Here is a 72089-nt window from a genome sequence, read left to right as displayed (position 1 = left end):
TTCCATGTGGGATCTTTTTGAGAAAAAGTCCCACATTCAAAGATGAGAAGAATTCACAAGGAAACACTCCTTATAAATAGACAAGGCATACCTTGGGATTGTTCACTTGAGTAGGAACTCAAAAAGGCATCTCCACTTGAGAGAAAACCTTTAAGTTCATATAATACTCGAGCAGTGTTTTGGTCCGACTCGGCTAAACTCCAAGTAAGAGACCGATCGGGTCGAGTTGCGGGTGGATGCCGTAGGAGGTCTCTTCACTTGCAAGACTTGGCTTTGAAGTAAGAGCACTGGGTGTGAGCGAAGCACGTGACAAGGGTAAGATCGTCTTTTCTCTCTTTCTTGTTATTTATGTCATTTAAGTATATTAATTGTGAGCGGGTCTTGGGGTCGGGTTTTGTTCCACAGTAAGTTAGACTTACCGAACCCCAACAACGGTACCAGAGCCTTGCTCATTTATTTTTGTAACTAAAATTTCGAAGGTTTTAAAATGAATTTAATTTCTGATTGTGTTGCTAATTAGATTAGTAGCTTGATTTTATTAATTTTTAATCTCATTTTATTAAGAACTTTGGCTCAAGAACCCGGATTTTCACCCAAGACAAGTGAATTTTGGGTGGAATCGATATTCTGGAAACATTCTGATCCTTTGAAGGTTGCGAAAAAGCCAAATTTTGCTCAAAAATGCCTGTTTCGAGGGATTTTTCGGTTTGACGAAAAAATTTAAATCTTCTTAACCTTGAATCTTAATGGCATAATAATTGTGATTATGTATTTGGTTCTTTCCTTTATACTTCTGCAATTTTAGACCACTTTTGAGCATAATTACGTGTTAGTAATTGGTGCTTAATAGTTGGCTCAAATTTTCAAATAATTACAAATAAATTGCTTCAATTGTGAAAAGTTTGTATCTTGAGGGTCTTAAGTACTAAAGATTCAATCTTTAATTATTTTTAGTGATTGGAACTTTGTGTTACTAAATTCCATGTATGTTAATTGAATTTTTTTAATTTAATCATTATTAAGTTGATTGGAATCATAAAGTTTCAAACTTGTGATAGATTTTTCATTAATATTCATATTAGAAGATATAATTTTTAAGGATTCACAAGTTAAAGTTGGAATCTTTATTTGAATATTTATGTTCATAATTCCAACCCTCTTTTAATTTTGTAAAATCTCATAATTAATTTATGTTGGTTAAATTAATGGTGACAATATTCCTATTTCATTTTAGGTTGCATCAAGTTGAACCAAATTTCATTAAAAAATTGTTCTTGGAATTAATTTTGTTTAGTGCACTTGAATGATTTTATTACCCCGGTGCCTAGCACACCAAGTAAAGAAGCTTGGTGTTAGGCACTATGGGGTTTTAGGGCTATATTATTCTTACGTTTTCCCAAATATTAATTATTTTAATTATCTTTAAATTATTTTAATTAAAGTTTGGAGGCTAGGCCTTGGTTTTGAGCGGCACTTGCAAAATTTTATTTTGGCAAAATTTAGGGTTTATCGTCTTAATTAATTGGATTAATTAAGTTGGATGCGGAATTTAGTGGGAGCTTCAATTTTTAATTGTGCTTAATCACATAATCAGCTAAACAACTTTTACTAGTTTTAATTAAGCGCGTTAATCGGATTAACCACCTAAGTTAGTTACTAGATTACGCGTGTTTATGCTTGACGTCTGGCCGACAAAGAAGCACTAAAATCCTATGTGAAGTCCAAAGTGACTTCCAAGATGAATCCAGGGCAGTCCTCTAAAAAGACTCCCTAGCCTACTGGTAGTTCGGACACCGATGAGGAGCCGGTCTACACTATAGCAGGAGGATTCGCTGGAGGTGGCCTGACCATCTGGGGCACCAAGGACCATCTGAGGAAGATGGTCAACTCTATGGATGAAGAGCAGACATTTGCTACCAGTGCATTCCCAGAGGCCGTCATCACTGAAAAGGATTAGGGCAAAGTCCGCTGGCCGCATGATGACCCTGTGGTCATTGAATGCAAAGTGGCCAACCAACTGGTGGGCCGAATTTTAATTGACACAGGTAGCTCTTCTGACATCATCAGCTACAAGTTCCTGTCCAAGCTCAAGTACAAGTTGGACAACATGCACGATGTCTTCCAACCTCTTATTGGTTTTGGGGGAGGAGTTATGCACCCAGTCGGACGGATAGATCTCCCTATCCAGCTGGGAGAGAAGGGCAAAGGGCGGCACATAACCGTCTGGTTACTGGTGGTTGAAGAGCTGACCGCCTATAACCTTATTCTGGGACGACCCACTCTGAACGAGTGTAAGGCCGTCATCATCCCATCTCTCATGATGCTCAAGTATGAAAGGGATCATGGCTCTGTTGGCTCCCTGAACAGGGATTAGAAGATGGCTAGAGAATGCTATCTCTCAGACGTCAAACCCACAATTGCAGCAGCCGGACAGGGGAAGGAGCCAATAGACCTTGATGATATCAAGGATCCTAAACCAGCCCCACCAGTCGCAAAGAAAAGAAAAACTGATTAGCTGGTGGTGGTTAAAAAAGAAAAGCAATACCAATCACTGACCGGGGAACGGTCACATGACCTCCGTCCCCAACTGGCTGGCGCGCAAATTTATATCCCTCTAGATGACAACCGTCCAGAGAGAACTATTAAGGTGATGACGGATGCTTTTGCAAATTTGGGTGCTGACTTGCACCTTCTGATGAAAGAATTCAAGGACATTTTTGCCTTTGAAGTGGAAGAGATGCCAAGCATCAGCCCGGATCTTGCTGTCCACAAACTCGCCGTGGATCCAAAAAAGAAGCCCATCCGACAAAAGAAAAGAAATCACGGTGAGGAAAGAAGTCAGGCGGCAGCTACCGAGGTCAAAAAGTTGTTAGACGCTAAGTTCATTCGGCCATGTAACTTCCCAGATTGGGTTACAAACATTGTGCTCATAAAGAAGCCGAATGGTACCTGACGCGTGTGGGGTTGATAGCACTAACTTAAAGATCGACAGTCTGGTCTACTCTAAAGCCGAACATGCCCTGATGAGTTTCATGGACGCCTACTCAGGCTTTCATCAGATTCCCTTATGGAAAAAGGATTAAGAGAAGACGACATTTGTCACTGATCAGGGGTTATTCTACTATATTGTGATGTCGTTTGGCTTGAAGAATGCGCCTGCTACATTCCAACGAATGATTAATACAATATTCACTAATCAAATTGGGAGGAATGAAGAGGCGTACATTGATGACATGATAGTCAAATCCAAGCAACAGGCGGAACACCTTGCTGACCTCCGAGAAACATTCACCACACTAAGGTGGCACAAGGTCATGCTCAATCCTAAGAAGTGTGTCTTTGGTGTTAAGTATGGGAAGTTTCTCAGATTCCTGATTGACTAGAGGGGCATATAGGCCAATCTTAAAAAAATACAGCAAGTCATTGACATGATGTCATTTCGCACTGTCAAAGAAGTATAGAAATTAACAGGTTCCCTGGAGGCCTTGGGGAGATTCCTCAGCCAGTCAGGCGACAAGTGCCTTTACTTCTTCCAAACAATCAAGAATAAGCCTATGTTTGACTGGGGGGATGATGCTGAGGCGGCCATCCAAAAGCTAAAGCAACATTTGCACTCTTTGCCAAGGCTGGTCAGCCCTCTGCCCAATGAGACGCTCTACATGTACTTGTCTTTCTCAGATCATGCTCTCATTGTCGTTCTTCTTGCTGAAAAAGATGGCACCCAGCTCCCGGTCTATTTCATTAGCAATGTTCTCAGAAATACAGAGCTTTGATACCCTATGATTGAAAAGTTTCGCCTCACTCTTTTTACGGCTGTCAAGAAGTTAAAACCCTACTTCTTGGCACATCCAATAATGGTCTATATTGATCAACCAATCAAGCGGCCTATGACAACCCTGGAATCATCGGGCCGAATGCTCAAATGGGCTATTGAAATGCAAAGTCTGGAAATCACTTACAACTAGGGATGTTAGTAGGGCGGCTCAAGTAGGAGACCCACCCCATTGGGGCAGGGATGGGTCTCGATTTGGCGGGTGGTGGGGCGGGGATGGGGATAAAAACCATACCTGCCATGGGTGATGGGTGGGGGTAGATTTTAAGTTGTACCCGCCCCATCCCTACCTAATACCCACATTTATATATATTTAAAAAAAAATTATATACTTTTATACTACTTTATAAAATAATTACGTGAAATAAAATATTAATTATAATACTTTGTACTACACTTATACGGAGTATTATAAACAAAAACGTGTGTAATATTAAGATCATTTTTTTTTATTGTAATCCGTATTATATGTTGGATTGTGTATTTGAAACGCGGGTCTTAGGTGGGGGTTAGGCGGGTTTTTGGTGGGGATTAGGTGGGGGTGGATATCCAAGTGGGGGGCGAGGCGGGGATGGTTTTGGAGTTGTACCTGCAGGGGCGGGGATAGGGATGAATTGTGGACCCGCCGCGGGGATGAGGATGGGGAAAAAAAATTTAGGTGGGGATGGGGATGGGAAGGCCAACATCCGCCCCACCCCGCCCCATTGACATCCCTACTTACGAACCAAGGAAGGCAATAAAGGGACAAGCATTCCCCTACTTTATTGTCGAAATGATAAGGCCGGCTGCGCCGGAAAACACCAATCAAGTTTGGAAAGTGTATGTGGACTGGAGCTCCACTATGAACGGTTGTGGTGCAAGGGTTATATATCGGTCTCCTGAGGGAGATAAGTATATGCACTACTGTTCAAATTCCAAGCCTCGAATAATGAGGCAGAATACGATGCCCTGCTAGCCGGCATCCGCATGTGCAAGGCGGCAAGGGCAACCAAAATTGACTCTCAGTTGGTCGTTAGCCAATACCATGGTGACTATGAAACCACCCATCTGACTATGATTAAATACTTGCAGGGTGTCAAAGCTGAGGCCAGGACACTTGAAGAATTCAATCTAAATCAGTGCCCAATAAGGCGGATGCTCTCTCTAAGCTGGCATCATCCGCCTCATGTGATACACCTAGGTTAGTATTCTAGAAAGTTGTGGAAAAACGAAGCATTAAAGAAGATCCGCTTGTGATACTTGATCGGATTTCTACCTGGATGGATAACAACCGGACCTATCTGCTAGACGGCACGCGGCCAAACTAAGCTCTAGAAGCAGCCGTACTGAAAAAGCGTGCAGCCAACTTTGAGATTCATAAAGGACAGATTTTTAAGAAGGGTTTCTACAACCTCTCTTGAAATGCATCACCCTAGAAAAGGGGCAGGAGATTTTGGAAGATTTGCATGCGGGCGTTTGCGCCTCACTTATAGGCGGCAAGTCTCTAGCAGAAAGGGCCAGACGGCAGGGCTACTTCTGGCCCACCCTTGAGGAATATGCCATTACATTGGTGAAGAAATGTGATAAATGCCAAAAATTCGTCAAACTGATACACCGTCCGGCCACAGATCTAACGACCATACATAGCCCAGTACCATTTGCCGAATGGGGCATGAACATCCTAGGACCGTATACTCCTGAATCAGGCGGACGGCGGTATATCCTTGTTGTCGAGGACTACTTCACCAAATGGATAAAGGCAGAGGCGGTCAAAAACATCAAGACAAAGGACGTCATCTCCTTCATTTAGAAGAACATCATCATCCGGTTTGGGGTGCTTATGTCTATGGTTTTCGACAATGGTCCTCAGTTTGAGACGCCTCATCTCAAGGCTTGGTTGGCAGATCAAGTGATCTCACACTGTTTTGAATCAATCGACTGACCCTAAACAAACGGCCAAGTTAAAGCCTTTAACAAGTTAATCTTAGACGTCATAAAAAAGAAAATTGAAAGAGCTGGTGGTTTTTGGGCGGATGAATTACCACACGTCCTATAGGCCATTAGAACAACATCAAAAGGGGCAATTGGAGAGACCCCATTTCTCATGGTATACGGCGCAAAGACCGTCTTTCCCATTGAACACTATGAGCCGACTCTTCAAGTCATGCTATATGACGAAGAGGCAAATTGGGAGGCCATGCGGCTAGCGTTAGACTCACTTCCTGAGCACAGGGGCAATGCCGCCTTGCATCATGAGATCAATCGTCTGAGAATGACTAGAGCCTACAACAAAATAGTACACAAGTGGCCCTTAAAAGTGGGGGACTTTGTGTTACGAAAAATGGAGGCAATCGGTAGGGCGAATGAACAAGGAAAGTTAACCCCTAATTGGGAAGCCCTACTGAATCTATGAAGAAGTAAGAGGCGGCACCTACCATTTGGAAACACCAGACGGCAGGCAGCTACCCAGAACCTGGAATGTAGATAACTTGAAAAAGTACTACTTCTGAAATTTTGTAATCCTTTAAATTAAAACTCATTAATGAGAAAACTGCCTTTTTTCCAATTATGTTTGTTTGCTTTAATTACATTTTAGGGAACCGCCTGCACAATATGCAGATGGCCTGAACCCGCTTGACATTAATAAGCTGAGATGCAAAAACTTAGTGGCTAACCTTTCATTTTTAGCGAGGCCAATGTTCGAATATATTCTGAAGACAACCAAACGTCTGCTCCAACATGGGTAGGACCGTCTGCTCCAACATGAGTACGACAACCGGCGACACCCATTTGGGTGAATTCGTTGAAGAGAGCATCTCCCATTCGGGTGGTACATTGCTCTATAAACTAAAAGCAAACGGTTGTTCCAACTATCTGGATTAAGATAACGCTCGCAGTCGTTTTACTGAATCTAATTTGAAACCTAAAAAGTCTAAGTTTCCCAATTGTTCTAAAACAGGCGAAAAGCGGCTACTACTTCATTTTAGAGGCTTTAATATTTTTGCGGTACCGCCTATTATTGCTCTGGGACGATACAGGCGGCCAGATTCCATTTATCGATTATAAGTTAAGTCCAAAGACTTAACAATTCATTAAGGCCTATGGGCGGATATTTCTAAGTCAAGATAGCCAACTGTCTGCCTGGTCTTGGGCAATCACCATAGTAATTGATTGACTTAGAAACCAATCATACTCCCATAAGTATCGATAAGTTCTAAGTCAATCAATCCACCTTCTAAACAATGCAAACATCCGGCCATCAATAGTATACAGGAAGGTGAAACACTTAGCCTAAATCTATGCATCAGACATAAAATCGAAAGCTTTAAAAAAATTTTAAAGCAGGGACATCAATATGATAAAAACCGGCCATATGACCGGATGATTCATTAAAATAACCAGTTGTCCCAGTGGACGACTGTAAAAATTAACCGGCATGGCAGAAATTATTAATAAACCCGACCCCCTGGTCGGTAAAGATACATGATTACTCGGCACGCAAGCCGGTAGATAAAGCGTATGGCCATTCGGCCGCAGAAAGACATATTAAACCTTAAGCGTCAGGAGGGAGGTCGTCAGTATTAGTAGCCACATCCTCCTTGTTGTTCCTTTGCGGTTGTTCATCATTTTCCTTACACTCATCCGTGGAGTCGGACGACTCAGCTTCTTTGGCCACCTCCTCCTCAGCCTGCGTCAGGAGCTGGGCGTTGAACTCTTCGTTGGCTTCATCAAACTTGTTCTTCCAAGGTTTGAAGTCAGAACCCGGATGGACCGCCTCCCAGGTCATCCGCATGATGGCTTCATAGTCCTTCATCATTTGTTTGACTAGGGCCTCCTTCTCTTCCTCAGCCCAAGATTTGTATTTTATCCTGAGCTGGGTCTCCTGGTTCTACAGCCGACCCTTGAGCTTGTCCACCTGCCCCTATAGCCGGCCCCCCTTCTTTTCCGCCTCCTCGAGAGGCTCGAGCTTGGCCTTGAGGCCCTTAACCTCCGCCTGAAGCTCGGTTATCCGCCTCCTTGCCCCATCTAAATCCTGCTTGACTTGCAAATTGGCCGACTCCTAGGAATACATCATATCAATGGTCAGAAGCTCATTTTGAGCAATCTCAAAATTTGCAGTATCTGATGAGGAGGCGGCCCGAGCTTTCACAGCCTTTACCTCTTTGGACTTCTTGTTAAACGACCTTTTGAAATAGTTTACATGCAGCATAGCCTACATTCGGCTAAAAAGGGGAAACAGTTATAACCAAACGGCCATATGCATTTTCAAAATAAGAAAAATTTCACAAGTGTTATACCTCACAAAGAAGCGCCAAGATAGCGTCAAGGTTGAGGGAGCCGACCCTCCTAACGGATGCTTTTTCTTCAAGCTCAAGCGCCCTCAGCATCTTCTTGGCCAACTGCTGGACGTCCGGCCTTAAAGGAGGAACATCTGCACACTCAACGTTTTGTAAGTATATGTTGTATATCTGGCCGAATGATCGAGTGTCTTTGGAGGTGCTAGACGACTGTTTATTAAACTTTACCCTACAGGGATAGGGTAAAGGGTCAAATGTTGTTATACGTTCCATCTTCAACTCCAGGGGAGCCTTGCTCCTACCTCCTGCTGGGCCGACAGCAGTGTGTAGTGGCCTGCCACTCTTCGATACCCCTTGGGCATCCGGCCTTACTTGGGTCCTACCAATTGCAGGGTGGGAGCCGTCTCTAGCCATCTTTCTAGGCTTGCAAGCGATGTGTTTTCTAGCCTTGCTAGACACATCACCCCCAGCCTTCTTCTGAAGCTTGGATTCCGGTTGAATAGATGGGGAAGCTTTGGACGAGCCGCCCTGCACTAAACAATCAAAGTTAGAAGGCAGGCGGCGCTAAGCACTTCTATTCAATTTTAAGTTAGAAAAAAATTTTACCTTAGGAGTTCTGCCCTCTTTAGACTCCTCATTTCTCCGTTGGCCCAGAACGGACAAACGGTAGTGTGCGGCTGAGACAGCAGCCGGCTTCTTGGTGGCCGAGAACTTTTCCATGGCTTGATCTGCACAAAGAAACAAGTGTTAGAAAGCAACAAATAGAAATCAAGATTTAACAAGAAATAAGTAACAATCGGCCAGCTATCTCTCGGCCTATCTGTCCTAAGGCCGCAAGTGGCCAAATGTAACCCGTTTGATGGCCACTTGTGGCGGGGAATATAGCTTTGGGGGGTGACCTCCTTCTCCCCCGTTCTCTTAGTGGTTCGAACGGCCACGGTGAAAAGGCATCGATCCAATATCTGTTTCTTCGCCTTCTTGGGGACAAGCGGCAAAGCCTCCTTACCTGCTAGGAGGGGAGGATTCCTGTTCCACCTATTGTACCTCTTACTTTTCAAGCAGTCGGGGGAGGAGACTATGTAAAACTTCCTCCTCTAATCCTTCCATTTGGACTCCTTCCCAACAGTCATCATGAAGCCCTTGCGGTTGGTAAGGGTGAACTATCCAGACCTTCTTGATTTTGGGGTCCGGCTGAGGTAGTGCATATGGGCGAATGCCTCAAAGCTTGGCTCTACCTTAAGCATCTTGCAGGCTGCAACATACCCCAAGATATTTATCCAAGAGTTTGGGGCAAGTTGCGAGACACCCAGCTGGTATCCATCTAAAATCCTCTCCACAACCGGATAGAGAGGGAATCTAAGACCTGCCTGGATGGCTGCCTCATAGCAGCCAAAACATGCGTCATGGTAGCTGGACCCTTCTAGCCATACTACCGTATCAATAGCGTCCGGGGCGCTGAGGAGAAAGCCATGTCCCATGACATGGTTAGAGATAAACTTCCCAAGTTTATCTTTCATTGCCGTCTGTCTTCCTTGGGGAACATGCTAATAATAGGCAGAAAACTCCAATCGTCGCGAAGCAGATAGCTCGGCCCAGCCTTCACCCCTGTCAACCGACATAGACTCCCTTGCGGCCTCCGGCTTAGAGTGCGCCTCCTCCGAATCTGTGGTGGCGCTATCAGAATTAGACAACTCAGAGTCGTCATCGAAGATCTCGGACTCTGAGTCTGACTCGGGGGCCTGTTGGTTAGGGCCAACATTGTCCTCCCCCTTCTCTTCATCCGAAACCAGATCAATCGGCTCGGAGCCAGTTCTTTGCATTTCGTCCCCATACTCCTCCAAAATCGAAGAGCCTGGAGTACTAGGAGGACAAGGCGGATGGTTAGAAATCCCATCCACAGGCACCCTAATGGAGCCCTCCGAATAGACGGTTGAACTATTCGAATGGTACCAGGAACCATTCGTTCTATACTTCCTACTTGTTTGCTTTGTTCTGGCCATGGTGTCATGCACAGACACAGACACGGTCGGATTAGGAGAAGTTCACAAAGGGAAGTCCAGGAATGAGAATTCGGCACCCCTAGTTCTAGATACAGCCGTCCTTGGTGACCGGCTGATCTCTAACCTAGGTCGTGTCATGTGCGTTTAGGAAACCATTTTCGAAAAAGTAAAGAAACAAAAAATAAAAAAAAAACAGACGGTTACCTTACGAGTAAAGGTACGAGAGTCGCTTGAAAAACTAGGACGTTTGATTACAGGCGGACTAGGTGCCGAGCGTCGGATGCTTTCGCAGATGGGGACAAGAGTTCACAAAGTCAAAGATTCAAAGATTCTCTCTAAATATTTACGCAAACGTGTGAACACAATGAGGGTTCAACACCTATTTATAGAAAGGGTGAAAAATTAAGGGTAAAAACCCTAAGTTTTACCCATGGTAAATAGTACATAGCCGACACCTGTCATAGGCGTCACGTGGCATGCGACGTGATCCTTGTGAGGGGCAAATGATTTAGGTATTTCTACCCCGCCACATGGCCTAATGAGAGCTTGCCACGTGTCACCTAAGAAGGCCTCCAAATGGACCTCTCAGGGGCCGACACGTGTCAAGCAGATATGCCTTTAGGAATTAGCGGCGCTTAAGGCCCTATTCCCGAGGTAGCCGCAAGATGATGCAGCCCTAAATCCTAGGTCATCAAACCCTAGGAAAGGGCACACATTCCTAGGACCCTATAAAAGGGAGATTGCCCCATTTATTGGGGCATGTTCTAATCATTACGTCATTTATTATTCTTGAAAACAGAGAAAAGAACTGATCTTGGAATCCAAGAAGATATTTACTTTCTGCACGTTTTTACTCTGAACGCGTACTAACTTAACCTTCGGAGGTGGACCTCCGAACATTCGGAGTTCCGTTGTTTTGCAGGTACAGGCGGCTTGGATCCAGTGTGCGAGCTGTAACTCTCCCAAGGGACACGAAAAACCCCAAAACAATGAGCTTCTTAAAACCCGAGGAAAAGCCATAGAGATCCTTGGACACCACCTCTCTCCTAAGAACAAAGAAAAATAAACAAATAAAAGAGAAAAAGTAATAAAAACTAAGAAAATGCAAGAAAAAAGGAAAAACAACTAAGAATGAACAAACTAAATAATAAAAGGCTAAAACTAGAGAAACAGACATAAAGAAGGCTATGAAAACGACTAAAAATCATCCAAAATAAATCTTAATGAGTGCCATAAATGACACTCATCAAATTCCTCCAAGCTAGACTTTTGCTCGTCCTAGAGCAAAAACAAAAGCAAGTAGGAAGAGCATGAAAAATTTGTTCAAATAAGAAAAAGGAAAGAAAATGATAAGAATGTACACTAAGACTGACTTCGTAGGAATCACGGTTGTTTTTAGCTACAACAAGCCCTTTAAACCCCAAAGTTGCCAAGGAGGACGAGTGAAGTCTCGTAAGGGTATCCAAAGAGTTTGACCCATAACTCTCAAAGATAAAATGAGGCAAATCATAAAAGGAAAATAAAATCAAAAAGGAAAAAGTAAAACCAAAGGCTTCTGAAATGGAATTTTGCAAATGACTAAATACAAATGAATAAACAATTTTCTAGACAAATAAGGGTATGCACGTTCCAAGATATCCAAAGTTGATTGAAACATAAAATATGCTAAGCATAGAGAACTAATAAGACACAATTCACCTTCATCCCAAACAATCTTACTGCGTTATGCCTACTAGTTTCAAATCCACCTCTAGTGAGCATCTCAATAAGTCCTCGAAGGAACCGGAAAAGAAGAGATTCTAAGGCTACTCGACATCTTGACTATGTAAACCGCTCTATAGGCTTGACTCATATCTCCCTCCACCGACTTGTGACTCAATCACAAAGATCAGAATGTCTTTTAAAGGGTTGTAACATATGGGAGAAGAGGGTAAAGGTACGATAAAATTTGAAAATTGGTGGTACACCTAATTTTTGAAGCAAAGGGTAATCAATCCTCAACACCATAATCAAGCAATCACCAAAAGAAAACACCAACACCCCCAAGCTTATTCAAAGCTAAAGATCACAAACATTTATACAAAAAGCGTAAGAACACTTCCCCCCAAGCTTAAATGGAGCATTGTCCCCAATGCTCGAAATAGGGAGAAATACACTTCCTTTAAAATAATTTAAGCTTTTAATTTTCCTGATTTTTATCACTTTTGCCAAAGTATTTCTTGTGCTTTGCTCTTTCTCATTTTTTTCTCTATTCTTTTTTTTTATCACTTTATTGCTTTGTCCTCACTTCTTTTGACTATGGACGACTTTTTCAACTTTGCATTTGCCATTATTCACAAAATATCCACAATACAAACTTGCTTTCATTATAAGAACCAAACAATCAAACTTTTACACCATATATTTCAACAATAGGGACTAATTTCTTCACAAAAACAAAGAATGGAAACAAAAATAAAACAAATGGCCCAAAAGCTAAAGATATGGCTTGAAAAGAAGATATATGGCTCAAATGGTTAGCAAGGTTGCAAATGTAAACCGAAATTAAAGAGATAAAATCTATCCTAGAAAAAGAAAATTACCCCCCCCCCCGAAAAGATGCCTTTGTCCTTTCCTCAATAGTTCGATCGCGATCTCGAGAGTTAAAAGTCAAATTCTAGATAAAGTAAGTCATAGTCAAGGATCCATGTGCCGCTCATGCAAAATATGTAGAAGGCTACAAAAATGAAACCTCACATAGTTGTAGCAATAACTCACTATTAGCTTCAAATTCACTATAGGAAGCAACACCTTTTTACCACAAACAAGTGGACTTGGGCTTTAAGGTCCCAAAAGTTCTAAACACACTACCTTAGCATACTCTATCCTAGAATCAATCAAGCATACTTTCAAAATGTGCATACCGTTACCATATAGGAAACAATTTATTCAAAAGTATAAGTTCGGATTGTATTATGTCCTAGTCATAAGCAAAACATTAAAGTAAACCAAAAACTAAGCCTCCAAATAAATTTTTTTTACACTTTTGTTTGAAAATGATGAAAAAAAAGAAAGAGAAAAGAAAACAAAAGAAAAGAAAAGAGAAGGAAAATAAAAAGATAAGAAAAGCACAAAGATGCATGTTAAATCATATATAAATCCCAATCAACAAACAAGAAGTCATTCGACAACAACGTCAATAACCCCAAACACCCAGAGGAAAATCCTCGAACCATTCAACTCATCCTAAACTATTTCTAATCTAATCAAACCAGAGGAAAATTAGAAAGATCTTACCGAGCAATCCAAGCTAAGCTACTATAAATGAGGTAAGGGAAAAATTTCACCTCCACAGCGCTCCACAAAGCTATAGCAAGAACTAAAAAGTTAAGTGAGAAAGGAAAAGAAAACTATACACAAAGAAAAATATTAGTAACTTCAAAACAAAATAACAAAATAAAACTATACACTAATCTACAAAGAATTTGGATTATAGGGTTTTGGATTAGAGGGATTTCGATTCAGAGGGAGCACAATCATCAATATTCACATCATCATCAAAAATCACCACCATAAAGAAATATCATCATCATAATCAAAATTCAATCATAAAAATCAAAACAACCAAGAACTATCATCAAATCATCATTGAAGCAACAACATCCAACAACATCACCAAAGCATCAAGAAAGGCATGCACAAACCATAAGGACAAGAGGATAACAAGGATATCCACAACAATAATATTGGCACACCGGTGCTTCCTCATAAAGAAAAGATTCCCCCAAGCTAGATAGAAAACATCCCAACAATTAAAACAAAGGATCACATATAAAAGGGATGGAGGAAAAAGCACGAAATGGGGGAACTAATAACTGTTAGGCCCGGCCTCATCATCAATATCATCCCTATCATAGGAAAACCGGGATGGGGACCATAAGGATTCCATCCCCTAGTATAGACGAGTGGCCAACCATAATGACCTCGGAAGTTATCTTGTTACCAAGGGGCCAAGGGATTAAATTGCTTGGGCAACTCAAGGGGAAGAGGATGGGTGGGATCAACATAGGGGTAGTTAGGTTCACCCCTATAGTCACTCCCACCGGACACACGGTAATCAAAGTTACCGTGCTCATCCGGGAAAGAACACGACTCAGTGTTATGTCTTGCCGACCGGGCCTATATGGGTATATAGGCTTACCATCACCCCTCTACACAGTACGGGACCGAGTTGAGGCGGAAAATATGGATAATTAACCGCGGGGGTGATTTCGCCACGGATGACACTTGCATCATATAATTGTTGTTGTTGTAAGAACATACCTTGTTGCATTTCCGTGATGCCTCTCATTTGATTATAGATGGCCTCAAAGTCTTGATCATACATACCCTCCATTCTTAGTTGCATGCCTTGCATTTGAGCTTGCAAGGCCTCCAAGTCGGGGTTGGAGAATGATGGTTATTGTCGTTGTTGACGACTTCGAGGTTGTTGTTGTTGTTGTTGTTGTTGTTCATCATCACCATCAAGATCATCCTCCATCTCATCACCACCCGGAAGCCGGTTGCTCAAAGGGATTAACCAAATGTTAGGGGCATCCCGTTGCATGGAGGTCAGAGAAGGGTTAGGAAGGTAACAACGGTCCACATTCCTAAGCAACCAATCAAACACCTCATCATCATAATTCTTCGCTAGGAAGTTCACTTACTTTAGTTGATAGATGTCGAGGTAAGCTCTTCCGGGTCCCTTACCGGAGTACATGAAGCTAGGTAGCGATCATACCTAAGATGAGAAGCTAACCGAGTGATCATGCTACCACAAGTTATTTCCCCAGTCCTCCTTCCACCTACCATAGACTCACAACTCCTCATAAAGATGTGCCCCATATTCAACCTCCCTCGCCACTCCTCTCTAGTGGCTAACCAAAGCAAAACCAACTCTAGCTTCGACATTTTTCCCAAATCATGTTTTGGGAAACCCGAGTATCCCAAAAGCCGATGAAGAACCCGAAGACAAGGTTGATAAATGTCACTAGCCAAGGAGTATCGCGCGGTAAATCTTTCCTTGCCCGAGATAGCATTCCACCAAGCATATTCTACAAACCCATTAAAATGCTCATGCCCCGGGAAAAGGAGGTTGACGGCTGGGTTGAAGTCTAGAGTCGCATTAAATTCTGCAAGGGATAGAAAATAAGGCTCGTTGAAGAGTTGGAAATAAATTTCAAATTCGGCATCACCTACCGGAGTAGTAGAGAAAGATATAAGGAACTCTCTTGTGGGCTAAAGACAAGTCCGGTAGAAAGTGTTCAAAAAGACATCAATCCGGAGGTTCTCAAATAACATTCATAAATCATTATAGATATCCAATTTGATCATATCTTGCCGGTGGAAGTGGTGAGAAGGTCTTAAGGTTCTTTTCTTAACATCATTGTAGATTTGTTTATGAAGTGGGTTTCTGAATTTTAGAGTACGCAAAGGTAGAGGCTCATCGGATTCTCGTGTTTGGGGTGTAGGTTTAGGTTCCTCGATTCTCACTTGGGTTCTATTTCCTTTTCTCTTCTTTAGGTCAAAGATTTCACGATTTTTGACATGATGATACCACAAAGATGAATACCAATGAACTAATATATCAACCACACACACTAGGAACACCACAACACCACCACTACTTCAACAAGACCACCACAACCAACACCACAATGCTACTACCACAAGCAAGAGAAAATTTCTAACTTCACCAAATAGCCACCACAATTGCACACCAAAGCTAAACAATCAACAGCAACAAATGTTAAGCAAAATAATTAGCCAACAACAATCATATGCATCACATTATCAATTTAATCATCAAAGTAACTAAAAATGATACTACTACTATTCACAATCATGAAATAACCAAATTCTCAATCAAAAATGATGAAACAATATAAAATAGGAGTAGAGAAAATGACTATACCATACAAGGAGCAAGACTAACCAAGTTTTGAGTACAAATTCACCCTAATTTGAAAATCCCCAAATTTAACTCCAATAGTGGTCAAGCTTGGAAAAGAAGAAATGGTGGAAAGTAGTATGTAGATTGTAAAATTGATGAAAAATGAGTAGGAATTTGATGATTTTGTGTGAGGAATTAGTGATTTAGAGTGAAAAATGGAAAATGTAAGGGTTAAAGTTTGTGTTTTTCTTGATAGAGGATGAGTGTCGTGAAATAGGATAGAAACAAATGAGGGAAAAAGAAAATACAAAAGAAGAAGTAGGCCCAGCGCAGCTCGTGCGTGCCCTTGTAAATGGCCCGCGCTAGGTAGCAGTGCGCCTGCGCAGCATGGCTCCCTCTTTGGTGAGCTCGATGGTGGGCTCAACCTTCAAGCTAATCTCGAGATTATTATACACACTAAACATACCAGATTCAAAGCACCATGACAGTGGGTTCAACATCCCAAATTCATGAGAGCACCATAATGAGCTCGCCAAAATCAAACTTCCTTAACATTACAAGCATTTCTTTTTCCATCTTAGACCAATGATCTAACACTCACCCTTACAATTACCTTACCCAAACGACTCAAAATTCGAAGAAAATCGAGCACACTCTACCCACGAAACACATAACACCGCCAAATAATGCTCATGCTCGCTCAAAGGAGTCCAATTCTCATGAATACAAACACGAAAACAAGTGAAAGAAAGGATAGAAAATAAAAGAAAAATATAGAAAGATAAAATGAAAAAAGAAAGGTTACAAGTCCGGGTTGCCTCCCGAAAAGTACTTGTTTTGTGTCCTTTGCTCGATCCTTCCTCCAAATCATGGAGGGTCAAAGAAAACCACCTTGTCTAAAGTGGTGAGGAGATCAAAATCTATGCCAATCTGTGGCAAATCAACTCCATGAGACACATCGTCTTATTTTTTCAAACATCGGATCAAGCTTTTTGCTCTTCAGCTTCTTTTTCTTCTCCATGGGAACACTCTTTTTCTTCGTTGACTTCTTACTCCCTTTAGTGTACGGTTTCAAACCATCAACACATAAAGAGTCATCTTCAACATCCTTCGATGAGAGCTTAAACCATGAAGGTATTTCGATCATTTCCTTATCTTCACGTTTTGATGATTCCTTGACATCTTGACTACTAAACTTGCTTTTAACATTGTTAGAAACATCATCACAAACTACACCAACATCGTTAGAGGAAGACACAACCATGCTAACATTATCATACAAAAGAGGAGAATTGACACACATAATACCCTTCACATAGGACAAAGATTCATGCATTAACTTAAGCTTAAAGCTCAACTTATCATCACCAACACGCAAAGTTATAAGACCACCCTTACCTCAATCAAAGCACCTGCAGTAGCCAAAAATGGTTTTCATAGGATGATAGGTATATTGTCATCTTTCGCTATTTTAAGAACAGTGAAATCAACATGGATAGTAAACTTAATAATAGAGCGGTCGGCTAATTAGAGTGTAATGTTGGTTGAAAGGAGCTCTCTTAGCTAAATATGGGCACGGGCCGTGCCAGCACGCGGGCAGCACGGGCCCGGCACGACTCCGACATGGCCCGGCATGGCGCGACCACCGGCACGGCACGGCACGACGGCCCACTTGTGGGCGGTGGGCCATGCCATGAACAAAAAATTGAAATCCGACACGGGCACGACACAGGCACGGCGGGCGGCACGGTCGTTGGCACGCTGGCACGGCACGGCCCATGCTCAATTATATTAAAACTTATTTAATTAAGTTTATTTATATAAACTTAATTAATTAATAAATAAATAAGTTTATTTATATAAACTTATTTAATTAAGTTTATTTATATAAACTTATTTAACTAATTTTATATAAATAATTTATGTTTAAGTTTAATTAAATTAAAGTTGTTTAAAAAAAAATGTATTCACATTAACATAAACATAAAAAAAAAAATAAATAAAAAAACATTATTTATATAAACTTAAGTTGTTCAAAATAATATATATATATATATTGATTTTTTTTATATATACATACATATTTAAAAAAAAAAAATTACGGGTGGCCCGCAGCCGGCACGGCACGGCCCGCCAAGCATGTGGGCCGTGCCGTGCCGTGGGCTGGGGTGTGCCAAAATTTGGCACGACACGATTCCCACCTTTACTCTTAGCTTTAGTTTCTTGAAAACGGAGTAGGGCATAATGCTAACACTAGCCCCAAGGTCACAAAGAGCATTTTGAAAGAGATTGCCGTTGATTTTGCAACAGATGGAGAAATTTCCGAAATCCTTCATCTTCAGGGGTAAGTCATTATGGATTAAAGCGCTGCAACACTCCCCAAGTCCACCGGTTCCACTTCATTACACATTTTTTTGCTAGTCAATATCTTCCTAAGACCCCTAGAATAATTGGGCATTTAAGTCAAAGCATCGGTAAAAGGGATAGAAAGATGAATCTCCTTAAGCATAACAAGAAATCTTCCAAATTGATCATTAATATTGCTCCTCAAGAACTTTTGAGGGTAGGGAAGCTTGGGTTTGATCACATCCTCTTACACATTTTCTTCAATCTTTGTTTTCTCCTAGCATCCTTGCTCTCTCTCCTTGACACATTATGTTATCCTCTTCACACGAATCACTCACCTTCTCACCCTCCACACTCTTCCTAGAAACACTTTCTTCAAGAACCTTACCACTCGTAGTTGTAATAGACCGGTTTCTTAGGATCAATCCCTTGAGAGGGTAGAGAAGAAGGACTAGCACTCTCCTTCAAGGTGTTTGCCAGTTGAAAGATTTGGGTCTCTAGCATCTTGCTATGTGTCATCATCTCATTGAACTTTTTTTCACTTACCGTCATGTATGTGTTTAAGATTTTTATTTGATTTTTAATGGTTTCCTCCAAGTTAGATCTAGAAGATGAAGGTTGGGCATAGGAATTATCACCATTGACTTGAGTTCTTGGAGCAAAACCGAGTAGGGGTCCTCTTTGATTGTTATTTTGAAAATTGCCCCTATTTTGGTTTCTCCAACTACTCTAGCCTTGATTTTGTCCATAGTTTTGGTGGTGGTTACCATAACCTTGATTTTGGTTTTGGTTCCCATACCCTTGACCTTGACTTTGGCCACTATAACCTTGGTTGTTATAGTTCCCTTGGAAATTTTTGTTTCCTTGGTTTCTATTACCTTCATTTTGGCTGTAGTTGTCAAAGTTCCCTTGTTGGTGATAGTTTCTATTCCCATTATTCCTTTGGCCATTAAATCTTGGCCCATTATTGTTGTTGGTAACAAAATTCACATGTTCATTATCATTATTATCAACATCATCACAATTATCAACAAATGCATGACAATTGGAAGCATCATGTTCATATGACCCACAAATATCACATAATAGACAACCATTTGGCATATTATTGGAAATAGAAAGAGGAGTAGAGTTGGAGGATGTGATGAGCGTCGTTTTTGGCGCTCAAAAGAATAAGATTTAGGTTCATTTTCTTTATTTTCTTTCATCATTTTCACATAATTTTCTTAGTTTTATTTGATTTTCCATTTTTATAATTCACTTTGGTTCTCGATTAGTTTTTACGAGTTTTTCATATTTTTAGTTGATAATTCATGGTTTTAGTTTTAGTTTTATTTTGTTATGCTTTCTCTCTTTATTTTATTTGTGTTTTATAGGTGAATAATCAAGTAAATTTGCTCATTTTAGGACTGCCTTGCTCGCTGGCATCATCTCGAGCGCAGTGATGATGGGGATGCTCGGGAGCGCAGAGTTTGATCAAGCAAAGCGAAGGAGCCAAGGCCTCGTGCACCACACAGGGGTGCGTGCGCGCAGACCCAGCTGTGCGCGCGCGCGGCTGGTGGGTGCGTGCACACGACCTTGTGCAGCCCCCTTCGCTCGATTTTTCTATTTATAGCTTTTGACTTTCTTTTTTATGATGACGGAACTTTTGTACTTTAGATATAATTTTCCAGAAATAATAGAGAGAGAAAATAGAGAGAGAAGCTTAAGATTTAATTGTTTGAACTTGAATTTGATCTTAGATTTCAATTGGGTCTTGAAATTCCTTCTTCAATTCAATGAAAGTTTGTAAGAATTCTTTCCTTTGATTTACTTTTAATGCAATTCTTTCTAGTTTCTTGAACTTTGTTTGAGATTACATTCCTTGCTCTAGAATTTGTTGTTTGATTGATTTTCTTTTGATTATGCTTTAAATGAATATGAATTTGATTGAATTTGTTTTGTTCCTTAATTTCACCATGATTAGTGAGAAGATTAGTTGCTAGGGAGAAGGGGAAGCATGCTTGATTGATGATTTTTTCTTGTTGATGATACTAAATTGATTGGATTGTTGAAATTAAATTAGTTAACATAGTTGTGCATGTGATTAATTAAACTAGGAGTGATCAACCTATAAGATTAATCTAGATTGCATTGTAAATTTCAATGAGTGATCTATAAATTAGCATAATCATTGAGCTTGCATGTGGAACCTATATCCCTAGTGTTTAGCAGATTGAATTCTTCGATTTGTCTAGCTTCTTGACACTTTAGTTACCAACCACAACCATTTATATTCTTTGAATTAGCTTGACATAGGCTATAGCATCGTTCCTACTCATTCCTTTGGGTTCGACCCTTGACGTACCATATACTTGTATTAGGTTGGTCGAGTGTTTACAAATTAGGTTTGGCTCTAGGGAGAGGTAGATAATGACCTACATTTTCCTCTTGTAAGGATGTACATCTCCCCTTATTATGGGAGGGAAGAATTGGTGCCTGTGACGAAGCACTCTCAAGCTTTGCTTTGATAGAAGTCATCTTCTTCCCTATATTTGAAATTTATGCAGACAAGTTGTTGATGGTATTAAGGTGATCAATCGAATACACCGTAGAACTGCTTTTCCTTGTTGACTCTCTTTCACCTTTTTGCCAATCCATGTAATGCCTCACTACATCTTCAATTATATCCACCACCTCCTCTTCCGTCTTGTTCATGATGGGTCTTCTAGCTCCCGCACCAGGGCAAGATTTCCCTTGAGGGCATAGACTGCCATAAAAAATTCAGATGATTTGATAGGTAGGGATCCATAATGTGGGCACTCTCTTTGATACCCCGTTGTAGACATCCACTTTTAGCCTCCTGTCCTAACAGGAAGTGCTATGACGATAAATAAAACCATCTTTGTGTTGGATCAACGTGAAGAATGCTTATGGACAACTAATTGAGCCATAAAAATGCAAAACATCTAGCCTAACCCAAAACAAAATGAACTAAAGCCCAAATTAACTAAACCAGATATAAAGTAGGCTTAAGCCCGAGGTTAAAACCTAATTTTGACGAATTTAGAGGCGCCTAGGTTAAAAATTAAAGCTGCCGCAAAAAAAATCTGCGCGCATCTTAATGAGTCGCGTTGGTCTGGCGCGCGCTACTCACAAGGTTGCAAGTGACACCCAGCGTAACGGCTAGTGATGCGCTTACGGAAGATTTAGAATTTCATAAAAATATAAAATCGAATCTTACCATAATACCGAGCGCAAGACATATAGTTACGCTGCCCTGAGCAGCCCATGTAAATCACTTGCACAGAGCTTTCGCGCGCAACCCGTTTAGATGCGCACGACACCTGCTACGGCAGAACACTCGAAACCCTAAACGCACCATTCCCTATAAATAGAGGCTTATTACGAGGCTTAAACGGACATAAATTAACCCGAAACTATGGCAGAAACTTTTGTGAACTTGTGTACTCTTAACCCTCTTGTCCTAAACACTCACCCCTTCAATACTTATTACTACGGTGGAGATTCCCGAACAAGAAGGAGTCCATAAGTGTTCTAAACGAAGATCTAGCAAGGAGAAGTGGTAAATTCCCAAGCATTTAGATCAATCACCTTTACTTTTCTTGTTTAAATAACTTTTAATCAATTAATAAGTGTTGTTTGATCACTTTAAACGAACGTGTAATTAATTAATTCCACATAGTATCTTGTGTTAAATAAAGAATAGAATTGAATAAATACTTGTTGATTGATCACCTAAGTCAATGCGAATCTTGTTTATTTATCGTTCTTTTCACGAATATTGATTAAATAAGAATAACGACTTTTACCATGTAATTCCTACATGATTGAAGTGTCTAAATAAAATCAACTAACTTAGTTTTTAGGTATCACATTGCATATATTGTTTGGTGATGAAATTATGAAAAAGGAAGAGCTAGTAGAGGTCACACTAGGGCTAGGATAACGATTCCCCCCTAAAGGAAATGTTATTTTAGTACCCTCGCTCCCAAACTCATTTCTGGTACACGTAGACCAATTTTGGCATGAGTAAACTTACGATTCGTGCTAAATATCCCTTGAACTCTACTTAGGAGAGAGGCATGAACAAGGTTTATGAGTTTTCCTAAAACTCATTGGCAACTCCTACTTGTTTCTTACAAAAAAGCATAATGATAGGATCAATTCTAATTCAAGGTCCCTAAACAGTTAGGAATTCGAATCCTAATACACCCTAAGGGCCATGGGCATTTAAGGAGAAGGATCCCCTATGATGGGCATACCCTCCTTACACCCGTATACCTTTCCCATGCCTCATACAAACTCTCATTCGCCTTTTGCTTAAAGCTTGCTTCGGCCGTCTTCTTTTGTGGGTAGAAACAAGATAGAAACTCTTTTGTCACTTCATCCCATATCCTTAAGGAGTTTGATTTCACCTCTTTGTCCAAGCACTTCAAGGCACGCCCAATGTGAGAGAAAGGGAAAAGCTTAAGGCGGATGAATTCTTGAGAAACCACATTCACCTTAATGGTATTGCAATATTTCTCAAATTCCTTGAGGTGATTGAGGGTACTCTCATGCTTAGCTCCACTAAATTAATGCCTCACTATTAACGTAATCATCACCGGTCTAATCTCGAAATTGTTTGCCGGAGTCGTAGGTGGAGCAATCCAACTCTCAAACCTATATGCTCCAGAAGTTCCCAACTCCTTTAATGCCACTCACGAATTTGTACCCGTGCTTTCTTATTCTTCTTCTTGATGTTCTTCCTCACTTGGAGGGCTAAAGCTTAAAGAACTACTAGCAACTCTTATTTTCGTGATAGTCCTCTTAATTTCCGAATCAAATGGCACTAAGTTAGTTGATTTTATTTACACGCATCAATCATGCAAGAATTACATTGCAAAAGTCGTTATTCTTATTTAATAAATATTCGTGCAAAGAACAATAAATAAAAAAGATTCGCCTTGACTTAGGGGATCAATCAACAATTAATTATTCAATTCTATTCTTTATTTAACACAAGATACTTTGTAGAATTAATTAATTAAAAGTTCATTTAAAGTGATCAAACAACACTAATTAATTGATTAAAAGTTATTTAAATAATACATGTAAAGGTGATTGATCTAAGTGCTCGGGAATTTACTACTTCTCCTTGGTAGATCTTCGTTTAGAACACTTATGGACTACTTCTTGTTCGGGAACCTCCACTATAGTAACAAGTATTAAGGAGGTGAGTGTTTAGGACAAGAGGGTTAAGAGTACACAAGTTGATAAAGTTTCTGCCAGAGTTTCGGGTCAATTTCTATCTATTTAAGCCTCGTATTAAGCCTCTACTTATAGGGAATGGATACATTTAGGGTTTCAAGTGTTTTGCCTCAGAAGGTGTCGCGCGCATCTAAATAGGTTGCGCGTGACAGCCCAGCATAAGTGATTTAGATGCGCTGCTACGGGAAGAGCAACTGGATGTCTTACGCGCTGTATTATGGAAAGATTCAATTTTATATTTTATGAAATTCTGAATCTTTCACAAGCGCATCACTAGACGCAGCACCGGGTGTCACGCGCAACCTTGTGAGTTGTGCGCGCCAGACTAGCACAACTCTTTGAGATGCGCGCGGATTCTTCTTCGGCAGCTTTAATTTTTAACCTAGGCGCCTCTAAATCTTTCAAAACTAGGTTTTAACCTCGGGCTTAAGCCTAATTATGATCGGGATTAATTAATTTGGGCTGTAATTCATTTTGTTTTAGTTTAGCTAGATGTTTTGGATTTTGTGGCTCAATTAGTTATCCATAAGCATTCTTCTAATTGATCCAACACAAAGATGGTTTCATTTATCATCATGGCACTTCCTGTCGGGACAGGAGGCCAAAAGTAGATGTCTACAATTAGCCCCCACTTTGATCGAGTCTAGAATAGACGAGGATCAAAGTAGCCAAGAAAATAAATCTGAGACTCATTCTGCGAAGTTCCCTAAGAATAGAGAATCTTTCAATAATAATAAGGATGTCGAAACGATCATTGATTCGCTAAGTGTTTGAGACAAGTAGCTATTAAGGCTATAAAATGTATTTTCTAGTCTTAACGCGCTAAAGAATCTAGATTGATCCTTTGCAATTGTAGAACGACTTTACAAGTAAAGGATGTCCTGGATGATGTCATGTCATGAGAATATATCGATTTAAAAAGATTAAAGAGGATGATATCCTCTCAATTATGGCATCGTTGATCTAAAGTCTCTCGATAAGTCATTGAAACTTTGGTCTATGATTTAAACAAGTTAAAAGATGATAAAAGAAGAGGTGTTTCGGCATTCGTAGCCTAACACGTGAATTAATTTCTTGACACTCGCTTGCCAAAATGCAGTATTCAGGGTCCACAAGATAGAAATACTGTTGGGGTTTGGTGAGTCCGACTCACCGCGGAAACAACCCCTTCCGAGGAACCACTCGCAATAATTAAAATCACAAAGCATAAATTAATATTCATAAAGAAAAGATAACGAATCTTACCCTCGAAGCGAGCTTCGCCCAAAACCCGGGGCTCTTACTTGAAAGCTACTAGCATGTCAAGCGCCGCGCCTCCGACGGTATCCACCCACAAATGGGCGAACACAACTTTAAGGTCTACTACCTTGGGGTTAGCAAGGTCCGACCCAAACCCGAGAGTTATGTGAGTTTAAGAGTTTTCCCAAAAATTATGGAATGCTCTTTTTAACTCCCACTCAAGCACTCTACTCTAAATCCCAAAGTTGGTATTTAAAGAGGAAAGTATGAGTGGGAATTTCTATCCCATCAATGTGGGATCATGAAATTCCACAAATTAATTCAAAGCTAAATTAAATTAAAATTGCAAACTAATAATAAATCTACAAGTGGCATTACCATGTGAGATGGGTTAGTGAGGACCACATGGAGAGTAGGGGACCATACTTAATCCCCACTCAATACTCTCCTTGTGCCACATGTCCTCTCCCACTTACTCCCATATTCCAAGCTTCCTCTTTATTCATGGCCCTATGGCCCGTGCCAAGCCACGAGCCAAGCCCGAGCCCGGCCCGCACCAGCCCGCACGTGGCCCGAGCCCAGCCTGCACCAGCGGCAACTGCTGCGGTTTGGTGCGGCTGCGGCTCCTGCTGTGCCTAATCGCGGCTGGCCGGGGCTGCTAGCACGGTGTGCTAGCTCGTCTTGCCCCTAGCATTCGGATGCTCGGGGCACTCCGATGCTAGGGGTATTTTCGGGAATATGGTCGATTTATTATTATTTTGCGCGTCTCGTCTTTTATCATTTTAGACTCGACTTCCGACGATCGGTTTCGTCGCTCTAAGCTCGAATTACCGACGTCTAAATATTTAACACTCAGGCGACGAATTAATTTCTTCCGAATTAATTCGTCGAGTTGGTTCGCATATATTTGCTTGGGTGTGACCCAAAGGGTTTAGTCAAGATTAAGCTGTAATATTAATTATATTAATATTACTGATCGGAAGCGGCCTCCACCTAGGCATTCCGATCACTTGACCTTACTGAATATATTAGCTTTCTAATAATTCTGAACCCGCTATCAGAATAATACACTTGTTCGAAGGACACCATTCCTTTCAATATCCCATTTGTCCTTCCGGACAAGTGTGCATTTAGTGTATAGCCTTATCCTATGTCTCTTCATGTCTCTTCATGAACTACAGAGTAAGATTACTAGTCATCCCTGTTACGTCCAGAAGTGTTTCTCGAAATCCGAGTTTGACTGTCAATAAGCAGATGATTTCTAAAATCCATCTGAGCACGGCCATGCATTTTTCACAGTCTCGCTCTTGGAGAGGCCTTGTAAACAACAAGACATGTTCCCTATTGTTAGTAGGGGAACATTTCCAGTCTTGTAATGTAGCTTCTCTTACTAAGAGGACTTACCCGCCCGATATCAGTCTTTATAATCCCCAATTATGGCAGACGTTTGGCGGATACCAAAACGGACCAGTACTCAAACAAGAGATCTCCCACTACTCATGGTAAAAGGAAAAGAGTTCCGATAGTAATAATGAGAAAATACTTATGACGATTTTTAAATCTCTTAAAGTATCCTCATAGGTCTATCCAGTATGGTTCTAAACCAATACCTGTGTAAATGATTTGTATCCTCATAGCACAAGAAACGGTGCTACAAATCATACTACACACTAATCTCTGATGGTCGTTATTCGTCCACAAAATACGACCTTGATTAGGGATAATTTTCGATTAAAATATTCAACGTTCACTTAATAGGTGTTTCTTTATCCAAGCCATTGACTTGATACCCTATTTTGAATATTTATTAAAATCGAATGGACTCATTATTTAATTCTAAACCACAACTAAATAGTTTTGTGGAATATTTAGAAATATTTTATTCCACTATGAAACTTCAGAATGTTTCATCTTATGATAAATGGTTTTCCCCAAATGTTTTAAGAGTAGTACTCTTCATAAAACATTCATAGAAATCACACTCATTTTTGATATGCTTGATTTCTTTCATGCAATTATGAATGTTGTCGTTCACTTATTGCATAGGTTTAGTTATAATTACTTTGCAAACCTTAGCATCTTCATTATCCACCATTTCCATAATAAGATGATAAAATTTTGAGAGTGTTAATGGATTACGTGTGATTCAGGATTTATTGTCCAAGCAATGGCTCCCACTCATTTTCATGATTTGAGACCTTCTACTTGACAACCTACAATCAACGAACCTTTCCATTTAACATCTATCTTATTATTGCCTTTAAGGCAACAATATTCTCAACATATATTTTAGTAGACTCCCCGATGATGCCTTGCTTGGGTTTTACTCCAATGACTCACAACGATTTGGGATACCCTAATCACTTGTGATCATGGAAATTTTCCTTAAATTCCCGCACATTATACATGGATGCACATCCACGTTACCATTCTCAAGCCACAACGCTTCTTGCCTCGTGCTTATAAATGGTTTCCTTGCTAAGGATCTAATCCTTGTTAAGGTTTGTGCTTGCAACATCAAAACTCAAATTATATTTGCTTCCATGCGTGAAGAACTTCATCCTACTAGTTATCTAAGTTCTTTGGATGTTCTTGACTATAATCTAATGATCTAATACTTAGATGAATGTCGATTGGTATTATATACGTACTTCACATTCTCTAAGCATGTAAGTCATCTGACGATTCCATATCATAGCCTTACATGATGGATTTAATTCTAGAATGATTCTCAATTTTATTCCATCCATGTGACCTTTAGCTCATACAGTTACACTGAGTCTTGCCAAATTGTTCGCTATATGCATGATATGATTGAAAGTCTCTTACTAGAGTCTTTCTTGTTTGATTTAGTACTTAGCCTAGCTTATACTTAGTTCAAACATTTACTTAGCTTCATACATATGGGTAGAAAGCCTTTCAAAGTCCTTCATGTTTAACATGGTAATTTCCTTTATTCATTTAAACATTTTAATTAAGTCTATACCATAGAACTTAACTCCCAATATGTACTAAGTATCGTCTTTAGCTCGGTCCATTGTCGAAAATACTTTCAAATCTAAGCATTTAGCATTTGATAGTTGTTTCACAATAGAGTTCGTAAACATCTTGTTGGACCATTACTTTTGCTCCCACTAATACTTCTTGTTCATCAGAATTTCTATGTTTCTCCATAAGTCAATCCTCTTATTAACTTTATGAGAAAACACGTTCCAATTTCTTCATGCAATGCTTTCTTTAATCCCATGACGGATTCCATGTGCTTGCTTTCAAATCTAGCATTATTTAGATTTTCAAAACCCTTAGACTATTCCATAGTCACTTCCAAAATTCCATTTTGGGAAGGCGGTTTTGGTATCTATTTTGCCATATTTCATATGTGCAATTTTACTAGATCAATCACGAAAAGACTTGAGTATTCCGATTGGTGAATGGGATTTTATTAAAATCAACTCCTTGAAATTAATTATATCCTTTACAACCAATCTAGCTATGTATGCATATACATTTCCACATTTGTTAGTTTTCTCCTTGAAAACTTATTTGCAATCGATGGGTCTTTCACCTTTCATGCAGATTAATCAAGTTTCAAACATGATTTTCAAACATGGAGTCTATTTCGGATTTTCATGGCTTTTAACCATTATTTGGAATTTGGATTTGTCGAAGCTATCTTACAAGACATTATTCCTTTACTATCTAATAGTAAATAGTATGCTTGTAAGTCTTAGGTTTGTTTCTAACTTAATAGAAAATTTATAGGATTCAATCCAAGCCTTTAGTGAATTCTATACCTATACGGGGTAATTGCATCAAACACTGAGTTTTAAGGCGCTTTCAAAGCCCTTTTATTATGTTGATCTTACTCCAACATCTTTAATGTTTTGTGAGTAATGAATTCTCTTTTAAGGCACTTATAAAGTCCTTTTGAGTATTCTTGATCAAGCATTATCACGAAGTCCTTTAAGGTCTTCCGAGATTCTCAGTTCTAGTTTGTTGCTAAGCTCGATGGTCATCGAGTTTATTTTCCTCCCACTTGTCGTTTTGGAAACGTGTTACTTTCCAGAAAGACACTACTTAGAGCAACAAACAATTTTTTTGTCCTCAATTAGGATGTGGAGGTAATACCCGTAGTCTCACTTGAATGCTTACAAAGAGACATGTATATTGTCTTTGGGTAAAAGTTCGTTGTGAAACAAACAGTTAGCTCCTACTTGAGCTATCTTAGTCTTTATTGAGCCATTCAGCTCCCACTGAGTCACCTAGCTCCCACTGAGCCACTTTGTTCCCACTGAGCTAGTGAGATCCCACTGAGACTAAGAGCCTTAGACATATACTTGAAAAGACTTTTAGAAATTATTTCTATCCATAACTAAATATGGCGTCCTTTCTTAGCTTCGAAATTTTGTTTAGTGTAACATTAGTCATTTGTGCAAATCTTTAAGAACTTTATAGGAAGGGTTGTGAACCATCATCGTTCGAGTCATTTTTAAATGACACCGAGATCTCCGTGAAGACACACCATGTTCTTTGTGGAGTTATTTATGAAAATTTCCATTCATAACTTTGAGATAGTCACGTTTGGCTCAAGCAAACATCACTCGATCTAATCTAGACTTTTTGATATCTTGCCAAGTCGATTCTGTACTTCACTGAACTCTTGAGCTACTCAAGTCAAGTTTGTTCACATTTGATGAATATAGCCATATCCTTTCAAATTCTTTGTGAAACGTTGAAGTAATTGAATCCTCTTTAGCCTTCGGAGTCAATTGTCTATACCGAGAACAATAGCTCTCTGCTTTGTCGGTTTCAACAAGTAAGACTTTCTTGTCTTAGAACGATTCCAATTCGAGCAACTATCAAGAGCCTATCTAATAGAGCCTTGAGTACGTTCTTGTTGATGTGACATTTCTAAAGATGTTTGGAACGCAAATCAAGCCCATGACTTGAACTTAGTGAGTTTATCATGTTAGAGAAATGTTTGTTTATAATCAAGCATTCTTGACTCAACGCTTGGATAGCCATGCCATTCAAATAAATCTCGCAACTATTGCTCATTAATTTGAATGTGAGTCTTTCCGTGTGTAAACAGATCAATTTCTGATTATGGAAAATAATAACCATTACTTGTTCCAGCCTTTGGCTTAAAAGGTCTTTAAACAAAACATACGACCTTACAACTAATGTAGCTCTTCTTGCTTCATTCTAAGCTTGTAAGTCGATAACTTAGCTTAACTTCAATAGTTTGAGGTCGCTATCATAGTGGAACACTCAAGCAGTATCCGATACTTGTGAAGATAACGAATTGCTAAGTAAACTACAATAACATGAACTCATGAGTTGAAATGAAATCTAATTCCTTTTCTTCGTTCCTTCTTTCCTATATTTCTTATCATACAATATCTCATAATCTTACTTTAAGAATCTTTTCTTTAAGTACCTTGACTCTTATACTTTGTTAGGCATAATCAAGCACCTAGTGCGCCGTTAAACAAAGTTCCATCTTTTCCATTAATTCTTAGTCGAATTACTACATCAATGAGTCCTACTCAATTGTGATGCGAAAAGATATGTTGGTTGTCAAACATTGACAATCTTGAGTTTTCAACTCAATACCTCATGTTTTTTCAAAACTACCTAGTATTTTGATTACATAATGTCCAACCGTCCTTTTGGACTTAGTTATAAAAGTCATTTATGAGAATTGTATTTTAGAAATGATTTTCCTGTCTTTGAGAACTATTCTCAAGGATTTCCTTTACCAATCATGGAAACAATATTATTTGATTTAGAGTACTATGAATATAAGTGCAAAGTATAACCATTTATCAAGAACATAATAAGTTTGAAATTTAAGAGCATTCATGCAAACTTCAATCTTATTAAACGTCTTATTTACACATAAAAATTGTCCCTATTTGGCGAAAATAAGGCGATTCCAAGATCCGAAGAAACAAAGAGTGGTTAAGCATGCTTTGGCTTGTCTTAAACACTCAATCTTCTAGGTAAGCATTGCCTTGCTAATGGCTCTAAGCCACTCTTGGTTAGACAATCGTCGCATCTAATGCATCTTTGACTATGTATCTCTTTTGCCACGGTATGTGAGGACTCCTCACTCATACCGATGAGTTAAACCAAAACCAACGTGCACATCCGGTGTGCCTTATGCCCCTTAGAGGAGTGATGGCACCTCGCTTTGGCGTAGCCTACCATCACCATCGTCCGGTTAGTAAGTGTTGTTTTGGAAAGGCAAGTTTTACTCAATATTATTAGGGACCAAGGATTTCTATGTTGGTTGATTTAAGTGAACTTAACTAATCATCGCAACATCAAGAAAACCTAAACATGCATCTAACGAATATTTCATACACATATATATAACCATAAAATATAAAGCGAAATAATAGATGCATATTGGCAACTAACATGACCCCTTGAAATCTTCATATCTTCAAAAGGTCTTCATTTGCATTTCAAGGCTTTGTCTTCCAAGATACGCCGTCTTCAAGACTTAACCAAAGTATGCAAAAGTAGAGTCTATAACTAGGAATAATCAAAATATTAAAGTACAAAAATACTTAACGGTGCGTAGACCGTATTTAGATTTACAAAAATACATAACGGCACATAGTCTGTATTTTCTATCCTAGTCAGGTCCCACTAGTTGCCATTTCATAAAACCTGTGAGAGAGAGAGAATATATATATTCCATTCATCCATTCACTATTTGTGAATGGCCCATGCAATTTACAAAATGAACAAAAAGTAAAAAGCATTCAAACAACGCGCGCACTAGTAACTAATCTAGGTGGTTAATCCGATTAACACGCCTAATTAAAACTAGTCAAAGTTGTTTAACCGATTATATAAATTACGTCATTAACAATTGAAACTCCCACTAAATTCCGCATTTCCTTAATTAATCCAATTAATTAAGTCGGTAGCACCCAAACTTGTCAAAATGAAATTTTGCCAATGCCGCTCAAAAACCCGAGGCCTAGCCTCCCAAAATTTTAATTAAAATTAACAAAATTAATTAAAATAAATAAACGGCAAAATAACTAACATCAAGCCTACTACGGCTAATCACCTCACTGCACCAAGCATACGCACACGCTAAGACCACGAACATACGGCCCACGGCACACGGCCGCAAGCCGCTGCCACAGCACAGCCGTGCGTGGCTGCTACTGTGCGTGGCTGCTGCCGCGCGTGTGGCCCACCATCAAGGCGGCGCAACCACCGTGGCAGCCACATGCGGGCTGCTGTGCAGCCCGGCTCGCCACGGTGGTGCATTGCCTCGTTTTGCGTGCCACTACCTTGGGATTTGATCCCTTTTTCGCAAGACAAAAATAATTAATTCTAAATTAATTTTAGAACTAATTTGGTGAGAAAAATAAAATTTTAAACAAGTCTAACTTAATAAAATTTTCAAAGTGCAATAACCAAAATAATTCCAAGAACCAACTTTAATTAAATTGGTTTAGCTTGGTGCAAAATAAAATTGAGGCAATTTCTCACTTTCAATTTAATCAATTTAAATTAAACTTGAGAATTTGACAAAGTAAAGGGAAGTTGGAAAAATATGAACTTTAATGTTCAAATGAAAATTCCAACATCTAAAATTTGTGAATCCTTGAAAATTATATCTTCCAACATGAAGATAACCAAATTTCTATCACAAAAATCGAAACTTTATGTTTCTAATCAACTCAAAATGATTAAAACAACAAAGTTCAACTCAAAATAACATTGAATTTAGTGGTTTTCAAAGTTTCAATCACTTATCATAAATAAAGATTGAAACTATAACACTTAGGAAGCCTCAAAAATAAAATTTTCACAAAAATAAATCAACCTTTAAGCATCAAATACTACCAAGTAAGTGTGCTTTAAGGGGACATAAAAGTGCAGAAAAATATGCAAATAATCAACCATATAATCAACAATTTATGCCATTAATTTCAAGGTTAGAAAAGACTTAAAATTTTTCGACAAAAACGAAAAACCCCTCGAAAAAGGCATTTCTGGTCAGAATTTGGCTAAAATCACAGCCCCAACAGGATAAAACCCTTTCCAGAACACGTTTTCCACCCAAAATTCACTAGTCTTGGGCGAAAATCTGGGTTTTGGGACAAATTCGACATTAAAAACGGGATTAAACAAATAAAACCGAGCTACTAAAATGATAAGCAACATAAACCAGAAAATTAAGCCAAAAATAAACCTTGAAAAAACATGATGAAAAACATGATTATAAAAATAAACGAACCTGGCTCTAATACCGCTGTTGGGGTTTGGTGAGTCCGACTCACCGCGGAAACAACCCCATCCCGAGGAACCACTCGCAATAATTAAAATCACAAAGCATAAATAAATATTCACAAAGAAAAGATAACGAATCTTACCCTCGAAGCGAGCTTCGCTCAAAACCCGGGGCTCTTACTTGAAAGCTACTAGCACGTCAAGCGCCGCGCCTCCGACGGTATCCACCCACAAATGGGCGAACACAACTTTAAGGTCTTCTACCTTGGGGTTAGCAAGGTCCGACCCAAACCCGAGTATTATGTGAGTTTAAGAGTTTCCCCAAAAATTATGGAATGCTCTTTTTAACTCCCACTCAAGCACTCTACTCTAAATCCCAAAGTTGGTATTTCTAGAGGAAAGTATGAGTGGGAATTTCTATCCCATCAATGTGGGATCATGAAATTCCACAAATTAATTTAGCTTAAATTAAAATTGCAAACTAATAATATATCTACAAGTGGCATTACCATGTGATATGGGTATGTAAGGACCACATGGAGAGTAGGGGACCATACTTGCTCCCCACTCAATACTCTCCTTGTGCCACATGTCCTCTCCCACTTACTCCCATATTCCAAGCTTCCCCTTTATTCATGGCCCTATGGCCCGAGCCAAGCCACGAGCCAAGCCCGAGCCCGGCCCGAGCCCGGCCCGCAGCTAGCCCACACCTTCATGGCCCTATGGCCCGAGCCAAGCAACGAGCCAAGCCCGAGCCCGGCCCGAGCCCAGCCCGCACCTGGCCCGCAGCTAGCCCACACCTGGCTCGAGCCCAGCCCGCACCTGACCCGAGCCCAGCCCGCACCAGCTGCTGCTGCGGTTTGGTGCGGCTGCGGCTGCTGTCGTGGCACGGCGCGGCTGCTGCTGTGCCTAGCCGCGGCTGGCCGGGGCTGCTAACACGGTGTGCTAGCTCGTCTTGCCCCTAACATTCGGATGCTCGGGGCACTCCGATGCTAGGGGTATTTTCGGGAATATGGTCGATTTATTATTATTTTGCGAGTCTCGTCTTTTATCATTTTAGACTCGAATTCTGACGATCGGAACATTTTTTCGTAAAATGACAAACTTGTCTGTGGAAGTTTTTCCGTAAAGCACCACTACGGAACATTTTAAGACACGCTTACAAAAAACGTCCAACATGTATGCTTAGGGTAGGCACAAAGCACGGTGTGCATGCAGGATGATGCAAAAAGCTAACAAAGAAGAAAATAAACTACAAAATGCAAAGCAATTTAAAAGATTTCGATAATTCGCGCGTTATTATGTCTAACAATACACAAAACCATTGGAAAATTTTGAAACGGATCAAAATCTAAAAACTGATCTTTTAAGTGACCAGCATCCGCACGCAACTTAGTGGGTCGCGGTGGCCAGACGCGCACAAGACACTGGGTTGCGCTGGGATGCCACGCGTAACTTGATGGGTTGCGCGCGACATTTGAATCAGTAAAAAGAGGTGGAGAAGCGGGATCTGCAACTCACTCTCTTCTTCTCCTTTTTCACCATTTTTGATCTCTTTCCCTTTTTTGTTGTCATTTGAAGGAAAGTAAATCTTGCTCTGTTTATTGCACCAAACATTGAACTTGGTCAATAAAATGAAGAAAATCTAATGAAGAACTCTAACTTTTGATTCGACTTGTTATCATGAATTTGTTTGTTCTATGTCATTGGGACATGTTTAAAGAGTGTATTGGAAAAAATTTCATGTGAAATGGTAAAGTATTGATCTTGTATGAGCATACACAAGCATATACCTATTTTATTTTCGAATTTGTATTTGAACCTTTTTATTTTTCGCTCACATGGATTATACTTGTAAATTTTAATGTAAATTGAAGTGTTATTAGAAAGACAATTATGCACTAAAATTATGATCGAAAATTTGTACTTTGATAATGGCATGAAATTGTTCATTCGACTCATGTATATTTTTTTCATGCCTAAGTTACAAAATTGGTTTTAACAATGATAAAAATAACTGATAGTTATTATTATTCACTTATAAAACTATGATTTCAAGATTTGCATAACCTAGTAAATTTAGGAAATTCTTAAAGACATCATCGAACTGGTGTAATTTGGCTATATCTAGAACTTTTAAGCCCCCATTTTATATTTTCGAATGTTGTAGCCCACTGTGTTGGGTTACTTCGATTACTTGCTTGTTTTGAATAATTAGACCATTTAATGTCGCTTGAAATGGGTCTAGAAATCATGTGTTTCGTCTTATTATGATAACAACTAGGATCTTGGAAATAATTAAACTAGTGTGTTTAAATTGTTTTCGACCATTCATAGTTTTAACAAATGAAATTTGTCAAGTCTAGTATCGTTGGTTGTTCGTGGAACAAGTAAGAGGAAAAATGAAATGTTGTTCAATTTTTTCTCTATTCTCGCTATTTTCAAATTCTTTCTTTTGAGTTCAAATTTTGTTACTGATTTGAAGCTCAAGAAAGTAGATGTCATCCTCCTTGTGTGCAACAATGGAGAAAAATGAAGACCTCTTAATTTAGATTTTAGGAGTCTCTTATTCTAACTCATGAAATTGTTTGTCTTATGTTAATGAAGTGTTTTGATACAAATTTCATGATGAATGATTGAGTACTAAACTTTCGTGTGAGCAGGCATGTTATATACATTTGGACTCTATTTTAATACTCATGATTTTGTTTCTTTCGCTCTATACTAGTCGTACTCTCTAATCTCTAGAGTAAATTGAAGTATTGAAACAACAATTATGTACTAAGATTAGTTTTTGAAATTGAACTTGAAAATGGCTTGAATATGTAACCTGGTTAATGGCCAAGTTCAGTTGCAAACTTAGTTTTCAAAGGAACAAAATGGTTACTAAATAATTGTGATGCATTTGAAAACTGTAAGGCTCGAGATCTACGTAAACCATTTGTAGTTTAGGCGATTCTCGAAAGTAGCTCGAATGGCATGAATATCTCATTTTGTTTATTATGGATATTGGAGCCCCCATGTGTCGGGTTATGCGCATTCTTGCTATTTCACAAGTGTTGGAGCCCCCAATTTGGGGTAGTTCTAACGACTTGCTTTTGTTTAGGCCATTCATATCACCATGATGTTGAAATGAGCCTATATATGTATCCCATGTTTTTGTGTTTTGAGAACATTTTAGGATAATGACATGGCTAATGCATTTTAGCTAAAGTCATGTTTAAGGAAGCAAGTTAGTTCTTTGCTAGTTTTGTAAACAAAACACAATTGTAGTTAAGGTTTAGTAATCTTTACCTAATGTCTAAACGTTTATAAAGATCATTGCGGTGATTTTATTCCCAAAGTTGATTTAGAACATCAAATATTTTCTTTGTTCTTATCAATCTTTGATTTTGGTCTTGTAGGTGGTTCGTTTACCATCCCTAAGCCAATATTCGCCGGATGATTAGGCGAAAACAAGTTCGAGTCAAGAAGAAGTCGAATCTTAGTTCACTCCTTTTAGAAATACTGAAGTATATACATGTATTATCCAAACAGTTATTGAGAATCTGAAAATTTATTTATTTAAGAAAATGAAACAACAATTCATAAAGGAAATTTTGAAGATTATTTTTTTTAGAGAGTCAGAAACATGTTATTTCGAACATGAATTCAAAATTTGGAGAGGGTCCAATAAATTTATAAAAGTTTGTTTTGAAAATAAAATGAAGCAACTTTTTCCAGTACGCAAAATACATAATCATGTTATTTTCGAAACTGAACCCATGATGAGTGTCATTTATGGCACTCATTTGATGAGTATTTAGGTTGTTTTTACCTTCTTTTCATAGCTTTCTTTCATAATAAATGCTAAGTTTTTTGCATTTTTTCATTATTTCCCTTTTTTCTCTGGTTTTGTGTTTTTATGGTTATTCTTGTCTTTTCTCCTTTATTTCTCCTCTTTTCGTGGTTATAGGTATTGTACGAGGTTCGGGTCTCGATATTGGTGGTTTTCTAAGTTAGAAGATGCTTTCGGAGTAAGCTCATAGCATTAAGAAAGGTCAAGATGCAGGGAAGTGGATGCTCCAAGTTCTAGCTCTTGCGCTCTCAAGACGTGCTCTTATGAAAGATGGTGTTGAACTGATGAGTGTCAATTATTGCGCTCAATAGAGTAGTTTTCGATTCCTTTTTCTATAATTTCTCGTTTTATTTTCTTATAATCTTTCTAGTTTTCTCTTATTTTCCGTCTTTGTAGCTCACTGTGGTTTTCTGTTCACTTTTATGAGTTCTCCATGATTTTTGTTCTTAACTAGCTATTTTAGTTTAATTTCTATTATTTTTTCTTTCTCTCTTACTTTTTCCTGATTTCTTACAAGTGAAGTTTTGAAATCTTGTCTGCCGCTCCCTTATGGATGTTTGCACATTGATTTTAGGTCCGGAGTGTGCAAATATTTGAAGATTAAAAGGCTTCCCTAATCGCGGGCATCACCTCGAGAGCACCAATGATGAGGATGCACGAGCGCATGGATCGACGAGCGAGCAAGGGAAGCAATGCCACGAGCACCACAGAAGGGGTGCGCGCGAGCAGAATTCTCTGTGCGTGCGCGCAGACCCTGCTGTACGCGCGCACGGCTGCTTGGTGCGTGCGCACGAGGTACTCCGCCTCTTGCCTCCGCCGTGAAGAAATGGGAAAGAAATTTTTCAGTGACTTCATCCCATGTTCTCAAGGAATTAGGCTTCACTTCCTTGTCTAGCCACTCTTGAGCTCTTCCAATTAGAGAGAAAGGAAATACCTTAAGCCTTATGAATTATTGTGTGACCCCGCTCACCTTAATCGTGTTGCAATATTTCCCGAACTCTTTAAGATGATTGGGGGGACTTTCATTTGCTTCACCACTATATTGTCGCCTTTCAATCAATGTTATCATTGCCGGCTTGATTTCAAAGTCACTTTCCGGAATTGAAGATGGAGCAATACCGCTCTCATATTTATATGCACCCGGAGTTCTCAACTCCTTCAATGTCACCCTTGGGACTTCTCCCATGTTCTCTTGCACAAACAATCTCAAAGGAAAATATTAGAAGCACGGCTACAAATGTAGCCTAAAAAGAAAAATCTTTTTGTGTGTTTTGAGATAAAGTGAAATAAACTCAACAACAATATCAAATAACTACGTCATTCCCCGACAACGGCGCCATTTTTTATGCGGGTTGAGACTAGGTCGTTGAAACTAATCCTCCCACAGTCAAAACTAAATTTGTAAACACTTAACAAACCTAAATACTAGTATAAAGGCAAGTCAAGGGTCGAACCCAAAGGAATGGGTGGAAGTTAACTATTGTCAAAGTCAAGCTATCTCGAAGCTTAAAAAGGAATGTAGGAAATCTAAGTTTAACTAAACCAATAAAGCAAACACAAAGTAAATTGATATATCAAAGACTAGGGAATTAGGATCCACATATACTTGCAATGAATAAGCACTAATTGGGTTGGAGATTGATTAATTTGAGTATTGCGAGGGAAGATAGATAATGCAATCAAAAGAGCTCGACAAGGTATCTCCTAGAGGTCAAACTAGAGCCAACTACGAAAGAGTCTATTAGGAACATCACAAACCAAACTCAATCGGTAAATGTGAGCTACAAATCAATGGTCCGTATCAATGTAAACACACAATGCAATCTCGCCTGAAGAACAAGGTTAATCACTCCTTCCAATCCATACACATGCACAAAATCAATCAACGAATTTAATCACAATACTAAATCAATCAAAAACCTCCCAATTAGCTAATGATCCATCACTAATACATGCTTCACCACATCCCTAGCAAGCAAACTACTCACAATCCATTAAAGAAATCAAGAACAAAGCTGTACAATTCACAAAATTCTTCAACATCATTCCAATTAAACCAATCAAATCAAACAATCAATAAACTTGAACATTCGACAAAACAATTGAAATCAAAAGCTAAAATTGAATTAAAGTAAAGAAGATTCTTACAAGCTTGATCAAATCAAAGAAAATGTAGTTGAATTCAAACCAATTGCAACGATCATCAACCATCAATCTTCAATGTTTCTCTCTCTACAAAATCTAAAATCTAGAGTTTCTCTCTCTAAGAGAATCAAAACTAATTCTATTTCACAGCTTCTTTTTAATTCCTCTTTTCTCTAAAAATTGAAGAGAAAAATATATATAATAAAACTAACAAAAGAGAAAGTAGTTAGTCGTCCCAAAAGAACCCGTACAGGCGCGACCTTAACTTTGAAGATGCGCGACCGGGAGAAAAAGGGTACGAAACAGGGTAAAAGGGAGGCGCGCCCGCGCCTGGGAACAGGGCAGCTTCTTCCTCTTCATTCTTGATGCTCCTTGTGCGCTCCACTTGATGTGCTTGATGAACACGGAGCATGGTAGACCCTAAAAGACCCTGATGGTAGGTTCAACATGAGAATTCGTGCCCCCACGGCTTGAATGCACGGCCTATGGTCACTAGGAACTTGCACATCTCCGTACTTGAGCTTCAAATGGAAGACACTAGGCATCCTCATCGATGTAAAACTCGGGAAGAAACCTTGGGAATTCTTGGACAATGATCTTAACCTGAAAAATGAGAGAAAACAAACAAATAAAAGGGAAAAAGACAAGAAAAACCAAGAAATGCATGAAAAGGAAAATCGACTAAGGAAAATGCAAACTAAAGAAATAAAGAGCAAAAATAAGGAAAAAAGGGAAAGAAAAGAGCTATATAAGCAACCTAAAATCACCCTAAAAGAGAACAAATGAGTGCCATAAATGACACTCATCAGAATTATGCTAGATTGCATTGTGATTGCTAATGACATGACCAATTGATTTAGGAATTGCAATTATCGATTGGTTTGGATTGTGATTCTCTTAGTTTGTTATGCTAGATAGCTCTTTGATTCCAATTGATTGCCATGTTTGTCCCAAATTGTTGCAATTGTCATGATTACTTGTTGATCCCTATTCCTAGCTAGTGCTTTATTTGTTTGGTTGTTTGTTTTGTTAGTTATTAGTATTACCTCGTTACCTTTGGCTTTGGCCTAGCTTAGGCGCATAATTGAGAGCGCTTAAACATAACCGTTCCTTTGGGTTCGACCTTTGACTTACCTCGTATTTGACGAGGGGAAAACTAGGTCGTTGACTAATCCTCCCTAAGTCAAACCTAAATACAAGTATAAAGGTAAGTCAAGGGTCGAACCCAAAGGAACGATGATGTTTAAGCGCTCTCAATTATGTGCCTAAGTTAGGCCGAAGCCAAAGGTATAGAGGTAACACTTATTTTGGGTGTTTTTGTCCCTCGGGAGAATTAGAGCTCGAAGACTGGTCCGGTGGCTCCTGTACCTGCAAAACAACAGAGACTCCGGTTGGTTGGAGCTCCGCCTCCGACGATTAAGTTAGAACGCGTTGGAGAATGTGAAAAAAGGTGCGGAAAGTAAAGTGGGATCTTCCCGGATTTCGAGATTAGGTGTTTTTTCTAATGTAAAAGAAAGTAGGGTACGATGTAATTAATTGTAGATGTCCCCAAAATAGGTGAAATCTCCCTATTTATAGGGTCATCGATAAATGTGCCCCTGACTAGGTCATTCTAACCTAATCCTGATGGGCTATGGTGCCGAATTACGTCTTTTTCGAGATTTGGGCCTGAAGGCCGCCTTTTTTCCCAAATCCTGGGTATGACATGTGGATCTGACACGTGTCGCCACCTGGTTGGCCCACGTGTCATGGGTAAAATTACCCAAACCATTTGCCCCTCACAGATGTGACGTGGCACACCACGTGGCATTTGTGACATGTGTCACTCAGCCACCCTTCTTTTTTTTTACTGTTAAATTTTGACCTTTCACTTTCCGAGAAATTACGAGAATGCTCCTGTATTTACCCCTCTATAAATACAGGTTTTGCCCTCTCTATTTAGACGTTTCCATAGGTTTTTAGAGAGAGAAAGTCAAGAGTTTATAAAGAGAGAGTGTGTGACTACCGTGTGTGTTAAAACACAATCGTTGTTTCTTTTCCGCCTGCACCAGCCGGTTTTGCAACCGCTTGTGCTATATTCAAGCAAGGTCTCCTTCATCCAGCCTACTGCAGCCAGTCAACGCTTGTCCCCTTTTAGAGTCAGATTCTAAAGGTACCGTCTCTACCCCCTTCAGCCCGTTCTTTTTCTTTTGTATACTCTCATTCAATAAATGGATTCATCACCAACACACACGGCACGGCCTAGGTCAGTAGTCAACCGGTCTCTTGGTACGGATGAGTCTAGGAAAGGGATTGCCGGCTCTGAGGGCATGGAACAATTTTATACATCCCCCCAACCGACTTTCTCTGTGTCTGTGCAAGACACAATGGCTAGAACTAAGCAAACAACCACCAGACGGCGGAGAAGAGATGGTACATTGGAAGTGCCGTGTGATGAAATGACCCCGGTTGAGGGGGAAGAGATGCAAGATGATTCGGGAGAGTACTCCCCGTCTGGGATCCCTAGGACCCCTAGTGATACAATTTTAAGTGAAGCTGGGGGTAGGGACGGCGAGGAAGCTGTCTCCCAACTTGAACTAGAGGAGGTTAGCCCCGAAGACATAGACGGGAAGGGATCTGCGTCTGACTCGGGGTCAGACGGTGAAGAAGTCTCTCAGGAGAGAGACGGGGGAAACTCCGCCTTAGGGTCTAGCTCTATGGATAGCAACGATGCTCCTCTATCCCCGCTTGAGGATAGTGAGGTTGAGGAGAGGAAGAAATGGGAAAAGAAGGGAGACCCCTTCGAAATCCACGTCTCTGCCAAATATAGAGAGAGCATGGCGAAGGGGATTGAAAACTTTCTACTCAAACGGCCCCTGAGGGAAGGATATACGATCCAGGTGCCGCCTGAGTTGGACACCGTCTCTTGGAAAGACGATTAGGAGAACGCCAATGCCTACTTTGGCTATTATGAGACGGCGTTTCTAGCTGGCCCTCGGTTCCCCCTCCATGATGCTACGGAAGCCATCCTGCGAGATGCAGGGTCTGAATCCAGGCTGGGAGGCTTTTGCACATATGAACTATCTTAACCGCAGCCCAGGCGATTGGAGGGCGTGGTACACTCTGACCACTTACCTCAAATATCAAATGACCTTGGACAAGGTGTCCAACTATGACAACTGGAGGCACCGGTTCTATCTAATGTCTGCCCCCACTCGGCGTGAAAATTTTGAACTTCGCCTGTACAATAAGAAGCCTGACCTTCTTGGTCAGAAATTTGCCCTCCCTTGGATTCCAGAGGACGACTATGAGAGAATCATAGAACCGGGGTTTTTTGAACTTGACACTGAGACCCTCTCAACCCAAGGAATTGGATACCCCTGAGTGCATGGCTGAGGGACGAGGCGTTCTTTTCCCCCTGCGAGTTGAGCACAATGTTCACAAAGCGTACGTTTACTTTGCATCCGACAATTTGCCATTTGTACTATTGCTCTGCCAATTAATTATGCTATTGAACTGAGTCTATTTGTTTATTTTTTGCAGAAGAGGCTTTGAGGATGCTCCCCGAAGACAAGACCCCAAACGGTCCTCCGCCCAAATTCGTAAGAATTTGGCAGAGGCTAAAGCTGCTAAAATAAAAGCCAAGGTAAGAACTCATCTGGCCCTTTGCTTCGACATTCACTAGAGCAGATATGCCGGATGCGTGTTTGATAAGTAGTTTCATTTGCAGGGTGGAAAGGTTCCTAAATTCCTCAGCAAGCTATTCAAGCGGGGACAAGACGACACCGCCTCCACTCCTGCTAAGTCTTTGAAGACTTCGTCCGCCCAGACGGCTCCAGATGCTTCATCTGGAAAAAACCGCCTGCGCATCGGAGGGAAAAACGTCACCCTTGGAGGCTTTGGACTTGTCTTGGACTTGGCTAGGGGTGCTCTGACTCCATCCGACCTCTCTACGCTTGTAGGTGATGCAAACCTTCAGTCTTCTGCAGGTATATTTCCTTTCAAAACACCGCTTGAGCTTGGCTGGCCCTTGTGAGTGAAATCTCACTCTCAACAGACCTCTTCGTTGGGTAGCCGGCAACAAGTTGGTGTCGCCTATATAGCTCACTCACCCACTATTACATATGGTGCCGATCAATCCCCCCAATGGTCGGACATGCAAGCGCATGCCAAGGCCATGCTTGCAGCCGTCTCCAAGAAGGAGAAGGGCGCCATTCCTAGCATAGAGACGTTCAACTTGGAATGCATCTTGACCCTCTAGTCTGAGGTATGACTATCTTCTCAAAGATAGTAAGTATACTTTTGCCTGTATTTTTCACACCGTTTGTGTCTGCATGCTATGCTAAGGGTTGGTGGGCTCAAGCGGCCATACACTCGGAAGAGAGAGGAGGTAAAAAGAGGTAATAAATCGGCTAGGGATTCTGAAGATGTTGCACAATATCAATATACAATAAATGAACTTGAATCTAAAGTCGTGGAACTGAACTAGGCGGAGCGAATCAAGAGCCTGTCTGAAGCTCTGGAGACTGCCAAGAAGAAAGCTAGTGATGCTGAAGCCTCACTCAAGAAGGCTCAGAATGACCTCAAGGCTCTTCCAGGTCACTCTAACCTAATTCTGATGGGCTGTGGCGCCGAATTACGGCTATTTCGAGATTTGGGCCTTGAAGGCCGCCTTTTTTCCCAAATTATGGGAATGACACGTGTCAAAGGGGGATTGGCCCAATTTGGACAAATCTGGATCTGACACGTGTCGCCACCTAGTTGGCCCACGTGGCATGGGTACAATTACCCAAAACAACACTAATGACTAACAAAATAAATAACCAAACAAATAAAGCACTAGGAATGGGGATCAACAAGTAATCATGACAATTGCAACAAATTGGGACAAACATGCCTATCAATGGTTGTGAAGACTAATGATAAGAGCTATCAATTGGAATTAAAGAGTTATCTCTTAATCGTTAAGCTAGATGTCTCTACGAATAACAAACTAGGAGAATCACAATCCAAACCAATCAATAATTGCAATTTCTAAATCAATTGGTCTTGTCATTAATTAGCAATCACAATGCAATCTAGCATAATTCTCAAGGCCTAATCGAATTACACACATGCAAACTTACATTAATCACTTTAATCTCAACAATCAATCAACACAATTTCCAAATTAATCACAATCAATGAATCATACTAGTTTTACCCAATCCCTAGCCAAACAACTACTCAAGAATCATCATCTAATCAACAAACAACCAAGAAATCAAGAATCAACAAAATATGAAGAACAATTACACTAATGAAGATTAAACATCAAAATCAAACCAAACAAACATGAAATTAGACAAAGAAATAAAATGTGATAGAGTTAGAAATCCTCAATGATTGATTATGGAGATCTTTAATACAATTTTCACCTTGAATCTTCTCTCAAATCCCCTATGAAATTCCTCCCTTTCTCTGTCTAAATCTCCTCCTAAAACTAACCGTAGATCTAGAGTGAGAAACTCCCAACCAAGCTAAATTTATGATCAAAATTATGTCTAAAAATTCTTACAAAAATTGATTGTCAAAAGGTATTTATAAGAGGCGTGAAAACGAAATCGAGCAAAGTTGTGCGCCCGCGCTCTTCTGCGTTTCTTCGACTTCTTCGCCGTTTCGTGCGCTCGCAAATGGGCCTCGTGAGCTCCAATTGATACATGCTGGGGGTGGCAGTTTCTAAGGGCCTCCACGGTGGGTTCAACACCATCTTTCATGAGAGCACGGCTTGAGAGCGCAAGAGCTAGAACTTGGAGCATCCACTTCCTTGCATCTTGAGCTTTCCCAATGCTATGAGCTTACTCCAAAAGAATCTTCTAACTTAGAAAACCACTAATATCGAGACCCGAACCTTGTACAATACCTACAACCACAAAAAGAGGAGAAAACACAAGAATACCCATAAAAACACAAAACAAGAGAGAAAAGGGAAATAAAGAGAAAATGCAAAAAACTATGCATTTATTAATAAAGAAAGCTATGAAAACAAGGTAAAAACAATCTAAATACTCATCAAATGAATGTCATAAATGGCAGTCATCAACCCAAATTGGAATGAAAAGTCTAGCTCGTAATTAAGTGTGACTTTTCCGTGCATGATTGATGAAGGTAAGTTGTAATTTGCATCTTATTTCAACAAAGCTATGAAATGTGAGCAAACTTTTGTATATCTAATTTTTTTTATTTTTTTTCTTTCTAGTGTTTGTCATCATTGTCATATTTTGCTAATTGAAAGTGAAGTTCTTCCAATTAAATAAGCACCGTAGTTTGAGAATGAATATTTATCAAACTTAGGTTTGCTGGAGTGTTAGAATAATTTATAAAATCATTCGAATCACTTTCCAAAATATGGGCTCACGATAGTTAACGTGAAACCTGTATTTTTGTAGCCCCCAAATGTAGACTTAGGTGACTTTCGGAATTCATGTATTCATATGCTAGGGGATGTTTCTCGTGTTTATTTGGAGCCCCAGGATTTGTATTTTCAATTTGTGGAATATCGCATATGTTTATCACGAAGTGTTTGATCAAGTAACATAATTAATTATCTTGGTCAAATAATAGAAAGTGGTATTCTTCGCTTTGTCATTTAAAGTTATTAAGATGATTCGTAATAAGGTTTGCATGATATTGATTTCATAAATAGCGTGTTCAAATCTGTAAATACAGAGAAGTGGAGATGTCTTGGCTTTTTTAGCCCCCAGTTTGAGGCAAAGAGCGAAAAAATTATACTATTCAAGTATTTTAGTTGCCAAATGGGAGGGATTATCCCGACTAACCCCCTAAAAAAGAAATGAACAAAAAATAGGATTTGCATAAAAAGGAAAGGGAATCCAACTTTCCCATAGAAGAATAAAGCAAAGGCTTAGACATGTTTTCGAAAAGCAAGGATTATCGACTTAATAGTTGAATCATCGTGATGACTTGGCAGTGAGGTATACGTGTAATAGCGATAATGATCATTTTTTTCATGTAGTGATCATGTTCAATCAGTGTTCCTCGCTTAGAGAGGATGAAGATATCCCACGCATGCGGACATATTAGTTGCTCATGATAAGTTAGAAGACCAATGCTCAAGAGTTCTAGAACACATCTAAAGTTGACGTCGATGCTGTCGATATATCAAATCAATTTACCGTATTAACTCATTTTCTTTCTAGGCAGTGTATATAGAACTTGAACCACCTTGGTAATAAATAGTCCTATTATTAAAATAAAATAAGATGATTGTTTTTTTTTTAATGATAGTCACCTCATTTTTCTTGGCAAAAGATATGGAAAACATCAAATTTAGTTTGATTTGATTGCTTTACAAAAATGATGTAATCAAGCCAATGGCTATCAAATCATCCAAATTATTTGAATTTTTTTTTTTTATGATTTTGTAATCATTTACTCAACACTTCATGCATTTTATATATGGGCATAACTACTCAATAGTAGGTCCATATGTGCAAAGGCCTAAGGTGGGCCATATTTTCGTAGAATGATGATTTTTGTGGTACATGATTATGGTCTACCTGAAGGAGGGCCTTTCCAAGGTTGTAATGTGGCTTGGCTTAAGGTTATGAAAAAAAGTCAGGCTCAAGTATACTCCCATAATCCCTTACTTTTGGTGCTTCTCAAATTAAAACTTTCTACTTTGGGTGACAACTCTTACATTAGGTGCCTTTTTCCTTATCTTTTCTCTTTTTTTTGTCTTCTTTCTTCTTCTCTCTTTTTTGACAAGTTTGGTTTTGGGTTTAGAACGATTTTTTCTTTCTTTTGCATTTGATCTTTTTGGGTTTAGACTAACTTTGTGTCCCCCTCTTTTGTTTAGTTTCCCAAATTTTCACTTGTATCTCTCTGTACCATTCTCATCCCAAGGTTTGGAATGATGTAGGTTGAATAAGTAAGGCTCAATTGATGAAGCTCAAAAGGGCTAACAAAAAGTTGGATTGTTCTAAGGTTATTAACATGGGATTATCTACGTGGAGTTTCAATGTAACACCCCCTATTTTCGAACCATTATTTTATGTGTGTTTCAACCCATAAACCTAATTTATAATTTAAATCTCAATTTCTAAATTGAAATGTTAATTTAATTATTAAAATCGGTTTTTTTTTTTTTTGGGTCATCACAAGCTTTAGAAACTCTTATAATGTTTTAACGAAACGATTGAAAGTTATCTTTTCAAAGGTTTTATATTTATATTTTAATCATTTCAACTATATTTGAATTGTCTGAATTGATATTAGCTTTAAAGGGTGATTCCTTAAGCTTAAGCATCAATTTAGTAAGTATTACTAAATTATATATAATTTTAATATTTAACCTATTGCGATTGATATGGGTCATCATGCGTAATTCCTTGACTGAAGTACGAATCTAATTGGTATAAAATGATTCTATGGTTTTAAAGACGTTTTACGTTCAATTATATCTATCGATAAATAAAGTTGTATTGGGTGATTCCGTCAACTCATTTATCAAATTGATATTTGCTTATAAACTATTGTTTAATTATTATATTTATATAACTCATTCTAATATCCTTTTTATTTACTAGGCCATTATAAATGGATAATATTATGGTTTCCATTTCATATTTTTTATTATGTCGTTTTCTTTAAATATGAACCTTATATATATTTTTGAAACATGATTGAAATTATCATTTTCACTATTATTATGATTATTATTATTCATATTATTTATTTTAAGAGCATCCAAAACTGTAGCTCACTTTTTTATCAAAAAAAAAAAAAAACTGTAGCTCACTTACTTCTCCTCTTTGGGTCTTTTTGGGCTAACTAGAATTAGTTCGGGTTTAAGGTTTAAGCTTAGTGATGTACGCCCAGATAAGGTTAGGTAAGATTGTTTAATTAATTCATTAAGCCCATCTTCCTAAGCTAATTGTGGATCCTTTATTAGCCCATTTGGTTTCTTAATTTAGGATTTGTAAGGAAGATTTTTAAACCCATTACCTCTTGTTCTCTTGCACGACAGCTAGGATATAGTAGCTGCTCAATTTCTTGACTTAGTAACCTCCCAATTAATCAAGCAATCAAGGGTCTTAATCACTAATTAATTGCTGTCCAAGCATCTTTTCTTCTTCCCTCAATTGGTGCGTGCAAAAAAAAAAAAAACAAGGTTGGCATGCATTTACTGCACTCTTGCATCACTTCCCTTCCCTCAAACCTCACTCAAAGTTTATGTAATACCATCAAGGTTATGGTGGGTTTTGCTACAAGTCTTCTTTACCTTACCTTTCTTTAAAACACCATGAACCAAGGCTATCAAGGTGAAGGAAGAGCGTGGGAATTGGAGTTCTTTAGGGGCGATTTCGTGATGATCTTTTCCTCTCTTCTAATCTGAATTTTTTCTTGTCTCCAATCAAGGTAACTAGCACTATTCCAAGATTTAGAGATCATGGCTAGGATAGGTTAAGGCTAGGTGCAAATTAGAGTTGGTTAGATTAGAAATTGTTGTAGTTTATCTCATGTTTGTTTGCAAATTTTGTGCGTGAGGAATGAGAGTATTATAATTATGTTTATTTCAGGTTGTTATGCTGTACAATCATGCCTAGAATTAGTGTATATATATATATGGGTTTGGTACCATTAATTATTGTTGCGATTTGTGGTGGTTTTCAAGCATTAATTCACTACTACAAAACTCATTTAATCTCGACACTATTACCTCGACACTGTGAAAGACCGTCAATGCTAAAATATAAACCGCGTTTCACCTCGACGCTTTTTAGTGTCGTAATCTGTTGCTGACTATTAACAGGGTCGAGGTATCACGTGCCTTCCTTGTTTTAAAAGAAGCCCAATATTTCCAAGCCCGCGAATGAAATTTTGGGAAAACTTAAACGTACCGCTTAAGTGAAAATTAAAATAAAAAAAAATTAAAAAATAAAAAAAAACCTCACGCACTCAGCACTACTCCTCTCTGTTTATTCATTTCATCAGTTACCTTCTCCACTTAGCCCTAACTTTTTCCTCTTTTGAAGTCATATTTCACTTCTACAAAACTAAGAATCATCTTGTTCCGCCGAAGGTAATATTTTTGTTTTTTATTTTTCGTCAATTGTTTGTTTTTTTTTTTCCTTCGATTCAATTCGTGTAGATTGATTTTAGGGTTTTAATTATGATTATTGTTATGAAAATTATTGTCAAAGATGATTTAAATCTTGATAAAATCATCAATTATATTTACAAATTAGTTAAAGATTCAGATTTGTTCCCTCTCTTGAATTTTTCGGTATTTTTTCCCTTAATTTTCCTGGAAAGTGTGAATTATCGGTTTAATTTGTGAATTGACGAAATTATTAAGAATTTCAATAATTACAGATCTAAAATTGCTGCCTTTATTGAAATTTTTAGTTTTTTTTGGTCTTAATCATATCTAAATTATGATTTTCGAGAAAACAATGCATGAAAAAAGAAATAGGATTTTTTGTAGGAGGAGTTGTTAGAATCTTTAATTTAGATGATGGGTTGTGCAGCTAGACTATATAAAATTGTTGGAGTTTTGCATGATTGTTGAACCCTGGTTGATCTACTGAATTTTCTTGTTGCTTTTGACATGATTGTCATAGATTTTTGCAATTTTATACCCATTGAACTCTTGTAATTCAATTTGTGTCGGACATTCATTGTTTATTTTCTGTTCTGACTTCATCACGTAGCCTTAATTGCAACCATTTTTTAAATGCTATAATTATTGAGAAGCACTGCTATCACAGAAATTTTAATGGCAATAAAGACTATATAAAATAGGAAGTATCAAAGTATATGAGTTGCAGTTGAAAATACTTGACTTATCTCTGATCCATAATTGAAGTTTCTTTTAGTGGCCTTGTCTTATACAACCTTATTTTTCAGTCTTTCAGAGGGTGACACCAATTTTTTTAGATTATAATGCTCAAATAATAGAAGTTAGGAGATTAATCGAAGCGTTTTCCGTAAACAAACATGTTAAGTGTGCGTTTTTTCATGTTTAATTATAGTGGTAATTGCTATTTAATTACTTGTTGATCTCCGTAATTCTGTACTGACCAATAATCATTCACTTTTTAAAATTGTAATACGATTGCTTGTCTTCTCAATAATCACTCTATAATTGGTGATGTCTTTCAATTCACTCTTTTATTGTTCACATTATTAAATCCACTAGCAAACTATTAAAATTCATTTTGTTCTTTGACTCCTCGAATGTAAAACTAAGTGAATTCGACTATTCGGCGCAAATTAAAGCGGACAACGAACAACAAGATAATCTTGATCACAAGTACGAGCACGCTTCAATCACATTTACACTCCTCTAGCCAGGTAACTACTAGTAACCTTAAAGGCTTTAACTTTGATTAACAAGTCTAAGAATGCATGATGGGGTAGCTAGAATTCATATTTCTTTCTCATGATTATATAATTATCATGTTTATTTATTGTTGTTCCTGTAATTAAAGATTGATTACTTTCCTACCTAAAAATACATGCTCTGATCTTAGGATTCATTGTGTATTATTTTTAGTTGTTTGATGGTTTTTTTTTGGGTGATTGAGTCATTTACATACTCAATAATAATCATAAGTTAAGAAGATTTTAAACTTTATTGTCTTTTGATTACCGTCATTATTGATACTTAGCTTATTCAAAATTTTTAGTGAATTCTATATATTGTTCCATTTAAATTGATTCCTCTTCTCATATTTTGCTTAGAATAAAAAAAATAATAATAATGTGAGCATGTTGCAGCAATACTTTAAGACATATGCACTACATACTCCTATATGACTTATGAACAAATAATATCATGGTTTAGGTGGGATGTTGAACATGAATATAAATATATATTTCTCTTGTATTGATTTGAATCCTTTTTAATTTAAAATATAAAAAGATTAAGTTATTTGGATTTTTGTAGAAATGGATACCAGTTGGATTGATTTGTGCACTGGGGAACCTGCATATTTCAAAGGTTGCATGGAATTTATTAAACTTGCTAAGAAGACTCTTATAGATGGGAAAACTAAATGCCCATGTAATAAATGCAAAGTAAATAAATGGTTATCCGTAGAAGAAGTCTTAGGACATATTTTGTGTAATGGCTTTTTTAAGAAGTATCGAAACTGGGTTTTTCATTGTGAATTTGATGATAGGAACAATAACTCAGAAACCCATATTAATGAAAAGGTAGTAGGGCGAGATGATATGGGTGGTTTATTAAGAGAAGAATTTAATGTTGACATTCCACACTCTCTTTTCGAATCCCATAACATGCACGAAGATGAGACTTCATATGATATGCATGAAGTGGGTAGTTCATATGATATGCACGAAGAATTTGATTTTCGTTGTGATGTAGATAATGTTAATCCATCTACTTACTCTAGTGAAGAGGATCTAAAGTATAACAGACTAATGGAAGCTTCTTATGAGGGTTTATATGAGGGGTGTACTACTTTTTCAAAGTTATCATTTCTTTTGCACTTGTTTCACCTTAAGTGTATGTTCCATTGGTCTGCTAAGTCATTCACTAAATTGCTTGAACTTTTAGTTGATGCATTTCCACAAATCAACGAGTTTCCATCGTCTTACTATGAGGGCATGAAAATAATTAAGGACTTGGGATTAGGGTATGAGAAAATTGATGCATGTCCAAATGATTGCATGTTATATTGGGGCGAATTCGCTGATAAAAGTGAGTGTCATGTTTGTCATACATCAAGATGGAAAACTGTGAAAGGGAAGGAAGGCCATACAAGTGAGAAAGGTAAATAATCGTGTAAAAAGGGTGAGTCAGCTAAAGTATTGCGATATTTTCCTCTTACCCTAGATTAAAAAGACTTTATATGTCATCTAAAACAGCAAAGGATATGAGGTGGCATTTTGGTCGAAAGGACGATAAGGTATTAAGGCACCCAGCAGATGGTGAAGCGTGGAAAAAATTTGATGAAAGATATCAAGAATTCGCTGCTGATCCTCGTAGTGTTAGGTTAGGTCTAGCAAGTGATGGTTTCAATCCATATCGTCTTATGAATACTAATTATAGTACTTGGCCCGTGGTTTTAGTTCCTTATAATTTACCACCATGGCTTTTTATGAAGCCATCATCATTTATTTTGTCCTTGATTGTTCCCGGTAAATATAGTCCAGGTATTGATATTGATGTGTATTTGCAACCATTAATCCATGAGTTAAAGTTGCTGTGGAATGGTGTTGATGCCTTTGATGCATATAGTGGGGAAAAATTTAAAATGCGAGCAGCCTTACACTCCACTATAAATGACTTTCCTGCATACGCTATGTTATCTGGTTGGAGTACAAGAGGCTATAAAGCTTGTCCTTCATGTGCTAATTTCACTAACTCATATAATTTTGGTGGTAAAATTTGCTACCCTGGACATCGAAAATGGTTGCCACTTGATCATCCTTATCGTTCCCAAGCCCATTTATTTGATGGGACAGTGGACTACGATGTTGCTCCAGTTCCTAAAAGTGGGAAAGACATTTTGAAGGAACAAGAAATGATTAAATATGTCTATGGAAAGTCAAAAAAACCCTCTAAGAAAAGAGATAGAAAGAAAAAAGGGACATCCACTAATGAATTTGATGATGACCATGATTAGAAAGATTCTAATAAACTTCTTTGGAGAAAGAAAAGTACGTTGTTTGACTTGGAATATTGGGAACACAATCTTCTAAGACATAATTTAGATGTTATGCACATTGAAAAGAACGTTTGTGACAATTTGTTAGGAACTCTTTTAGATATGGACAAGACTAGGGATGATGAGAGTGCAAGAGAGGCCCTTAAAAAGTTGAATGTAAAATCTCATCTTTGGATTGATTCAAGTCGAGGAAATTATATGCCTCCCGCGTCATACACCATGTCTACAGAAGAAAAAGAACGGTTTTTAAAAGTCTTACAAAAGCTTAGAGTTCCAGATGGATATGGATCTAACTTGCAAAGATGTGTGAACATGAAGCAACGTAAACTTATCAATATGAAAAGCCATGACAATCATATCCTCATGAAAGACATCCTTCCGGTTGCTTTAAGAGCATCAAATACCACAAAAGTTATTGACTTGATTGAGGAGTTGTCTTGCTTTTTTAAGAAGATATGTTCAACTTCTATTGATACCAATGAGTTAGATGACATTCAATCCAAGCTTGTTTTGACTCTTTGTAAGATGGAACAAGAGTTTCTACCAACATTTTTCACAATCATGGTTCATCTATTGATTCATTTAGTGGATGAGGTTAGACTTGGAGGACCTGTTCATTACAGATGGATGTATCCTGTTGAAAGGTTAAGATCTTAACTTTAATTAATGTCAAACTTTCCGAAAGTAAATAATATTATATTATAATACTCAATTTTATATATAAATATATATATATATATATATATAAAATATATATATATATATATATATAAAATATATATATATATATATATAAAATATATATATATATATATATTCATATTCATATTCATATTCACATTCACATTCTTTCTTTATTATATTACAAGGTACTTGGCATTTTTGAAATCTCATGTAAGCAATAAGGCTCAACCTGAAGGTTCTATTGCGGAAGGGTTTCTTTTATGGGAGACAGTTACTTTTTGCTCCAGATATTTAGAAAGTGTTGAGACCATATTTAACAGACCGAAAAGAAATGAAGATGGTGTTGTAAACAACATCTACTTATTTAATTCGGGCTGTCGTGTAGTTGGAAAGCAAGAAAATTTTCGTCTTGATGAAAAAAGTTTAAAACAAGCTCATCGCTATGTTTTTCTTCATACAGATGAGATGAAACCAATTCTTGAGTAAGTAGTGCAATAAGTTAATAACAAAGTGATTACTTACTATTATTTTGTTAGCTAACATAACTTTTTTCTGTCTAAAGTGATTTCATATTCCAAAAAAAGCAAGAGAATCAATTCCAAGTGAACGAAATCATTGAAAATGAGTGGATAATCAATGAATTTGCCGAGTGGTTACAAAATCAGGTTACAATTTATCAAAGTTATTTTTATTTATTACTTTTTTAAACATAGAATGTCAAACACAGGTTTAACGTAAGCTTTTTTTTTTATTTTTCTATTTTATTTACATAGATCCGCAACATAGATGATAGTACACCAGACGGAATGTTTAGAAAGGCCTTATCGAAAGACATTTTGGATCGTGAGCGTTATCGAAAGACACAAAATTCTGGCATTATGTTAGAGGCAGAAGGCCAAGAGTATTATGGAAGACTCAAAGCAATTTTTGAATTAGATTATTATGGCTCCCACAAGGTCATAATGTTTCGTTGTGATTGGGTTGATATAACAAGGGGTTTGAAAAGATACCGTAATGGGAATGTTTGTGTGAATTTCTCGAAGCTGATGCATACTGGTCGAAATTTGCGATGATCCATTTATTTTCTCATCTCAAGCAAAACAAGTTTTTTATATCGAGGATGAGATAAATAAAGGATGGTTACATGTTGTTAAAACTAAGCCAAGGGACTTGTTTGATATGGGCGATGATGAGACTTAGTTTTTTTTTTTTTTTTCCTTTTACCGTTTAATGCATAATTTTTATTTATTTTTTCTGTTTCAGAACATTGTGCTAATGTTAAACTATGAATAATATATATTTTTTTCTTTAAGCTATATCAGTTTTGATCATTTTTCTACTTGACCAATGATTACTTGTTTTTATTGTATTACAAACTTCTCCACCAGACATGTACCTTCTGTTTTTTTTTTAAAAAAAAAAATTTGTTTCAGTGATTGGCAGGTGCAAGGCGTGCTACAAGGAGATCAGAAGTGGATTCTGTTGATTTGTGGTCAGAGGTATCCATCTTGCATAAATTAGTCAGTCTTTACATAACATTAGGGGAAAAAAAAAGTTAGTTGTCTATAGTAGTAAGACCACTTATAAATGACATTGAAATTAAATTTTTTGGTCAGAGGTATCTATATTTTGTGATATTGAAATTAAATTTGTTAGAACTTTATGTGTCTTATGAGAACTGAAGTGTTTAACTTTTACAATAAAGACTCTTACAATTGTTCTGGATCCTCTTTTCCCTTTTCAGGTTCATTAACATGAGTTATCGTAGCAAACGAACAAGGGCAGCAACTGCATCTGATGCTGTACTAAATAAGGCTCCAAAATTGGTATCATCACATTCATCACAACCACTTAAAAATCAGCCTAAACTTACAATGCCTTCTGCCTCAGTCCAAAATTCACGGGGAGTTAATGGTATATGGGGACCATTTAACCCTCCAAACGTCATCAACACCCAAGACCTCCCTCCATCTTCTACTACTAACACAAGTGCACTACCTCCACCCCAAAAAAGCAATCCTATATGGAAGAAACCAATCAATGTACCAACTCCTCCAAGCATCACTAACACTCAAGACCTCCCTTCATCTTATACTACTACACAACCTCTGCCCCAAAAAAGTAATCCTATTCGAAAGAAGCAGCATAATGTACCAAATTCTCCTAGCATCACTAACACACAAGACCTTCTTTCAGCTTCTACTATCAACACAAGTGCACAACCTCCACTTCAAAAAAGCAATCCTATGTTAGATAAGCCACTTAATGAGACTTTCCATCCAAGCATAACTAACACTCATGGATTCCCTTCATCTTCTACACAAAACACCTCTAATATTCCCCCTAGAATTCCACCTTCGAAGCTATCAAAACCACCTACATTCCCTTCCACCTCCCATACTTGTCATCAACCATGGAAAGAAGAAATACAAGCTGCTCATACAGAAAAATCACCCACAGGAAATAAGGATAAAGAAAAGCATGCATGTGATGAAACAACAAAGGAGAAATCCAAAATATTCAAGCTTCGACGTCGTGCATTACTTCCCGAATGGCTTAGTACAATCGATTATGATGACAAGGAAGAGGTTCTAACCATTGGTATATTTCTTTATTTATATTGATATGTTTGTGTATTGATCACGAAATAAATTAGTAAATTTAAAATAAGATAAGGACAGCAAAATGATAGTAGCCTCTAATTATTATATAACAACACAAAGCTTCTGTTTTAAGAGTGATTGTTTTGCCGCAGACCTGAGGTACTGTCTTAATTATTTTTGCAAGACCAAATTCATCAGATATATCCTACTAGTTGGTTCAAGGAATTTATTTCAAGTAAAATCTGATTCATAACTATACAATGTTTGCAAAAAACGATCACTAAACTAGACTATGTATAGAAAATTACCTAATGGGATTCAAGCTGCAGCAGATTGATGAATTCATCGAGGTTAATAAATCTATGAAGTTAAAGCTAGTCTGAAATAAGTTTAAACCTGGTCTGAAATTTAAGTTAAAATATAGTGTATTCAGATTTTTAAATAAGATTATTAATATTCTTTTGTTGTCTATAATATGTTTAAGTGTTTGATTTTCTTTTTCCATAGATGTTGATGGTAAGAAGCAGTTAGTTAGTGGTCACATTCCGCTTATTGAGGTCTGGAATAACAATGGAGTTAAATATGTTGTGAAATTTAATGAGTTATGTCAACCGATTCGGAAAGGTGGGCATATATTGGTCCAATTCCTTGGTGGCATTGCAAAAGAGGAGCGCTATTGCCCGCTTTCAGAAAAGACTTGGCATGAGTTAGACGCGTCTTTAAAGGGGGACATTAGTAAATTAATAAGGGTATGTATACCTTTCATCTTTACTAAAAGTTGTGTTCATATTAATAGTTATTTATGGAATTATATATTTTTGTAAAGGGTCGCTTTGTATTACACCCAAGCTCTACAGCGTGTTGATAAAGTTTGGAGGGGTTATAAACATGATCTTAAGAAAAGATACTTCAAACCAGCTGAAAAATCAATAAGAGAAATTTGTGATAGTCCCCCAAATGGAGTTAGCAAGAATAATTGGATTAATCTGGTCAAGTATTGGAATTCCGAGAAAGGGAAAGTAAGTTTCAAACAATAGAGCAATCGTAAATAAATCATATTTTTTGGTTCATATATTTTCTATCTTAAATATTAAAGGTTTCATGAATCGTTGTAGGAATTGTCTCAGATCGGAAAAGAAGCACGAGCATCTCTGAACCAAATTCATAATTCTGGTGGTACAAGTTTTGCAAATAGACGTGCTGATTATGTATGATTTATTTTACCCTTTGATTGACAAGATAATGTATATCGATCTGATGCATAAATTGTTGTTGGAGTTTTCAGCAAAAATATATACCATATCTAAAAATATTTCTCTATGCATTATAAATAATAGGAAGATGAGCACGGAGAAGAAATCAGCCTATATGAACTTTGGCAACAATGTTATAGAAGGAAGGATGGGACGTTTTTTGAAGGCACAGATACAGAAGAGTTTCTGGTATTAGTTCTTCCTGTTTGTTTAGCTTCTATTATTAGTTCATTTTACTTAATTATTATATATTTTTTGTTTTGTAGGAAGATGTTAAGGCTAAGGCTGAAAGCTTAAAGCTAGCAGATCCTTCTGGTTCCAAGTCGCGTATAGACATAGAGAATGAAGATTTTGAGGCTACACTATATGGTGCACAAATTCCAGAAAAACCACTAGGCTATGGATTTGGAGTTCGAAAAGAAGACATTCATGGTGTGCGTGGTGTACTTAGAAAAGAAGGGATTGGGAAAGGAACAAGAGTGGTAGAATTGGACAACATGACAGTGGAGGTGTCAAATTTGAAGGAAGAAAATAAGGAACTTCATAAGCAAAATGAAGAGATAAAAGAAAAGTGTGATGAGAATACAAAGCTACTAAATACAATGACAACACTATTTTCACAATTTTTAGAATCGATTCGTAGTGGAGAAGGTTCGTCACAACTTTTAGATGCTGCACAACTAGCCTTACGTATGGCTAACCCTCAGGTAATATAACTAATTCATTCCTCCCTTCCTTGTTCATATGACTTTAGCAATCAAAGCTTATTGTTTTTACTTTGGTCTGGTGAAATCCTTGCCACAAAATCAATGTCATTTTCTTGTTGTTTGTGCTGTACTTATTTCAATGTGTTAGAACTTAATAAAAATAGTAGGAGCAAAGCAATCCAAGCAAAGCAAAGACAAATAGTAGGAGCAATTAGGGGCATTCAACTAATCATCCTCACACTCTCTAACATAGATTTCTCTAGTGCTAAACAATATGAAGAAACATAATCAAATACTCAACTAATTATGATCAAATCGATATCAAGTGGTCATGTCAATCAATTCAATCATGCAATCAATGCTAGCAATCATGGTTAGCTACTCCAATCAAACTTATGCAACATGCAAACCTCTATGAATCAATTTAATCACAACACAAGAACTACTCAAATTCCCAAATCAATCTCAATCCATCAATCACACATGTTTACCCAAACCCTAGCAAGTAAACTACTCAAGAAACATGATCAAAACTACTATTTACTATAGAGAACAAGAATCAACAAAATATCAAGAACAATTACTCTAATCAAACATCAAATATCAAAATCAAACCAAACAAACATCAAATTAAACAAAGCAATTGAATGAGATAGAGTTTAGAAATGCTCATTGATAATTAGGAAGATCTCCAACACAATTGTCACACTTGCATCTTCAATCTCTCAATCACCATTGAAATTCTTCACTTTCTCTCTCTAAAACTACTCCTAAGCTAGCCTAATCTAGAGAGAGAAGCTCTCAACCTAAGAGAGAGAAAACTATCCTAAAACTAAAGAATTACATGAATGAAGAATAAAAGAAACCAAAAACTATATAAACAAAAGGAGAAAAGAAGCTTTAAAATCGTAAAAGACCCGGAAACCCGCGCCCGCGGAGAACTCGGCCGCGCCCGCGGAGGAAGACGGAAACCCCGATAGCCGCGCCCGCGGCCCAAGCCCGTGCCCGCGGGGCCAAGGCCCGCGCCCTCGGGAAGCCCTCGGGACAACCGCGGGTGCTTACTGCCCAAAACCGGCAGTTTTGGAGCTGCAGCAACCCCGCGCCCCCGGGTACTGTAGCCCGCGCCCGCGGCAGAATTTCAGGGCTAACTTCGGAAGGCTGTAACTCTCAATCTATGAATCGTATGAGGGCGTGCGACCTATCATTGGAAAGCTATTTAAGTCTAGTTTCCAACCCAACTTGAATCACATCAATCCGATCTGTAGAACTTGAGATATGGCTGAAACAATGCACAAAGGTCCTATTTGATATTTTGCAATCCTTCGTTTTCCTTTGTTTCAAACTCAAATTCAATTCCGAAAAGTGCATATTGATGCTAGTGGGAGCTATTTTCAAATTCCATGCATATAGCCCGCGACGTACCTACAAAACAACACAAAGAAACATAGAAGCAAGAGAAATAGCCGAGAAATGAATAAAATGATAAGAAAACCATTAAAAGCATGCATTTCTCTAAACTAACACAAAAACACGCGAATCGAGCATTATTCTCTAAAAACACGACATAAACGACTACAAAGGAGCATAGAAATATAAGGAAAACATAGCCTAAAGGTGCCATAAATGACACGGCTCAAATTCCCCCAAGCTAAACTTTTGCTCGTCCTCGAGCAAAACAAAATCCAACCCAAGGGAAAAATGATGACATTATTCAAGCAAATAAAGAAGCAAGAGAACTAGAGAAGATGGGAATATACACTAACTCACTTTCGTAGGAATCACGGTCAATTTTAGCAACCAAAGACAAGCCATTTAAACCCCTAGATCGCCCTAGAGGATGAGTGATGCTCTCGTAAGGGTATCCTAAGAGTTTACCCATAACTCTCATAATAATACAAACAAGGCAAAGAATGAAAAAGAAAACAAAATACAAGAAAAGCAAACAAATGTTCATGAAAGGACTTTTGCAAATGTACAAGCACAAGTGGATGCAAATCTTTCTAAACAAGTAAAGGAGTGCACGATATAAGATACCTAAGGTTGATTGAAACATAAATATGCTAAGCATAGGAACTAGTTATCACACTCCACTTTCATCCCAAACGGTCTTACCGCGTTCCCCCTACTAATCTCATATCTCCCCTTAGTGAGCATCTCATAGATTCCGCGAAGGAACCGGAAAAAGATCAAATTTTTGGGCTACTCGACATCTTGACTTCGCATCCCCTTTCCTTAGGCAATGACCCATGATTCCCTCCCCCGAATAATGACTCAACTTTCTAGGTCGAAAGGTCTTTCCCCAAGGTTGTAACGTAAGGCATAAAGGGTGAAGGTAGGCTAAAATTTTTAAAATTTGGCGGTTTTCCTAAAAAGTGAAGCAAAAGGGTGATCAATCCTTAACAACACGATCAAGAAATCACCAAACAAAAGCAACACCCCCAAGCTTATTTGAAGCTATACTCACAAGAAATATATACAAAAAGCCTAAACGCTTCTCCCCCAAGCTTAAATGAAGCATTGTCCTCAATGCTTAGAAGGAGAAAAGAATACATCAAAATATTTTTGAATTGTTACTTTTTTTCAATTTTTTTTCTTTTTTTTTTACTTGCAATGTCCTCGCCTTTTGCTAAATTCGGACGGCTTTTTCTATAATGCAATTTATTAGTCCATGCCTTTTATGATTAAGGACGGCTTTTACTCAAACACTTGCCATTATTCACAAAGAAGACTTAATCACAAACTAGCACTCATAAAAACCAAATTTCCAACTTATCCACCACAAACTCCATCATACATGATCAATTTGCTTCACAAAAAACCAAGAATAGAAAGAAAATGAAACAAAAGGCCAAAGAACTAAAGATGTGGCTTGAAAAGAAGGAAATAGGCTCAAATGGTTGCAAGAAGGCAAATGGAAACCCAAAAACAAATATGAAATAAACTAACCTAAAAATGAAAAATACCACCCCGAAAAAGGTGCCTTTGTCCTCCCTAGATAGCTCGGTCTCGGGTTTAAGAATCATACATCAAGCTTTATAGATTAGGCTTGCAAAGTCAAGGATCCATGCCGCTCATGCAAGAATATGATGAAAGCTTGAACAAATATAAATCTCACATGGTTGTAGCAAAAACTCACTAAGGTTGTCAAATCGAATAAAGGGAGCAACTACCAAACATGCCACAAACAAGTAGAATCCGGCTTCATGATCCCCCTAGTTCTAGACAACTACCTTAGCATGCTTTATCCTAGAATCAACCAAACGTAATCTCAAACCGTGCACACCACTACCATTTAGGAAGAAAAGCATTCAATTATGCAAGTCCAAATGTTATTATGTCCAAAGCAAGAACAAAAAAAAAAAAAAAAAAAAAAAAAAAAAAAAAAAAAAAAAAAAAAAAAACACATTGCAAATTTGCCTTGATGGAAACAAAAATCTTTTTGGAGTTTTTCAAAATATAAGAACATGGAAAAGCATATACAAAGGTGCATAGCATATATGAATCAACATCCCACCAAACATGATAGAATACCCTCCCCCAAGCTTGAATGAGACATTACACTCAAACATAAATTATATAATCCATGGGAGGGGAACACAAGGAGATCAATCCAACAAACCATCATATGTCCAACAAGTCATCATCCACTAGAGAAAGAGCAAGGAAGGATATTACCGGATATTAGGTGGGTGTAAATACCCGCAAATGACCCAATTTTACCCTTTCAAGGCTAACAACCTCTAGTGTTGAATTTGCCTTCCTTATGCTAGCAAAAATAGGAGTCAACCTTCCTTGATTCTTGATCCATATTGAAGCACCAAAGTATATCAAGTCATGTACCTAGCAAAAGGCACACAAACATTTCCATGAGATAAAATCTAATCTAAAAAGAAAATAAAATGAAAGCAATAAAACACGGGTTACTTCCCGAGAAAGGCTTGCTTAAGGTCCAAGCTTGACCGCTCTAAAAAAATAATAATTCAACGCACGCAAGAGCTTGTCAAATGCACTACTACACATTTCGTATGATAAAAGGTAGGCAAATGACGGGATAAGGACGTGCAACAAGATCGTTGCACGCAAGTGAGAAGGGAGATGCCAAAAGAAAGAAGAAGAGGGATCAAAAGGAAAAACAAGAAAATAAGAAGAAGAAGGGGGAATAAAAGAATGGAAAGAAAAAGAAAAAGGCAAATCCTCCTCACTAGAATATTTTTGGGTGACAATATAACCCCTTTCCTCAATCGGGGACAAATGAGCCACATAAAAACCATCATAGACAAGAGGGTCCCCAATAGGCTCATTAACAAAGGAAGGGAGGGACATAGGAGTGTAGGGGATATGGTTGAAATTCCTTGAAAAGGGGACATGTGAGGAGGGAATAGGAGCTATGGTCTCGCAAATGAACTCTTCTTCACCACCATGCCTCAAATCACCAATTAGAGCATGAAAATCAATCATAGAATCCTCAAAAGAAGAACACTCATGATCAACATCTCCCTCAAACATCCAACTTCCAAGAGGAACTACATAATCCCCTCCATCACAACCATGAACAACAACTCCCTCAACTTCCTTAAAGCCTAAAGTCTCAAAGCCATGCATGAATGGATGTAAATTCATTTCAAACTCATCTCTCTCACATGAAGCATTCTTAATAAACTCACTCAAAAGGCTATGGGTTTTCATTTGACACTCAAAAAACATATTAGACATAACCTCAAGTGAATCCAAATACTCATGGATAGAAGAGTCACAATCATGCACTAGGGACTCGTCAAGATGGGAAAGAGGGATAGGATTTTCAAAATCAACACTCTCTTCATTCTCAACTCCTTCACCATCACTCAAATGCTCACAAATGGTATCCTCACACTCTCTTGGTTGCTCAAAATCATCATCATCATCCTCAACACACACATTAAATTGGGATTTTTCACAAATAAGCATCAAGGATGACAATTGGCCTTCTAACTCTTCTTTTCTTCTCTTCCCCTCCTCAAGACATTTCTCACTCTTTTTCATTATCTCTAATTGACCTCTCATAGAATTAAGAATCATCTCCTTACTAGGCCCAAACTTATTATCAAGCTCAATGTGCCTAATTTGAGATTCAAATACATCAACAAGAGATTCAAAAGATGTAGAAGGTTGAGGTTCAACAAGAGGAGAAGAAATACAACCAAGATTGGAAGAATCAACATTATGATCAAGAGCATATACATCACATTGGGGAGTGGGGGCAAAATCAAGAACATGAGATTCATCATTAAGGGAATGAAGCACATCACAAGAAGGCATAGTAAATAATGAAGAATATTGAAACACACCATTAGCATCAACTTGAGCATGTACTTCATCATCATGAACAAAAGGGGAAATAGAGTTGAAATCATGTATTTTAGGTTCACCAATAGGATCATGTGACAAATCATGGGAATTCATGCTAATATTAGAAGAATCAACACATTGCATATCAATATTAGGATCATGATTACCCCTACTATAGACATTCCTAGCAAACCAAACATAAAAATCCCAAGCATCATCAATAGACAATGCTCTAAATTCACCATTATGCATGCATTCAACTTCATCCCTAGTTTGCTCATTCAAACCAAAATAACAAATCTCACAAGCCTCCCAAATATTACAACAATTACAATCAAGAAATCCCTCTAGTCTATTAAAATATTCACAAAAAGGCTCATTGTCAAATTGAGGAAATGAGAGACATGCCATTTTTTACAATGCAAACAAAAAGAAATAAAAGAAAAGTATAAACAAAGACCTAGACTCAAGCAATCAAAAACACTCAAACATAGACACCGTTCCCCGGCAACGGCGCCATTTTGACGTGGGGAAAACTATGTCGTTAAACTAATCCTCCCTACGGTCAAACAAATTTATAATCACTCAACTACCTAAATACAAGTATAGAGGTAAGTCAAGGGTCGAACCACTAGGAACGGTTATGTTCAAGTATTTCTAATTAACGCCTAAGCTAGGTCGAAGTCTAAGGTGAAAGGTGACACTATTCTACTTCCTAAATCAAGAAGCAAACAAGTGAAACACTAGGGAGTAGGGATCAACATGCATTCATGATAACCAAGCTAATTAGGGAGTCAAGCAATCCAAGCAAAGCAAAGACAAATAGTAGGAGCAACTAGGGGCATTCAACTAATCATCCTCACACTCTCTAACATAGATTTCTCTAGTGCTAAACAATATGAAGAAACATAATCAAATACTCAAATAATTATGATCAAATCGATATCAAGTGGTCATGTCAATCAATTCAATCATGCAATCAATGCTAGCAATCATGGTTAGCTACTCCAATCAAACTTATGCAACATGCAAACCTCTATGAATCAATTTAATCACAACACAAGAACTACTCAAATTCCCAAATCAATCTCAATCCATCAATCACACATGTTTACCCAAACCCTAGCAAGTAAACTACTCAAGAAACATGATCAAAACTACTATTTACTATAGAGAACAAGAATCAACAAAATATCAAGAACAATTACTCTAATCAAACATCAAATATCAAAATCAAACCAAACAAACATCAAATTAAACAAAGCAATTGAATGAGATAGAGTTTAGAAATGCTCATTGATAATTAGGAAGATCTCCAACACAATTGTCACACTTGCATCTTCAATCTCTCAATCACCATTGAAAATTTTCACTTTCTCTCTCTAAAACTACTCCTAAGCTAGCCTAATCTAGAGAGAGAAGCTCTCAACTTAAGAGAGAGAAAACTATCCTAAAACTAAAGAATTACATGAATGAAGAATAAAGGAAACCAAAAACTATATAAACAAAAGGAGAAAAGAAGCTTTAAAATCGTAAAAGACCCGGAAACCCGCGCCCGCGGAGAACTCGGCCGCGCCCGCGGAGGAAGACGGAAACCCCGATAGCCGCGCCCGCGGCCCAAGCCCGCGCCCGCGGCCCAAGCCCGCGCCCGCGGCCCAAGCCCGCGCCCGCGGGGCCAAGGCCCGCGCCCTCGGGACAACCGCGGGTGCTTACTGCCCAAAACCGGCAGTTTTGGAGCTGCAGCAACCCCGCGCCCGCGGCAGAATTTCAGGGCTAACTTCGGAAGGCTGTAACTCTCAATCTATGAATCGTATGAGGGCGTGCGACCTATCATTGGAAAGATCTTTAAGTCTAGTTTCCAACCCAACTTGAATCACATCAATCCAATCTGTAGAACTTGAGATATGGCTGAAACAATGCACAAAGGTCCTATTTGATATTTTGCAATCCTTCGTTTTCCTTTGTTTCAAACTCAAATTCAATTCCGAAAAGTGCATATTGATGCTAGTGGGAGCTATTTTCAAATTCCATGCATATAGCCCGCGACGTACCTACAAAACAACACAAAGAAACATAGAAGCAAGAGAAATAGCCGAGAAATGAATAAAATGATAAGAAAACCATTAAAAGCATGCATTTCTCTAAACTAACACAAAAACACGCGAATCGAGCATTATTCTCTAAAAACACGACATAAACGACTACAAAGGAGCATAGAAATATAAGGAAAACATAGCCTAAAGGTGCCATAAATGGCACGGATCAGATGCAGGCTTTGTTTGGGAGTTGGGTTGTGGTTTGGGTGCTGTTGTGAGGGAGAAGGAAGGGGTTGTCGACGCAGTAGGGGTGCAGCAGAGTAGTGCTAATTGGGAGGTTAAGGGTGGCAGAAGTAAAAGTTGTGATGTGTGGGTTTCGGCTTGCTGCAGACCTGGGGGTGTGAGAGGTAATCATTAAGAGCTATTGTTTTGTAAATAATTTGAGAGCGGTTGTTTTGAGAGTGATTGTTTTGTTGCAGACTTGAGGTAATATGTTAATTATTTTTGCAAAACCTATATCTTACTAGCTGGTTCCAAGAATTTATTTCAAGTAAAATCTGATTCATAACTATACAATGTATGCAAAAAAATCTGATTCATTCAAGCTGCTCATTTTGCTAACATCAAGCTTTTTAACTTTATCTTCTCTCCCTACCAACTACTGAAGTCTATCATATATACTTATCCTAAGTTTGCTTTATATTATAGTTTATATGCTAGTAAGTTAAACTTAAATCACATATAGTGGCTGCTGAAGTGCTCTAAGTGTAAGTTAAACTTTGCTCTGATGGCTGTCATCAGTAACTCTATGATCTTATATATACTATCTCCCGTTTGTGTTTAAAAAAGTGGGAGTTATGTTTGTTATATATGTATAGAAAATTACTTACATTTTTTAATATCAATTTCAGGTGTCTAATGACTCCGTAGACCATGGAGGCGGAAGATATGAATCAAGGGATGCTTAGCTCGTTTCACCATTGACTCAGATTAGGAAACTAGTAATTATATTGATTGGCTATATTTTAATGGTTTTGGAGATGACTATAGATTCAACAGGTTGAAGATCATATATTTTAGCTTTGAGGTTGTCTTTTGGATTCTGAAATTAGCTAAGAATAATTGTAAGTATGTAGGAGTTCAAACATATTATTTGATAAGCTTTACTTTAAATGTTATGGTACGGTGTATTATAATTATTTTAGACTATATATTTCGGACGTACTATTTAATTTTTAATTATTATGTTACCTAGCCTCTTAATTTGTGTATTGTTTTTTTTCAAAATTGCAAATTTAGATTGGTATTTATACATATTGAAACATTCCATTATTGTCCTAATATAGAATTTTAGAAAAGAAGGGAACTCAAATTCTCGACGCTTTTAAACGTCCATCTAATATCCCGCCAACACTTGCTATGAGCTGCGAAAATAAAACTGCCTACATTGAACTGCGTCGACAAAGCAATACTTCGACAGTTAAAAGTGTCGAAAATCTCGACGCTTTAAAGCGTCGATTAAATATTTAGACAGGGAAAAGTGTCGACAGTATTGACGCCTAAAAGCGTCGAGAATTCCCGACGGCCAAAACCTCGACGCTTTACCAAAGCGTCGAGAATTTATTTTTCGACGCTTTTAGGCGTCGAGAATTTGCAAAAAAAGCGTCGAGTTTAAGCGGATTTTGTTGTAGTGATTGTATTCTAATGTTCACGAATTTATTGCTCTAATTGGTGTTATTATTCAGTGGGTTTACAGCCTCATTTGGTCTTTATTAAGTTTGTTTTTATGCCTAAAATGCTGTAGCATCATGTTAGGTTTATCCCTAAGATTGTGTATCATGTTTTTGGGTAAGTTTGTGTGTGATTATTTGCCCAAATGTGAGCAAAGGTGCTGCTTCCATTCAGCTTGAGGGGAGTATGATTTGAGTGTGTTTAAGAGATGTATTGCCCAATTTTTATGCCTAATCTTGTTCCTATCATGACCTATTATGCTTTTAGAGTATGTATGTTAATGGGCTAACGTTAATTATGGATTTAAGGTTTGTTGTGGGCGATTTTTGTTGTGCAATTTGCTGCTGTAATTTTACTAGGGGCTGCTATTTTGTCTTCTTGTTTTTAGCATGTTAAAGACATGAATTTGAGCCTATCTTGTATTTATATATTGCCTAATGTAGGGAATATTTCAAGCCATCCTACACTTGAGCCCCACTGTGATCATACACTTAAGCATGGTGGCGTCCAAAGGGAAGGAAGCTAGAGCAAAAGAGTCGCCAACAAGTTTTAGGAACTTGTAAACCGTTCACAGGGTGAAGGTTACACCCCTTAACGATCCATGAGATCGTCAACTCCAATAGGTCTGGAACCATGACTGGTGTTCGGGGATGAAGGTACAAATCCAACGTAAAAAAGATTGAACCTGCCCTAAATAAGTCTCTACTTTATTCTTCTCGTATTCATGTGCTTTTTCTGACTAACATACAATCAATAGATTAACCCTAAACCTGTTTATCTATGTTGGTTGAATATTAATGCACAAATAAATCTATTATTGGCGATCACTTGAATTATAATCAAATTAACCCTAAACAAGATTATTAATTATCTTATTAAGCGTGATTACAAGTATAACTTCCCTTTAATCCTGCATAAAAGGTGTGATCAAGAAATCAATAAATATATATCAAACAACAACAACAACAACAATAATAATAATAATAATAATAATAATAATAATAATAATAATAATAATAATAATAATAATAATAATAATAAGGGTTCGCTATAACTAGAGGGGTGGGGGCCCAGATTGTTATTCAGCAGGATAGGGTTCGCTATAGCTAGAGGGGTGGGGGCCCAGATTGTAACTCGGCTCCCCACCAATTTCTTGTAAATTGATTGACTCTGTAGGTTTTGATTTTTGATATAATAATAATAATAATAATAATAATAATAATAATAATAATAATCATAATAATAATAATAATAATAATAATCATAACCATAATCATATCAACGCTAAAGCATAATAATAGCAAGATCCTAGGCATGATACTAACAAGATTAATAACAAACCCTAGCATGTCACTAAACATCAAAGATCAAAGCTTTATTCCTAGTATAATACTAACATGATATTAGGAAAGAAAATAGGAAGCATCATAAAAATCATAATTGATATAAGAAACTTATTCATTACCCTTAACATGATACTAGGGAGCAATAAAACATCCTAACATGATACTAGGAATCAAAATAACAATCTGAGCATGATTTTTATATCAAAAGATCAATAAAGCAATTAAATTACTTAATCCGATGCCTCGTATCTCTTTCTTTCACGTCTAGGGCGAAGGCAACTTCGAACTTGGTTAGGTGCGTCTAGTGCTAATGCATGAGGAATTGTGTTTGTAAAAGGGAAGGTTTAGAAAGAGATAGAGAGAATCAAGAAATTCTTGATGAGAGTTGATGATTGAAAATGGAGGTCCAGGGACCCTATTTACAAGAAAATAGTCCGGAATTGATAGAAACGAATCAAAGTTCGAAAAAGAATAAAACACGCTTCTGTCACCAATGACAGGGCTTGTCGCCAAGCGACGAAATTGTCGCCATGCGACAGACTTTGTCGCTAGGCGACAAACCTGTCGTTTGGCGATGCAAGACAGTTTTCCACGCGTTTTCAACGCGGAATCTATTTTTCGATAAAATCAAGTCGTAAAGTCCGTACAAAGGGTAAAATCGTAATTTCATTTAAAACACCTCTTTTATTCCAAATAAAACTCATAAAACATAATTATCAATCCTAACCCTATTAGGATTCAAAAAACCTTCTAGAAGATTCTAGAAGACTATAATCAATCCTAATAGCTTTAGGAATGATAATTAATAATAGGCCCTCGTCTAGATCATTGGGCCGCATATAAGAACCAAAACATGCCCAATTTAGTATTTTGGTCATAACTTCCTCATTATTCATCGGAATTGGGCTTATAATATATCGTTGGAAAGCTCTTTTCGAGCCCAATCCAACTACACCATTATTGGACCCTTGTCATGGATCAAACTAAACATGATTGGCTATTTTCATAATATAGAACAGGTTTTTGAAAACAGAAAGAAAGATTTTTAATAAAAACTAACCACAACATTAGACTTTCCACACTTTCACTTCATTCGATTATGATTCGACGCGAAAGGTATTTATCACTGGGTTTGATTTTGGGGAGACACATTTGGGTGTCTACAGAAGTCCCCACTTTTGACTGAGTTTGGTAAAACTTATGTTTCGAAAACAAAAACTCAAAGTAGCGGTAGGGACGGAGAGTGATTCAGAACGTTCTGCGATCCTAAATCATTCTTGTAACGCCGATACCTGCAAACTAGCGTTAGTTAAGCAGATAAAAGAGTTAAGAAACGCGTATCTTGCACCGTCGAGCACACGTCTCTAGGGTAACCGATTTACTGCATTTTTTGAAGACCGCTCTCGTGTAGCTGCCTCCTATTTCAACGAAGATGACTCTGCTTGTAGTCATTCTTCGCCGCTGGTGACCATCTTCCACATCCTAGGGAACACGATCGTAGATAACTTTGCTTGTAGCCATCTTCAGTTTTTTTGACAATCCTCCGCATCCTAGGGAACATCGTCGAGATGACTCTGCTTGAAGCCTCTTCAACTTTCTGTAACAACCCTCCGCAAGCTATGGAGCGCCATCGAAGATAACTTCGCTTGAAATCATCTCCTATTTTCTGACAACCTTCAACATCCTAGGGAATGCCGTCGAAGATAACTTCGCTTGAAGCCATCCTCTATTTTCCTGACAACCTCCCACATCCTAGGGAACGCCGTCTATCAATGCTGCTACATCTCGAGCTTTTTTCTTGAATCATGGTGACAACTTTCCCAATCATAGCGAATGTTGTCAAAGACCGCCTCATCACGAACCGTTCTTCTCAAATCTTGGTGAAAACCTCCACAATCTTAGTGAATGCCGTCAAAGACCACCCATCTCGTGCTATCTTCTCAAATCATGGTGACAACCTCCACAATCTTAGCGAACGTCGTCGAATACCGCCCATCTCGTGCAATCTTCTCAAATCTGGGTGACGACCTCCACAATCTTAACGAACGTCGTCGAAGACCACCCATCTCGTGCCATCTTCTCAAATCTAGGTGACAACCTCCACAATCTTAGCGAACGTCGTCGAAGATCACTTCGCTTGAAGTCACCCTCAGCTTTCTGACAATTTTCCACATCCTAGGGAACGTTGTCGAAGATAACTTCGCTTGAAGTCATCCTCAGTCGTTGCGATAATATTCCGAAGAAAATTACCGAAGACCAACGCTTGTCGATCCTTAAAGCTCGCTTGAACTTTTCTGATGTGATATCTGCTGAAATTTCTGCAGTGCCAATACGTCGGCGCATTTTGCTTTTAGTGAACCATTATGTCGGTGCTTTTTACTACATGTGAACCATTACGTCGGTGCGCAATGAGCCAATGTTTAACCGCTTTAAGCTAAGTGAGACGATCTTTTATCAGGTCGATCACCTATTGTGATTGTAATCGAGCCGATTACTTAATTATGTCAAATTTCTTATAGGGGCTAACTGGCATACCAAGGAACCCAGAAATTGCTGCACTAGGTCCACATAATCTAATATGGGGACCACGCATTGTGTCGCTGCACCAGCGCCCGCTGGAAAATGTGTCTCCGCACTTTACTTCTGTCGCCAGGCGACAGGTATTGTCGTCTGGCGCTGGAGTCGGGTCTTCCCTATTTTGCCTTTACTGCTGTTGTTCGTTGCTCGGTTTTGCTTCGAACTTTGAACTTGTTCGTTTCCTTTCAACCAAATCCTGCTCAAATCTTTTGTAAATTAAAGATCTTCATCTCTAATTTATTGATCCATGTAAGTTTTGCTCAAACTCCTCTTATCTTGGAAGAATTTCATGTGTCATATTCGCGGTTTTTCGAAAAAATCCGAGAATGTTCTTGCTTGCTGGGATGTACCTGCATTTATATTTTTGACTATAGGACTTTGCTCATCTCTTTAATTATCTTAGGATTTTCCTAAGGCTCAGTAAAGACTTAATGTGTCTTTCACACATATGATTTTTCATGACTCGACTCAAAGTGCTTGACACATGACTCAACGTTCATGACTCGTGTGTGCATTATAGTGTGATCGTGCGACTCGAAAAATGCAAAAAAGAAAAAAATTTCCGTCATTTTTTTGTGGAGGGTACCGACTTTCTCCCGAAAAAGAAAGACACAAAAAGGAAGAAGTTTTTTTTATGGTGCATGTTGAATGAGCTTAGTCAAATGTTGTTTGATTCTATCTCTCAAGGTGCAAGGATTAATTCATCCGAGGCTATCTCAATTGTTGACTCAATGATGAAAGTATTTAGGTAACTTAGGCACGGAGGCTAAGTACTTCATACTTTGTGGCGCAATAAGAATTATGATAATGAGTGATCTTGGTATGACAAGGTGTGCTTCAACGTCATGTTAAGATTTCATGACAAAGGGTTCCTATGAGGAGGATTATTTGTCTATATATCTGTGATGTGTGTGAAAGTGATACTAAAGCTAGGCTGCAAAGGCTAACGGTATGGAAAAATATTTTGAGAAGAGTCAAATGATGGTGACTCTCAAGCTGAGTAAGCTAATAATGTAGGGATCAAGCACCCAAGTCTAGC

Source organism: Chenopodium album, chromosome 12, assembly GCF_948465745.1.
Source record: "Chenopodium album chromosome 12, dcCheAlbu1.1, whole genome shotgun sequence".
NCBI classification, from domain to species: domain Eukaryota; kingdom Viridiplantae; phylum Streptophyta; class Magnoliopsida; order Caryophyllales; family Amaranthaceae; genus Chenopodium; species Chenopodium album.
Note: the sequence above shows the minus strand (reverse complement) of the source record.